This window comes from Marmota marmota, unplaced genomic scaffold (genome assembly GCF_001458135.2).
Source record: "Marmota marmota marmota unplaced genomic scaffold, marMar, whole genome shotgun sequence".
Lineage (NCBI taxonomy): Eukaryota > Metazoa > Chordata > Mammalia > Rodentia > Sciuridae > Marmota > Marmota marmota.
Window position 1 is genome coordinate 14750757 of NW_025999900.1, and position 71369 is coordinate 14822125.

General features: G+C 34.5%; 1 long non-coding RNA gene across 1 annotated transcript; it reads left to right on the forward strand.

Moving 5' to 3' along the window:
* The first annotated feature begins 22608 nt into the window (after positions 1-22608).
* On the forward strand, positions 22609-35419 carry LOC125615237. The gene is made up of 4 exons (XR_007345783.1): positions 22609-22744; positions 28492-28563; positions 33171-33228; positions 33882-35419. It is a non-coding gene; the product is annotated as an uncharacterized LOC125615237 (long non-coding RNA).
* The last annotated feature ends 35950 nt before the right edge of the window (positions 35420-71369 follow it).

Consider the following 71369-nt stretch of genomic DNA (forward strand, 5'->3'; position numbering starts at 1 on the left):
CAAGCCTGGTACAAAAAAAAAAAAAAAAAAAAAGGAAAAAGATATTCAACATCATTACTCATCAGGGATTTAAAATATTAAAAGTTCCTATAACACATCTATTAGATACATGAAAATAAAAAATACTAATAGTACTAAATTCCAAAAAGGATTCACAGAAACTGGGTCTCTCATAATTATAGTATAGTTAAATAGAATAACCACTCTGGAAATCATTCTATCAGGTTTTTAAAAGTTAAATATACATTTTCTATATGTGTGAAGGTTCTCCTGGCAAATTATATAATTACAGTTACAGAGTTATAGAGAGATTGATTGAGAAACTGGCCTACATGATGAAGCAGGCTGACAACTACAATGATCTAGACAAGTGAGCAAGCAGAAGACCCAGGAAAACTGATACTGTAGTTCCCATCTAAAGACTGGCAGATTCCAAACCCAGGAAGAGCTGACATTTCAGTTTGAGTTTGAAAGTAGGTAAAAACCAATATCCAGTTCAAAATAAGTCAGGCAGAAGAAAATCTCTGTTACTCAAGGGAAGGTCAGCATTTTTGTTCTATTCAGGACTTCAACTAATTGGATAAGGCTCACTGAATTAAAGAGGGCAATCTGCTTAACTCAGTCTACTAATTTAAATTTTAAACTCCTCCAAAAACACACTCACAGAAACATCTAGATATTTGAGCACTCAGTGGTCCATTCAAATTTAAATATAAAATTAACCCACCACATGACCCAGCACTCACATTCCTGAGCATTTATGATAAAAATTTCACACAAATACCTATACATAAATTGTAGCTGTACTTATAAGAGCCTCAAACTGGAATAAAACTAAATATCCTTCAAAGGCAATGAATATAGAAACATACCATGAAATACAAACATAGAAAGAAACTATCAACACACAGAAAAATGTAGATGAATTGCACAGTCGTATGATAAAAAGGCAACTTCAATGCTTACATACTGTATGACTCCATTTGTTTAATTTTCATTCAATGGTAAAATTATAAAGATGGAGAATGTCATAGTTTTCAGACTGGATGAATTCAGTACAGGTCCATATACAAGCACATTCTTGAGTCATAAATATTTTGTGAATGAACCTATTAGACAAGAAAAAACATGGATCTCAATAGCCCAACTCTGTCCACAGATTGGGCTTGGCTATATATCTAATAAGACTGGTAATTCTGTACTTGATTGAGATTTATCTTTGATGAACACTCCCATGGGACCTAGAATATTAATCACATTACTTGCCTAGTGAGAGTAGACAACCCACATATTTTTCCCGTTATCTCCTTCTCACCAGTGTTCTAATTGGTCCCTGGACATCAAACATAAACTAGTTTGAATTGTTTCTTGAAGTGTTTCTCCCTCCAGTCAGAATAAACAAAAATATTTATTATCTGTCCTTCAGGGAGACTTCAGAAAGGGATTGAGGACTGTAGCTGAAGGATGTCTTAATCAGACTCAAGTAGAAATAGGGAGAGGAGACAAGGTAGCCTGTTGTAAGATCACGGGCATCGAGGCCACTTGCTTATGCAATTTCCCGACAACTTCAAGACTTACTCAAGCCACATTTTGTATACATACCACTTCTATTTGATGGTGGATAGAAGCTGTGCATACCCAATTTATGGATAGTTCATAGTGGGATAACTTAATTTTTGTTCTATTCAGGTAAATAACCAAGCATTCACTCATTTCTTAGGCTTGCAGGTGTCTCTCAAGAAAAGATTAGGTATATGCAGAGGATACAATACTGTGTCCAAAATTCTATTGGTCTTTGCTGATTCACTTTTAAAGACATGCTAAAGGTTCTACATAGCATTTCTAACTGCCATAGACACTTCACACACCACTGCACACATCATAAACTGCAGTTAGGCTTACGGTGGTTGTGAACTGTTTCTATACTGAACATGCACAACTGTTTTTATTTGTCATTATTCCCTAAATAATATCATTTAACAACTATTTACAAAGCATTTACATTATATTAAATATCATAGGTAATTTAGATAGTGATTGAAAGTATATGAAAGAATTGTTTCAATTTTATGGAAAAACACACTATTTTATCAAAGGGACTTGAGCATCTGCAGATTTGGGTATCTGAGGGGTCCTGGAATCAGCTCTCTGTGAGTAACAAAGGATGACTGAGAAACAAACACATATACACATAGAGAGACAAGTTCTAATATAAAATGGTTCAACTTATGATTTTTTCAACTTTATGATAGTGCAAAAGTGATATGTATTTGGTACATAATCATACAACAAACTTTGAATTTTGATCTTTTCCTGATGCTAGGCAGTGACAGAAAGCCACAGCTCCAAATCAGCTACATGATCAAAAGGGCAAACAAGGAATACTCTATAGAGTACGCTGTGTTGCTGAGCTATGATGTTCAGTAGGCTAGATGTATTGAATGAATTTTTGAATTACAATATTTTCAATTTATAATGTTTCTTTTAGGATGTAATATCATCATAAATTGAGGAATGGATATATATTTCTCAACAGAAAGAGAAAGAGATTTTAAGGAATTGGTTCATATTATTATGGAAGCTTAGCAAATCCAAAATCTTCAGGGAAACTCAAGCTTTACTGAGAGTTCACTGATTTAAATGTTAATCTCATGCCAAAACAACATCCAGAATAATGTGTGTAAATATCTGATCACTGTGGCCCACCCACACAGATTAACATCTGAAATTAACCATCACCGGTGGTAGTTCTACTGGCTTCCACTTGGTCTTGCCTACCATAATAGTTCCTACTCCAACTGTCAGAATTCCTCATGTGGGAATTCTGCCACTTTCTGAGTATATCAATTTCAATTATTCCTACTGGAACCTTGGGAATAACCACAGTATAAGTTCAGGGACGCAATGAGTCCAACGTGAGACAAACCTAAGACAAAATTCCATTGAAAACATATTCTTCCTAAATCCCTAAGCTCCCTTGGAGACCCAGAGAGAGTTCTGTGTCTCTAGAATTTATGTGAGCAAAATCCATGGTCCACTCGTCACCAAGCAGTCTGATTGTTACCCTCTTAGTAATGTATAATCATCTAACAAATGGTCACAGGTCTATTTAGGAAGGATGGCAGGAAGATTAACAGTATAAATTAAGGAATTCTTACTTATAGTAAAGAGAACTCAGCATTTATCTATTAAACAGGCTCTAGGTCTGTGAATTGACTCCAGTCTGGAAATTGGTTGAGAAGCTTTCACTCCCTATAAAGTGATTCAAGTCAATCTTCTGTTTATCATGCTGAGGACTTTTTCACTCACACAGAAAACGTAAGCTTTAGAACACCACCCATCTCGTTCAATTCTTGGAACATCATGATCAACTACCCCGTGCTAAAGGTGATTGCAGTTCACAATATTTTGAGTACTGCTGTCAGTTGGCTCATACCCATCTTGTGTTTGGTGATAATGCTCCACCATTAACAGAGAGACCATCATCCACGGAGAATTCAGCAAATTCAGTTTGATTTCTATAATTCTTACTATAGTTTTCAGGGTACACAGAAAAGCCAAAAGACATCCCGCCCCCACCCCCGTACACACACTGTGAATAAATAAAGAATATATCTTCTTAAAGACACAGTAGATAATAGATTCAAAATCCACTAAAACTGAGCATTGGTCCTTAAAAGGTCACTGATAAAGCTGAAATAAGACAAACGCTCAACTCAGAATTCGATAAAATTATAAATTAATAACAAAAGCCCCAAATCAAAGGTTTGTACATCTGGAAATATCAAAACTTTTTACATTAAACAACCATTTGGTGAAAGTAGGAAATCAATCTTAAATTAAGACATTTCTAAAAAGTGATTATAATAAATATGCTTTATATCAGATACCATACAAAAGTTCTTAGCCCTATAAAGATCTTATCCCTAGATCCTTATATTAATAAAATTGGAAATAAAACAAAGATGAATTAAATTCTCAATTAGAAAAATAATGTTATGAGTACCTTCTGACAGACCTTCTTAATGTCTTTATTATTAAAGCCACTTATTGAGTACTTATTATGAAAGCCACTTATTAAGGTAGATATATGAGGCGGTTTACATACAAACTTCATTTCCTCCTTATAATTACAAAAGGTATCATTATCCCCATTTTACAGATGAAGGAAAACCTGGAATAATTCATTTAAGATATATGGCAAATGAGTATGAGAGTCATGGTTTAAGAGGAAATCTGTCGGACTTGGTACTCTCTTTAACTCAGCCTTATGCTGAGCATTTAGGTCTTTGCTGAGAGCATTCTGGTAGTAATGTTTTCATTTTTATATTTTAACAATGTCACGGATGCCTTGAGAAATCTGCTTTTCTGTTGCCTATACCCATGGTTTGGCCTACAGCATGTATCTCTTTTGAGCCTATGTACATGAAACTCCAGGACTGGGAAAGGAGAGAAGAGGAAAGAGAGGGGAGGGGAGGGGAAGGGAGAGGAGATCTCAAAAAGCAACTAAACAAATTCATGAAACTAAAAATTTTTATGGCCAATAAAGAATTAAAGAACACAGTTAATAAAGGATACAGTTGCAGTCAAAATTTACTCTCATGATAGTCATCTGAATTTCTGTGACTTTCTATTTAAAAAGAAAATCCACAGCTGTCAAAAAAATATATACTCACATCTGGTTTTGTGAAGTATGAGAGTGAAGTCCTTCCTGTTCCTAAAGTTGGCATGTTCCAGTCCAGACACAATGAATTGCAAGATATGTGTCAAAGCTATAGGAGCATGGTTGTGCTACCCCAAATCTCTATTTTAAGTAGTAGCATTTAAACAATTTGATTTAAAGCATTTCAAAATCACTTGCAAAATTTACACTGAAAGGTAAAAGAGTTCACCTGGAGACAGGAATAGGAATCACTGATCAAAATAATTTAGTCATTTCTTTTACACACTTACAGGCACATCACCTTAATGTTCTTCTCTAAGAAGAGTCATTCTTATTTATGGCTGAGTAATATTCCATTGTGCCAGAACTTTCTCCCAATCATGCTGATTCTAGTAATCCAAGTCAATTCTTTGAAAATTGATGGCCTTCACAGTGGAAGTTTCTAGAAACCTGGCTTTCAATACAATAGTAGAAATAGACATTTAGGCAAAAAAGATCAAGAAGAGCTTGCCTATTAATATTCATATTTGGGCTGGGGATGTGGCTCAAGCGGTAGCGCGCTTGCCTGGCATGCGTGTGGCCCGGGTTTGATCCTCAGCACCACATACAAAAACAAAGATGTTGTGTCTGCCGAAAACTAAAAAATAAATATTAAAAAAAATTCCCCCCCTCTCTCTTTAAAAAAAAAATTCATATGAATGTACAGTAGCTAAAGCCCAGAAAATTTAAGGCAATGTGTCAATGGTTAGTGGAACAACTCCAGCACAGGAATCCAGAGAGATAGACCATATATTTTGCTCTACCTCAGACTGATTGTTGAACCATGACCAATCTTTGATTACTCAAAGCCTAGTTTCTTAACTATTCTATGGAGAAATATTCTCTTTTTTTGAGGTTTTTAAAAACATATATTTTTAATTTATATTTTATTTTAGCAGAATAATATAGGCTGGGTTGAAACAAGGTTGCCTGGGCTTCCCTTCATCCCTTCATCCCTTAGTAACTGACTTTGGACAAATTACTTAACCTCTTTCTATATATCAGTTTGTCTTTTTCTTTCTCTCTCTCTCTCTCTCTCTCTCTCTCTCTCTATTTTATTGTTTCTTCTATAAATGACAGTAGACTCTGTTTTTATAAAATTATATGTGCATATTTATATCTTATTCTAACTAGGACTCTATTCTTGTGGATGTACATGATGGTGGGATTTGTTTAGGTTTTTTTCATATGTACATAGAAAAAATGTGTCAGATTCATCTCACTGCCTTTCCTATTCATGTTCTCTTCCTTCCCTTTATTCCCCTTTGTCTAATGAACTGAACTACTCTTCCTCCCCCAACCTCTTAATATGGTTTAGATTCCACTATCAATGAAAATATTCCACCTTTGGTTTTTGGGGATTGGCTTATTTCATTTAGCATGATGGTCTTTAGATCCATTCATTTACTTGTAAATGTCATAAAGTCATTCTTCTTTATGGCTGAGTGATATCCCATTGAGTATATATCACATTTTTTATAGCACATATTCTTTATCCATTCATCTGTTGAAGGGTACCTAGGTTAGTCCCATAGTTTGGTTATTGTGAACTGAGATGCTATATACATCGATGTAGCTGCATCACTGTAGTATGCTGGTTTTAAGTCCTTTGAGCATAAACCGAGGAGTGGGATAACTGGTCAAATGGTGGTTCCATTCCAAGTTTTCTCAGGAATTTCCATACTGCTTTCAATACTGGTTTCCCCACTTTGCAGTCCCATCAGCAATGTATGAGTGTATCTTTTTCTCCACATCCTCACCAATATTTATTGTTACTTGTATTCTTAGTAATTGCCATTCTGACTGGAGTGAGAAACTACAAATCTCAGTGGAGTTTTGATTTGCATTTCTCTAATTGCTAGAGATATTGAACATTTTTTCATATATTTGTTGAACAATCTTATGTCTTCTTTGAAGAAGGGTCTGTTCAGTTCCTTTTCCCATTTATTGAGTTATTTGCATTTCTGGTGTAAAGTTGCTTGAGTTCTTTGTATATACTAGAAATTAATGCCCTATCTCAGGCACGCATGTCAAAGATTTTCTCCCATTCTGTAGGCTCTCTCTTCTCACTCTTGATGGTTTCCTTTCCTGTGAAGAAGCTTTTTAGTCTTATGCCATCTCATTTATTGATTATTGATTTTACTTCCTACAGTCTAGGAATTTCATTGAGGAATTTGATTCCTAAAACAACATAATGAAGAGTGCCTACATTTTCTTCTACTAGGCACAAAGTCTCTGGTCTAATGTCTAGGTTCTTGATTCACTTTGAGTTGAGTTTTGTGCAGGGTGAGAGACAGGGGTTCAATTTCATCCTGCTACATATAGATTTCCAGTTTTCTCAGCACCATTTGTTGAAGAGGCTATGTTTTCTCCAATGTATGTTAAGGCACCTTTGTCTAGTATGAGATAACTGTATTTATGTGGGTTTGTCTCTGTGTCGTCTATTCTGTTCCACTGGTCTTGGTGTCTGTTTTGGTGCCAATAATATGCAGTTTTTGTTCCTATGGCTCTGTAGTATAATTTAAGGTCTGGTATTGTGATGCCTCCTACTTAACTTTTCTCACTAAGGATTGCTTTGGCTACTCTGGGCCCCTTATTTTTCCAAATGAATTTTATGACTGCTTTTTAAATTTCTATGAAGAATATCATTGGAATTTTAATAGGAATTGCTTTAAATCTGTATAATCATTTTGGAAGTATGGCAATTTTGACAATATTAATTCTGCCTATATAAGAACATGGGAGATCTTTTCAACTTCTAACATCTTCTTCAATTTCTTTCTTTATGTTCTGTAGTTTTTATTGTAGAGGTCTTTCACCTCTTTTGTTGATTCCCAAGTATTTTATTTTCTTTGAGGCTATTGTGAATGGAATAGTTTTCCTAATTTATCTTTTAGTTGGTTCATTATTGTGGTACAGGAACACAATTAATTTATAGGTGTTAATTTTATACCCTGCTACTTTGCTGAATTTGTTTATGAGTTTTAGAAGTTTTATTTTTATTTTTATTTTTTATTTTTGGTCTTCTAAATATAGAATCATGTCATCAGCAAATAGGAAAATTTGAGCTCTTCTTTTCCTATTTGTATTCCTTTAATTTCTTTCTTTTACTAATTGCTCTGGCTAAGGTTTCAAGAACTATATTGAATAGAAGTGGTGAAAGAGGGCATCCTTGTCTTGCTCCAGTTTGTAGAGTGAATGTTTTCAATTTTTCTCCATTTAGGTTGATGTTGGCCTTGGGTTTAGCATATATAGCTTTAACAGTGTTGAGGTGTGTTCCGTCTATCCCTAGTTTTTCTAGTTTTAACATGAATGGATGTTGTGTTTTGTCAAATGCTTTCTCTGCATTTATTGAGATAATCATGTGATTCTTTAAGCCTATTTATGTGATATATTACATTTATTGATTTCAGTAAATTGAACCAATCTTAATAAATTTCAATTCTGATATGAAACCCACTTGATCATGATGCACTATCTTTTTAATTTTTTTTTATTTGCTAGTGTTTTACTGAGAATTTTTGCATCTGTGTTTATCAAGAATATTGGTCTGAAATTTTCTTTCCTTTGTGTGTCCTTGACTTTGGTATCAAGGTAATACTAGCTTCATAAAATGTGCTTGGAAAAGCTCCCTACTTTTCTATTTCATGGACTAATTTGAGGAAGATTGGTATTAGTTCTTCTTTAAAGACCTAGTAGAACTTGGATGTTAATCCATCCAGTCCTGGACTTATCTTTGTTGGTACACTTTTGATGGCTTCTTCAACTTCATTACTTGAAACCGATCTATTAAAATTTTTTATAACCTCCTGGTTTAATTTTGTAGGTCACATGTCTCTAGAAATTTGTCAATGTCTTCAAGATTTACTAGCTTGTTGGAGTATAAATTTTCAAAATAGTTTAATTATCTTCTGTATTTTAGTAGTACCTAAGATGATACTCCCATTTTTTTCATAAATTTTGACAAAATATTTCTCTCTTGCTTTTAGTTAGTTAGCTAAGGGTTTACCAATTTTGTGTATTCTTTCAAAGAACCAATTTTTGGTTTGATTTTTTTGAATTGTCTTTTGTTTCAATTTCATTGATTTAGGCTCTGATTTTATTATTTCCTGTCTTCCATTGATTTTGGTGTTGATTTGTTCTTCTTTTTCTAGGGCCTTTAGATGTCATGTTAAATTATTTATTTGATGACCTTATATTCTTTTAATGAATTATCTCAACGCTATGAACTTTCCTCTTAGAACCTCCTTCATAGTGTCCCAGAGATTTGAGTATGTTGTGTCACTATTGTCATTTACTAGATATTTTTAAATTTCTCTTCTTATTTCTTCTGCTATCCATTCATCATTCAATAGTGTATTAGTCTCCAGGTGTTAGAGTAGTTTCTGCTTTTTGTCTTATCATTGATTTCTAATTTTATTCCATTGTAATTTGATAGCAAATACAAAAATAGAGATAATAGCCTATATTCTAAGAGTTGCTTTGTGGCCTAAAAATGTGGTGTATTTTAGAAAATGTTCCATGGAGTACATGCCATGGGTGTTGAGTCCTTCCTTTATGTTGTGTTGCTCACCAAGATTCAAGTTGGGGTTTAAGACTTCTCAACTTCCATTCTTGGCAGTGTGGTGTGGGTGAGATATGAGGAGCTGTGAGCTCTGCTCCTAGGATGTGTTCACTACTGGGTTCAGTGAGAGGAGTTCCCATGGGTGGAGTTCCCAGGTTTGGGACTTAGGTTTAGTTAAGTTCCAGGTGTTTTATTGCTTGGTAAGTTGTCTGGTGGTATTCAATCAACACACCTCTAGAGCCCAGTAGATGCCAATCTACTTGGGAGAATGAACTTAGGGAGTCTTCCAGGGTTCCACTCCTGGGGCTAAGAAACTTATCCTTCACTGCTTATGTTGCACACATATACTGCCCTTTATGGCCTCTGGTGGTCAGTCGCCATTTGCCAAGTGATAAGCAGTAAGCCAAGGGACAAATTACAGACCACCCACGGAGGGCCAAGCAGTGCCAAGTGCCATGTGATTGTCAGACTAGGAGCACGTGATGGGCTGAGAGCAAATCGGCTGGTTAAGTAGTTGGCAAGTACTGGGTACCAGCACATCCACCCATTCAAAATTGCTGACCCATTGTAGCTGGCCTTGTGTGCCCCTGGGAGCTGCCAAAGAATTGAAGGGTGCCAGGTTCTGCCTGGTCTCCTTAGCTTGTATTCCCCCAGGGAAAATGCTCTCAATGTGATTTTCCCCAATTTGCTAGGCTCAGTTAAGTCTTTGCTAGGCTCTATAATATCACACAGAGAAGCTGTGAACTCAGTTTCTGAGTTCCCAGTTCCCTTGGCACTGCTGCATGGTTGTCCCAAGACAACATCTGGCTCGATTCCCTGTGGATGATTGTTAAACTCAGGGTATCTTTTATAGACCCATCCAATGAGTCAAACAGACTTTGATTGGCTGTGACAGGCTGCCCCTCCAGTCTCAGGATTTTCTAGGTTAAGCCTGTTCATAGTATTTCTCAGCTTTTTCTGTCCTTGTATACTAATTGCATCTGCTCTAGCAAGCCACTTATCTCTAATTTTGTACCTTTTTCTTGTTTAATGTACCTAAACTTTCTATTTTTCTAAGGCTCTCTGTCCAATATTGAATATTAGTGCAATTCTTTTCTTTACCTACCTCAGGGAGAAGCAGTGTTCCCACTGCTCGAAACCCAAGTAGCCAAGTGATGAGAAACACTGTTATGCTCTAATGCGCCATCTTGCCTCCTTTCAGAATATTCTTTCTCTAATGTGTGACTGAATTCTAAAGTGTTATAATATGTGATTCTTGGCAAGATGGCAAACTAGTGTGGCTACTGGCTCTCTCCCCAAAATCAGCCTTTGAGAAACTATAACTTTTAGAAGGACATATAAATTCAACGAACTAGAAAAAGACAGAGACATAAACCTATGGGGAAAAGCTTCTTAAACAGCTTTGTTGGGAGAAAGGAGAAGAGGATGTTTAGTAGTTGCAACTTGGATGGTAAGATAACCAGAGAAGTTGAAAAATATATCGGAGGACAATACTAAAGTCCTGCTCTTGTCTCTCCCTTATGTTACCTGGGAACAATTACTACCTAAATCATCACCCCGGGCATTACTAGCAAGAAATATCCCAGAATGCTGATGGAGGTTTGCAGAGGTCTAATCAAGGCTAAACAAAAGTTCAAATAAGATGACGAAAGATTCTACCATCTACCCTCAAAACCAGCTACCCTCAGATATTTACTTCAGAGCCGTGGAATAACAAACCAAGAAGATATACTTCCTCATGTACTGTGTCTATCTATGAGTCTAAACGCAAAACCCTAAACAAGGAAATTATCTAGCAGAGTAGGAGCAAATAGGAACTACTAACAGTAGTTGTATAGGTTTGGAATCATATATTCCAGGGTAAATAACCTCAATCTCCTTAAATTCCTTAGGACTGATATGCGTACCTGGTCTTTGACCCTCTTGTAAATAGTTGCAAATATCCTTAAATAAAAATAGCTGAACGCAGGAAGGGGTTATGGTCAGCTATAGAGCACTCACCTTGCATGTGGGAGGCCCAGAGTTCAATCCTCAGAACCACATAAAAATCAATCAATCAATCAATAAATACAATAAAGGCATTGTGTCCAACTACAACTAAAAAATATTTTTTTAAATAGCTAAATAATTAAGGAGCACAACAGCTTAAAAGAAAAGCAACTATGGACTTTTGAAATTTGAGAAATTCAGCATGGATTAAAATTATTTAAAAAGATGGACTAAGACTTAAAATAAGAATGATGAATATATTATTTATAGTATATTATAATAAGGAGATACGAAAATGTATTTATACAAAAAGAATAAGATATCATTAAAGTCATTATTAGGTATAAAATAACAGTTGAACAAAGAGAACACTAAAGATGGGGAAAATAGTATGATGGACACCACTAATGAAATAAATAAATCAGCTAGAGGATCATATTGAGAAACTTTCTGGGAAGAAGCAGAATACCAAAGCAATGGAAAGATGCGGCAGATTCTATTTGAACAGAAGTAAGTCCTTTTAAAATTCAGATAGTTTATTAACTCATGTGCTTGGTGAAATCAAGAATGGCCCATGTACTGGCTCCCGGCATCATTTATCCCATCAGATGGCATTTAAACAAAGGCTTTATAAGGAACCACACTAATTGCAAGAAGGAAATGTTATTCTACTGAAAGTCCATTTTATAGACTCATATACTTTAAGATAAGTGAAGAAGATATCCCCCTCCATCCATCAAAACCAGGGAGGTGACAAGAAAGTATCTCATGTAGCCTTCTTGGTAGACAGGGAGATGATGAACAGAAAATGGCCTGTTTGCAGCTCTTCACAAAGCCACAATACTCTCATGTTCCAGAAGCACTACAGGGAATTTATCCAAGACTCATATCAGCTGTAGTTTAAGACATCTACAGAAACTTTTCCACACAGAGAAATAACACAAACAAAAATAAACAAAGCCAAGAAACTTGGATGGTGAAAATGGAAATTCTAATTTTGGATAACAGGAGATTTATATATATATATAAAAAAAAATATATATATATATATGTGTGTGTATATATATATATATATATATATATATATATATATGAAGATACAAATGCAGAGCAGTTAAAATATTGAAGTAATGAAGATGAATTTTACAGAATTAAAGAAAGAAAAGACCTTAGATTGAAGTGTCTAAAAATGTGTCAACATTGAAAGAGAATGAAAAATCTACCCATGAACATGAGAATGGCCATATTGAGAATATCAAAGTCAAAGAGAAGATTTTGAAAATCTCCAAAGAAGATAACCGATAATTAAAAGTTAGTTTTACATTTGTATTTTGGATAAAAATAAATATATTAAGGCAATAAAGTAATACTTTATATATTTGAAGGAAAATAATATTGAAGTTAGAATTTTATATCAATGTGATGGTTATTTTGTATAGTACTTTGGCCATGGATGCTGATTTAAATATTATTTCTGAGTGTGTCCCTGAGGATTATTTCCAGATGAGATAAGCATCTGAATGGGTGATCTCAGATTACTGCCCTCCTCAGTGGGTGTGTACCATCCAAACCCTTAAAGACCAGATTATAGTGAAAGGTGGAAGAACTATGAATTTGTCCTGTTGTTTAGCTGAGGTACCTCATTTCATTTTCTCAACCAAAATTCACACTACTATTATCTTTGCCTAAAAATTCTACAAAAAAAAACTCATTTTTTGTGTGTATGAATTCATAAGTATTTAAATTTGCATAGTTGATTAAAGTATTAAAAGGTTTTAAATTGGGGTTGGAAGAATCTGAGTAAATTCGCTCTCGAAGTCTAAGAAATTAAGTGCTGCCTATAGACACGGCTTCTTCCATGTCTCAATGAGCCTTTCACTTAATTGACTTGTCTGGGCTGGTGTTTAAAAAATAGGGGGGGTTTTTGGTTCTAAATTAATTCCTAAAGATCTATCCTAAATTATGCCCATAGTATTCCTTTAAATGTGAATTTTTATAAGGAAACTGATTTTTATTGAATTGTTTTTAATTGGTATCTTATACATCGAATTGGAATTCATTGTGAGATGTTCATGCACGCACATGACATAGTTTGCTTCATTTCATTCTTCTGTTCCTTTCTTCCCAGCACTTTCCCCTCCTCTTCATTCCTCTTCCGCTTCTCCATTGTTCTCTCTTCTATTTTCATGAAATCCCCCACCTTTCTTTTAAATTCCTTATTTCTAACTTGTGTATGAAAGAAAAAACATTAAAGTTTCTGACTTTGGCTTATATAATTTATCATGATGTTCTCCAATTCCCCAACCATTTACCAGCAAATTCTATAATTTCATAGTCTGTCTTTCTTTCTTTCTTTCTTTCTTTCTTTCTTTCTTTCTTTCTTTCTTTCTTTCTTTCTTTCTTTCCTTCTCTTTCTTTCTTTTTTATGTTATTATGAACTCAGGGTCACTTTACCACTGAGCCACATCCCCAGTTTTCATTTTTTCATTTTTATTTTTTGTGACAAGGCCTCACCAAGTTGTTGAGGCTGATCTTTAATTTGCGATAATCTTGCCTTAACCTACTGAGTCACTGGGATGATAGGGATGCATCACCACACCCAGCTATAATTTTATTCTTTATGGCCAAATAAAACTCCATTGTGTATATATGCCACATTATCTGTATCCAATCATTTTATCTAGAAAAAAATAACCCTAAAAAATCATATGTAAGAATAAAAGACTCAGAATAGCCAAAGCAAAACTGAACAATAAGAGTGTGGCATCACAATATCTGGTCTCAATTATTCTACAGAGTTATAGTACAAAAACAGTGTGGTGGGAAAAAAAATGGAAAAAAAAAACCCAAGTGTTGTATTGGTATAAAAATAGATATAAAGACCAATGGAATAGAATAGATGACACCCAGACATATTCACATACAGTCATCTGATTCTTGACAAAGGTACAAAAAAGATACATTGGAGAAAATATAGCCTTTTAACAAATGGTTATCCATATGTAAAAAACTGGATATCCATATGTGGAAAATGAAACTAGATTCTGATTTCTTACCCTGAACAAAAAATCAACTCAAAGCAGATCAAAGACCTAGGAATTAGACCAGAAACACTAAAATGGCTAGAATAAAGAATAGGCACAACACATAGGCACAGGCACCAACTTCCTTAAGAAGCTATAAGAAACAAAACCAAGGGCTGGGGTTGTAGCTCAGTGGTAGAGCACTGGCCTCCCACATGGGAGGCCCTGGGTTTGATCCTCAGCACCACACAAATAAAATAAAGATATTATGTTCAACTACAACTAAAAAATAAGTTTAAAAAAAGTAAGAAAACCAAGAATCAATACATGGAATGGCTTTAAATTAGAAAGTTTCTTCACACAAAGGAAACAAGAGCATGAAGAAAGAGCCTACAGAATGGGAGAAAATTTTTGCCAGCTACCCTTCCAATGGGAAGATTAATATCCAGAATGTATGTGGAACTCAGAAAATTAACACCACAAAAGCAACCCAATTAAAAAATGGAAAAAAAAATAACTAAACAAACATTTTTCAAAAGAAGAAATACAAATGGCCAGCAAATATTAAAAAAAAAATGTTCAAAATCTTTAGGAGTAAGGAAAATGCAAATCAAAACTACAGATTTTTTTCTCACTCTAGTTAGAATGGAAATAATCAAAAACAAAAATAATAATTAGTGATGGCAAGAATGTGGGGGGAAGGTACACTTACGCATTGTTGATAGGACTGCAAAGTAGTACAACCACTCTACAATCAGCATGGAGATTCCTCAAATGACTGGGAATGGAAGCACCATATGATCAAGCTATCTCACTCCTTGGTATTTATCCAAAAGGAAATTAATTTTTAATTCAGTGTTTTTGTGCTGGAAGTATTAAAAAAAATACTGAAGCTGAATTTTTTTGTCTGACACACACAAATAAATCTTAAGAATGTGTCCATATATGTATCTTATATTATCGGGAGCACATCAATGCAGAAACAAGCCTTGAATGTGACTCCCAATGATCCCAGACTTCATACCGTCCCCACCAGGGTTGGACTGTGTGGCCAATAGAATATGGTAGAAAGAATGAATATTACTTCTGAGATTAGGTTACAAGAGGAAGCTTTTGTTTTAGGTCTCTTCTCTTTCTCTCAGACCATTTCATCTGTGAAAGGACAATTGACATGTTGGGAGCAGCCCTTCATACAGAGAAACTAAAGTCACCTACAAATAGCCACTTGAGAAAGGACTGGATCCTCTAGTCCAGTAAAGCCCTCAGGTGACTGCAGTCCCAGATGGTATCTTGACTGCAATCTTGTGAGAGATCTTAAACAAGAACTATCTTTCCTTCAGATTCCTGGCCCTCAGGAATTGTGTGCGGTAATAAATATTGTTTAAGCTGTTATGTTTGGGGTTAATTTGTTATGTAGAAATAGATAACTAAAACAGGATATGATTGATAGATGTCTACTGATTAAACAAGCTGATGAATGAATAACTATAAAATTATAATTTTTGAGAATTAATTTTTTTAAAGTACAAATAATGCTAGGGACACTAAAAAGTCAAATCTATATTTAGACATTTTTTTCAGATAAGGTAGACAACCTGAACTAGGGCTGTAATTCTATTTTAATTCAAATAAATGATTTTAAAATGTTTTATCATTTTATTGTCATACTTATAAAAGTAATTTTTACAAAGCATTAGTATCTTAATCACCATTTGATGCCCATCAGATTTTTATTGTAATAAAGAAAACAGTATTTTAAATACAAACAATTCTTTGCGAATATCGTTGCCAAATTTTTCAAAAATAAATAAGTGTTCACAAAGTATGTAAGCAAAAGACCAAATTTAGGACATTTACCCAATCATCAGTTTATTCTAACATAAAAACAAAATAAGCCATATCCTCACATTTAACCAATTATTTTCTTGAAAAACTGGAATCTATTTATCAAAATGCATGCTTCCTTTTCCCAAAAGTAACACTGAATGCTATTTATCAGATGTATAAACCCTTGTTTAAAAAGAAAGATAAACTTAGACCTAAAAACTTCTACATTAAGATGATATAGGAGCTTTCAAGCAAGTCAAATAAATGTATTTTAGAATGGTTATTCATTATACCAACGCCAAACTGTGATTTATATCCAATTTGAAACATTTTCTATTATATTCATACTTGGTAGCACTCTTTCCTTTTTAGCTTTAAGAATAAAAATTACAGAGAAAAAAAGAGAAAGCAAGCAAAGATTAATAGGATGGAACTTCAATGGTTTGATACCTTCTCAGTTGCTAAAATAAATCAACAAATAGGTCAAGAAAGTTACCATCTCATCTTAAAAGCATCAACCATGGAGCATAATGGGATTTATGCATATTAAAGTAGCAGGCTGCAAATGCCAGCAGATAGCACATTGTCATTTAAGAGGAACAAAAAGTAGCAACATTATCTACTATATAATACAAATTAAATGGGAGATCACAGCTATTTTAAAGGCTTGCCTAAAAGTGTAATAAATTTAACTTTAGTAGAATTGCAATCTTTGATTTTTTCAGTAGAGTTAATATATTCATTCAAAACCATGATTTTAGCAACCTATAAATGTAGAATTCACTTACCAACAATGACGAATGTGTTTATCTATAGCTTATTTTTTTCTCATAGGAAAATCTATCCATTAGAGTACCTCAAAGCATGTACAAATAAAACTAAATGTCTATGTTTTCTCAAAAGACAAAAATTAAAAGAGGATTATATTAGACACAAAATTCATTTTGAAGCCAGATCAATTTAATTGTAATAAAGAATTTGATCTCTTCTCTTTAGCATATCTAAAATGGCCACAACCCACCCCACCCACCAGAGAGCCTTAGAGGAGGGGAATCTAGCCAGTGAAACACAGCCCAAAGCAGTTCAAACACTGAGGAAAAAGGAATTAAGCTTTTAATTCAATCCTTTAGATGGAAATTTGAAATTGAGAAACTTGGAGGAAACTTTTGTCATCAAGATTGTTATTCCCATGTTTGAGCACTGTTCTCACCAGAAACCACAGCGACACACAAGGAATCTTCCAACATTTCTACATCTCACTCCAGATTCTTCACGTACTTCTAATTCCCCATAACTTCTCTAAACAATCCTTTCTTTCTCCCCATAGGTTAACCCCCCAAGTTTCCTATCTCTTCAGTTTTACGAGATTTTAAGAAACACACATACATGATTAATTCACATTATGCAAAGGACTGTTCTGATCACAACCTTTCATAGGATTTACCATTCTGAATCTCTTCAGAAAAATGTGCTATACATTAGTATAGCAATTAGTAGCTCTTTATTGCTCATTAAACAGAGAAAATCTATTTCTCAATACTCTATTTCAATCTAGCCCAAATATACATGCCTTTTTGAATATATTATTTTCTCAACATAACCCCTATAAAAATATTGTAATCATTTCTATTGAACCTAAATAAGAATAGAAATAAATCATTTTCATATTTAACTTAGTAATAAAGAGCTAGTTATTTCCACTTGTTGTTCCTACATCATAGGAATTTCAACTTTTGTTGCTCATTGGATAATCTGCACAAGTCCAGATTTGACTCAATCAGTATTTCCAACTGATTTCTGGATTCCTGCCCACTGAAGGGTGATGAAAGGGACAGTTTGGCTAATCTAGAACTGTGAATGCTGGTACATTTAATCAATTATAATCATAACTTTGGGTTTCAGTTTGATTTTGTGCTTAAATAGATTCAATTTTTATCAATTGTTGTAACTAATGAAGAGACCAGAAGGATTTTGGCTTCTCAAAAGCATGAATGATAAAGTAAAATTATTTACAGGTTGTTACTTTTATCTGGCATTGTCACATTTATTGACTCAAATGAGGATGTTAGATGCACCATCAGGTCATGATGCTTCTCTGGCCTAGATCAGAAAAGATAAGAAAACTCCAATCTGGGAAGATCAAGCATGGGTTACCTTGCATAAATGTTCAGATATGTTGTCCTGAGTTCTACAATTATTCTTAATAGATAATATATTCTGAATAGATAATATTTTCTTCTTTTTCAAATCAAATACATAGGTTCCATTTTATCTTTTCTGCAAAGGCCAATGTTTTAAAAATGGTGGTTAGAAACTAGTTATTCAGGATGCAAGGGAACAAGGGGAGGCACTGGGGGAAAAAATGATGACATTATGCTCTGTCCTAAATACACCACCACCATGAATACCACTCTTTGCAAAATTATAATGCAGCAATTATTTTCAGAAAAATAGAAGGAAGCCTCATAGAATAAAGAAAGGGCATCAGGACAAGGGAGAAGGGGAGGGATAGGGGAAGTTCTGGGGAATTAGATTGACCACTTATGATATGTGCATATGCAAATATGTCACAGTGAATTCCGCTATTATGTATAATTGTAATTTACCAATAAAAAACATAAAAAATTTCAGGGGTGATTTCTCAACAACAGCAGACATAGTAGCTCTAGACCTCACTAACAACAACTATCAAATCCAAACTTAGTAACAGAGATTCAAGTTTTCTATAAGGAATTTATGATCAAATTCTCTTTTCCTTCTATTTTTTCTCTTAAGAAAGACTACCTGGGCTGTGTTTACTATTATTTAAAGACAAAAAATGTGAAATAATATACATCTACTCTGCCCTCATTTTTAAAAAGAGTTATTTTCGATGATGTGAGAGGGAAAAAAAAAGAGAAATGTGTCACATTAGATTGGGTAGAGAGAGGTGATGGGAGGTGAGGGGAGGGGAAGGGGGGATAGGAAGGGCAGCAGAATAAAATAGACACTAGTATTGCTGTATGTATATACGTGGCCATATAACCAATGTGATTCTGCAACCTGTACACTTGGAAAAATGAGAAATTATACCCCATTTGATTCAAATGTTAAAAAAAAAACAGTTATTTTCATCAGTGTTTAGCACAGATAAAACACCAGGAACACAACCCTTAATTTTCTATGGCTCAATCAAAATCAAAGAGCTCCACTTTGAGTCCTTCTTTAAGGCCCTGTTTGAGTTGGGCTGGGCTGCATAGCATACACATGACAATTACCAGTCAAACTGCTCACCATCTAGTTTTATGAGGTCATTATGCTATATCTAGATATAATTCCTGATGAAATGTATTTAACTCCTAAAGGAGTCCCTAACCAATTCTATGCTATTTGATAAATTATGGCCACAGAAATGGTGCTGGGAATGTACACTAATTGCTTCTAAAATTAAGCCTATACTGAGACTAATCACTCTACCTTTAACTCATCTACCATTTCTTTTTAGTCCCTTCTCTAAGATAGACAACATTTACCAGGTGCAATGGAGAAAAAAGTGAAAACAGCCTCTTCTCAATTATTTTATTCGAGGGTACTAAATTACATCATGCCCAAACCAATGCATAGATAACGGAAATCTTCTACAAAATACATTTTCCTACTTAAGTTAGCAATCATTACCATCAAATGAATATTTTGAGAGTTACATCTTTGGCGGGTAATCATGATTTGTCTCAGTGCGAAGAAAATCTGGATGACTTTGTTCCCTAGATTCTCATCCTGTACAGTTGCCTAATTTCTGGTGTATGTGCACTGTGGATTTCACCATCCTCTAATGAAAAGGCATTACATAAATTCCCTCTGGAAATTAAACAGAAAAGACATGCTTTTACAAACTTGGCATATTTCTTGGAATTGATGCCTACTGACACAGTGCATTTTGAACCAATTACTCTAATGGTTCTCAAAGAATGTGTTTGAATATCATCCCTCTGCATTATTATCGAGAGCCTGTCTTTATGTACAGTGACTATGTACAAGCTTAAACAACAGATGCCTTAGATGGAAGATGAGCCTGTCATAAAGTATCTGCCACCTGCTTTTGCCCATCATTATTCCCTTAATAGCTTTCTACCTGTGGGCCTATTGAGCCACCAAAGAGAAGTGCCATTCCCCAAAGTACCACCATGAAAGCAATACTTATGAGGTTGGCATCAGAAAGCCAGCTGAACAGCATTTCCCAGTACACTGCTGCAATATGTCATTTTTGAAAATGCCATGTTAGTGGAGATATGACTTTGGGAATTGACTTAATAACAATAATAAAAATAAAAATGGCTGGCACTTAGCAAGGAAAGTGTCTTTCATCCCGAAGGGCCCACAAGTGCTTCAGATTCAGAAAAGCAGTCAAACCTAAGAAGGGTGACAGCACTCAGCCCAGCCATGAAAGCTGGGAAAGTGATTGTCAAAGAGGAAAGGACAAGCTTGCCTCTCAAAGATGTATCATACGCTTTTTATTTTCCATGTGGAGTGGAGTGATATCACCTTAGATTTTCATCTCTTCAGAATAGATGACAAAAATAGACTTTTGTGTCCCACTCTAGGTAGAAACTATAGAGTAGTAAAGAAAATTGACCTTGCAGCAATGGAGCTCAGATTTAGAAAGTATCAAAATGGATCCAAATCACCATAGCACACTTTCTGACTCTCAGGATCTCACTGCAGCCACTGTTAAAATATGAGCTAAGTGGGTTTCTACTTTTAAGAAAGAGAGGTAATGAAGAATGAATTGCTGGTAATTCTGGCCCTCACAGACCTTGTTCACAGAAAAGGTTTCATCACGCTGGCTAATGGCTTTTTGATCGTGCTGAATGAAACTACCATGGTGGGACTAGCTGAGTTCTTAGATTTCATGTATCACATTCATGTATAATGTTGGCCATGGGGACATATTCTCCAATTCATACCAAGAAACATCAGTGCACAAATGGTTGTTAAGAATATTATTATACTGGGTCGTGGATAGTCAGTTATGTTCTTTTTAACGTAAGCATGCCATAAGCTCTAATCTTGGCAAATTCAATCTGAAATCTACCTTCATTGAGTACACACTACCATAGTATTGAGATGACTTAATCAGTTTGTCCTCTGGCTCTGTTGATAACCACAAACTAACTACATTAAATAAATTCTTTGGTTAAAGTTTTACTTCTTCCAATCGATTTTATGATTTCAGGATTATCCCATTATTTTCAAGAAATGATAACTTGCTTTTCTTCCCTGCCGAAACTCTATCTCATAAAACCTTTAAAAACCTACCCATTCATGCCCTTTTCCTTCCAAGGATAAATTTTCTTCATGGAAATGTGACACTGACACACTGGTAATGGAATGGGCATTTTAAGTGATATTCCTCCTTGAGTGAAGTATGCATGAGGCCTACACACTAGTTCATTTGTTGTCTGTCTGTCTCTCTGCGCCTCTCTCTCTCTCTCTCTCTCTCTCTCTCTTCACAGGAATTTTCCTTCTGGAATTGAAAAAAAAAATGCTAACTCATAACCTTTGAATGAAATTCTCACAGCACAGAAACCTAGCATTACCCTGTAATAGCTCCAAACCTGTCTATCCCTGGCCTTACCCAAGACCTACTGAGTAAAAATCTTTGGAGCTAAGAACCCATATTTTCAAAACTCCCCTGTAGTGTAATATGTTGCTTAAAAATTTAATACAGCTACTCATAATACACATTGAAATGACTGAGCTTTACACACAGTGAAAGTTTTTCTTTTGTTTGTTTTTTCCATTTTTCTCTAGAAGTTAGGAGGTAGGCAATGTCTGGCCAGATAGAGTTCTGCCAAGTCAGTTTTCTCCTTTCTGCTCTGCTATTTTAAATGAAGGCTTCCAACTTTAAGGTTTCAAAATTACACTTCAATATCCTTGTTTCTTTTCAGGTAATAAACAGAATAAAAAAAGAGATGTAAGAAAAACAGAGCACTTTCTAGTTGAGGGATTTCCCTTTAAGCAATCTTCCCAGTATCCTAAATTATTTAAACATCTATCTCATAGCCCAGAGTTTACATAAAAGGCTTTACCTAGAATGTATGGTCTCATACCTGAACATCTTGCCAACCTAGATAGAATTGGTTGCAGGGACACAGGACTAAATCAATCAGTCACTCCAAGTGAATTTGGGCTGACTAAATAAAGACACAGACACAGAAATTACCTTTTTCTTTGGGTTCAGTGACCATTCCTCAGCCGCAGCTCCCACAAGGGGGGCAAGGCAGGCAAGAAAGAGAAGGAGCACATAACCTGGGTTTTATTAATGAAGGGAGCTAATTCATGGAACATTCTATCCAAAAAAAAAGGGGGGGCAAGGGGTAGATTTACAACAAACAAATGGGTATATAATTCAACCCCATCAGGTGACACTCACTCCTGGAGCTGCACCTTTGTTATCTGTGAAGGTAAAGTCCAAATTTCATTGCAATTGGTGCAACACCAGTTCAGTACCTCTTTACTCAGGACTTAAAGGTGGGTACATAGCTCCTGTCCAGAGCAGCTCCCGACAACTGGTTTCTGTTTCCAGGGAAGACGCAGTAAACAGATACTATGCATCTCTGGATGAGCAACTAATAACTGCTGCTTCAAACAGATTCAAAGGTTGGTACTCAATCTGATGTAACTAATAGTAATTAGTGAGTTTTATACCATAAATTATAATAGATGAATCAATAATACTATAACTAATTAATAGTATCCAGCACTAATTGAACATTTACTATTTGCAAGTGAATTTTCTACCATAAATTGATATGCAGATTAATCAACAATACCATAACTAATTAATACTAACCAGCACTAATTGAACACTTACTGTTTTGCCTAAAAGCTTTATATGACCAGTGTCATCATGTAATCCTCACCCAAACATGTATGCTTTATTATTAGTCTCATTTAAATTAAAATGAAACAGACACACAAGGTTTGATAACTTGACTCAGATCACACAGCTAGTAATTTTTAGCAGTCAGAGCCTTGAGTAGCCATCAATCCACACAGCCTCATTTATTTCCTGATTACACACATTTTTTCTCAAGATAGGTACTGCAAAATTTTGAGTATGTTTTATATAGTTACAAATAACACTGAGCAAATTTATCACATTTCTAGTCACCAGCTATTTGCTGCCTTTGCAACCTTCATTTTGAAACCTGAAAAAAAGGCAAAACTGTAATTTATCTTGATACTGAAATTCCCCTAAGAAAAACTGACAACCTTACAGAGGTATTAAGATATTTCCATGTCAAAATACTTTTTATCCCACAGAAAATTCCTTTTCTAAGAAAGTCCCTAAGGTGAATCTGCCAAAGTTACTTAGGTTTGTAGTGCATGGTTTCTCACCACTCCCACATTTCTGAAATCTTTTTTCATAGAACTTGAAGATGGATCGGAATATAGTAGAATTGGATGTAACTGAAAAACCCAATAGATTCAGTCCACTGTGGCTAGTAAATGAATTTTTATAAGAAAATATAGAGAAGTACAAGTCCAGGATCACTCACACAGAAGCCTTCACATTTGCAGTAGGTGAAATCCAACAAATATTTTGATTACATCAAGTCTCTATGACCTATGAGAACATTCTACAATGCTGGATATTTCACCATCAGTAAAAACTTTGTGAGATCTTAAGCAAATTGTCTAACTTTTTGAAACACAGGGTAATCAATTCTGAAAAGGAGGTGGAAATAAAGGAGCCTATTATGCTTTGGATATGACGTGTCCTCCAAAAGCTCCTGCTAATACAAGAATATTCAGAGGTACAATAATTAGATTATGAGAGCTATAACCTATTCAGCTCATCCTTGTTTAAATAGACTGGGTGATAACTATAGACAGGTGGGGCATGACTTGAGTAGGTGGATCACTAGGGGCATGCCCCATAAGGGTATATATTCCCTGTGATGCTTTCTCTATGCTTCCTGATCCTCCGCCCCATGAGCTGAGAAGCTTTCCTCCCTGAGCCCTCCCGGCATGATGTGCTGCCTCACCCTGGGCCTAGAGCAATGGAGTCATCCCTCTTTGGAAAAACTTCTGAAACCATGAGCCCCAAATAAAATTTTCCTCCCTTTAATTGTTCTTGTCAAGTATTTTGGTCACAATGATACAAAAGCAGACTAAAATAGTTTTCTTAAAGTTCCACAATTCTGTGTTTCTATGACTTTACCTTACATACTATTATATTCTACAGTGATCTAAATACCATCTTAGAATAGTAGGGGCTCAATCCATTTGAATTGCTGGATAGAGGTTTAGATGGGAGAAGGATGAATACAGATGGATGGAAATATATTTATACACACGTATACACAAAGCAGTTTTCCTGCCTCAGAAGAAATGCATACTTGTAATTGTTATTATTTAATCCTTTAACATATGATTTATTTTCAAAACAGCTCTGTAATTTGAGAATTTTCAAACACAGAAAAATCACATAGCCATCATTGAACTTGGAAGCATTACCCTGCTATAGAAACTGGAATGTTCTACCCCTATTGAATTGCTAATAGTACACCTATCTTTTGTATTAATTTTACCTGTTCTGAGAATCCTAATGGAAAAATAAATTCCTGAAAACCTAAATTTTTATGTATCATTTGTCCTCTCAAGGATTATTAGAAGAGCATGCATGTGTAGTCCTATAGATAGACCATGTAAAATGGTGAAGAGACTAATAATGATCCAGGAGAGGAATGCAGAATAAATTCCTGCATCAGATCTTTATAACTTTAGTATTTTACTTGACTTAAATTTCAGCCACTAAGCACAGCCATATAAAATCAACTTCCACATTCAATCTATGCGCGCGCGCACACACACACACACAGTATAAACTTTTTAACTTATCTACCATTTGCAATTGACCATATTTCTCTTCCTATTTATCACCAAGCAGAAAACAAAAACTAAGTTTTCTATGTGCACACTTTTTCCTTTTCTAACTTTTCTACATCCTTTTCTATCTACCCTTTCTTGAGATGCTTTTATTCACTTACCTACATTTTGGTTAATATTAGTTAACAATTAAAGCAAGCCTTTGTCTCCAATGAATTTAATCAGACACATTCTTTTACTATTTCTAAGTTATTTTTAATTTACTCATCTTTTCTCCATAAACACATACAGATTAACACAATATCAAACACAATGGACTTGGATTTATATTTTATTATAGATCTTGCTTCCCAGTTCACCCTATTTATATTTCCACTCAGTAGATATCTTTAACATTTCCTCAAGAATCATTTCTTAGAAATACCAGTTTAATTTAGCAACCTATTAGGTAGAGTAAGAATAGCTGAAGGAAAGCTTATATTTAAAAATGCATCAGTTTCAGGTAGATCAAAGATAAAATCAAATGACAAGGTCAAATCGTAAGGCACTCAGCAGGTAATACAGGTGAGTAACTCCCATGACATCTGTGTAGAAATGATTTCTAGCCAGTCATATAAGTTATGAATAATAAACCAAAAAATTAATGAATTTGACTAAATGAAAATTAAGAATTGCTCATTAAAGATAGGTAAAACAAAGGCAACATAAGGGCAGAAGATTGTTGCAAGACCAGGATTAAGAAAGAAAGTATTTACAAAAATATAAAAAATACTTTATCAGTTAAAAAATTTTTTCAAATACCTCATGTGTCAGTTAGCTTTGTATCGCTGTGACCAAAATATCTGACAAGAACAATTTAAAGGAGGAAATGTTTATTTTGGCTCACAGTTTCAGAAGTTTAGTCCATGGTCAGCCAACTCCATTTCCATGGGCCCAAGGTAAGGCAGAACATTTTGGTAGAAGAATGTAACAGAGGAAAGCTGTTCACCTTATGACAGCCAGAAACGACACAACTTGAGAGAAAGGAGGCAGAGATAACATAATCCTACAAGAGTGAGTACATCTTCCAGCCACACCCTATCTGCCCAAAATAATGACCCATTAATCTATTCAAATTATTAATACAGCAAATGGATTAATCTATGAATTAGGTTACTACTCTCATTATCTATTCACTTCACCTCTGAACATTCCTGCATTGTTTCACACATGAGCTTTCAGGGGACACCTTATGTCCAGACCATAATACCCCAAAACAAAAAGGGGCAAAAGACACGCACAGGAACATTTAAAAAGTAGAAATTCAAATAACTCAAACATTTAAAACTTGATTTAATCTCATTACTAATCAGAAAAACATCACCTTTGTTTGCAAAGAGCTACTACTAGACACTCATCTGAATGGTGAAATTCTAAGGTGAAAACAAATGTTGATAATGTAGAGCAAATGTCACTTTGATAAACTGCTGGCAGGAATGTAAATTGGTCCCATCAGTTTGAAAGATAGCTGAATACAATAGTAAAATTAAACATTCTCAATGACCCATTTCACTCCTAAGTGCCTCATAGAAACTACTATATGTGTGAATTAAGATATCCACAAATATGTGTGCTTATACATTGTATAAATGTAAAGAGCAACATTTCTTATAGCCAAACTGGAAACAACCCAAGTATCTATAAACAGGTGCATGGACAAACATTATATGGAAACAAAAATGAAATGACCTTACCTAAAAACAACATAACGAATAATTTCATAAACACAAATATGAGCTAGAGCACCAACATACAAAATAATACATACAGTAAAATTTCTTTTACATGAAGCTCAATAAAATGAGCAAGCAGTCCACTTCGACTTTTTCTGGAATAATGTTCTGTTCTTGACTTGAAGGGTCATTATGTATAGGTATTTACTTAACAACTACTTGTTAAACTGTATACTTATTTTGTTTTCTTCATGATGCATTTCCTAATTTATAACAAAAATTTTAAGGAAACCGGAGATGCCAAAGTAAAGACATTCACATGTGGTCATGAGGCTTAACCGTTTTAATATAAAATTTAAAAGCATTTTGACTTTTTCTTATTATGTTAGCACATAGAAAAGAATAAAGGTTATAAGATTAAATGGTTAGATTCTTTGAATCCCTTTCTAGGCTTCTTGTCCTAGATCAGAAGCCCCAGATTTCTGTGTAACACAGGTGCTGAAAAAACACAGGGGAACACTAAGCACCCTGAAAGCCAGGAAATGGAACCCTTGACATTCAGGGATGTGGCCATTGATTTCTCTGAAGAGGAATGGAAATGCCTTGATCCTGCTCAGCAGACTTTATATAGAGATGTGATGTTAGAGATCTAGAGAAACCTGGTCTTTCTGGCTCTTTATGAGACGGGGTCTCCCTAAGTTGCTGAGGTTGGCCTTGAAGTGGCAATGCTCCTGTCTCACAGGCGTTCATCACCGCACCCGGCTGAGGATACTCATGTTATATTAATACTATTCCTATTTACCAAAGTTTACTGAAATTGCATAACCCGTAGAAACATTTGTGTCAATTTTTTAATTCATGGCTACCCTAAGTTGATATGATGCAGACAACATACAAACACATCTATAAATATAAGTGATATCAAAACATACCACACACATAGCTATATGCATACAGGTGAAAATTTAAAAAAAGATTAAATGATTAATTTTTCATTATTTCAAATTGATGTGATTTTAAAGGAAACAAAAATTTTTTATAATTGTAAATGAAAATAAAGCTGCTCTCTTATTCACTTCTCTTTGCTTCCTCCGCTGAGGAGTGAAACAGTATACTTTCCATGTATTTCAATAGATTCATGTGCATATAGACTATATATAATATAATAATATCAATGTGAAATTTGTTTTAAATGTTATATAAACTATCACATAACTATATTTTTACAAATAATTTTTGATCATTTAAGTATTATATTTTTTATGATGATGTTGATGAATATTCTAGATTTTTTCAATTTGAACTGCTATAGAGTATTCCATAGCATTATTAAGATACAGTATATTAAGTCCATTCCCTTATTAAGGGATAGTTTTATTCTACTTATTTGCTATGACAAAGAATGCAGCCTCGAAACATTCTTATATATGGCTCCTTGCACACGTGAGTGAGAATATAAAGAGTAGAATGTATTTGAAAAAATATAGACAACAATAAAATTTAAATAACTCGTAATCTCATCATTGGAAATAATTTCTTTGAGTATTTTCATATAATCCATTCTTTTCATACAGACACAATGAAATTGGGAAATTGGAACACATACAGCTAAGGTGGAGTTTTATATCCTATTTTTTACTCACAGTGAATAATTTTCCTTGCCACAGAATAGCTTTCAGAAACATTCACCAATGGCTCCATGATGTTCTTTTGTGTAGATGAACTATCATTTATAAACCTTTTCACATTGTCACATGTAACTATTTCCAATTATTCTTTTTCTGTTTTTTTTTTTTTTAGTTGCTCATATAGAACTACTTCTTTCATGTAACAGCCTGCAGTCAACTGAATGTTTGTGTCTCCCCAAAATTCGTAAGTTGGAAACTAATCCCCAATGTAATAGTATTAGGAAGTGGGCCTTTGGGAGATGATTAGGATATAAGGGTAGAGCCTTCATTAATGGGACTAGCGTCAGCTTTCTGTTACTATCACAAAATATCTGAAATACTCAACTTATAAGGAAAGGTTCATTTTGGCTGGTGGTTTCAGAGGTTTGAGTTCATGGTCCTTTGGCCCTGTTACTTTGGGCCTGTAGTGACATAGTACCTCATGGTGGGAGCATGTGATCAAGGAGGCTGCTCATCCCATGGCAACCAGGAAGTAAAAGAGGAAAAAAATAAAAAATAAACAGTGTCCCAATATCCCTTTCAAGTGCCCACTAGTTCCTGCCTTGCAAAGGTAGAACAAAACCTTTAACACATGACCTTTTGGGGATATTCAAGACCAAAACTATAGCAAGAAATAAATGTTCATTGCTTATAAGTTCATGGTATTTTTGTTATGGCAGCATAAACACACTAAGACAGAGGCTGTCCTTTTCCATATTTTTAACATGCTTAGTTTCTTCCCTTCTCTGAGATCTCAATGTCAATATCCCCTGGCCAAAGAGGTATTTTCTAATAGCTCTTTCTAAATTATTAATTCATTTTTTAGTATATTTCCCAAATAATATTTGTCAGGCAATGCCACTCTCTATTTATATATCTTTATTATGTTTCTCTCTCTCCATGAGGGCTAGGGCACAGTTGGTCTTCATCATCCTCATTGTTGGACAGACTGTGCACTGCAGATTCATAGGAGGCAAATTCACATTGTAGACTTTATAGATTTGTATGTTTACTAAAAATGTATTCTACCATATTGCCACAACTTATCTTAAGGGAAAGATCTCCTTTTAAATTTCACTCAGTGTTAGCTTTGGGGTTATTAAATAATTACAGAATTAATGAATGAACACATATTATCACTTAGTGGTTATCTCTGCTATCAACTTTATCCATGCCTTTTATTTTTTAGAATTGCCCGTGTTGCCCCAATATTTACTACACCACACAAAACCAGGAAGCATGATCAGAAAGAAGCTTTTTATGGCACTTGGTTCAAGGCCAGTAATTTTGGACATATAAAAAGAATAGATGAAATACCACATACTTTTTACACTCAAAAATATAAGGCCTGCATTTAACTCATATTTAAATTCATGCATTTAACTAACTTGGCAAAAATAACTTAATAGGGGAGTAACATGTCAAGTGGGCTTGAGGAATCTGCCTTGCTCTCACAGCTCTCACAAGGCTAAGAATACAGTGTGCTTATATTAATTATCTAAAAATTAAGTTTACCTTCTAAAAATTAATTTATCTTCTAAAAAGAAAACTACCCAAAGACTAGTTAATATTGAAATTTAGAATGCTCCTAATTTCAAGAATACCATGCCCTGATACCATTGTGGACCATGAGAATCTACTAAACTTTCTTTAAAACACTACCATACTATACTTGTAAAGTCAAGAATAATGAAAATATATTTGACACACTAAGAATAAGCCTCCTCTACATCTGACAGATTGAAAAATAAACCTTGGCAGGTACATTTCAGCTATGATAGGAACTTTCTGACAGCTTTCCTCTCTATTGCTCAAAAGAAGATGACTTAAATGAATTAATGTCAGGCGGATTAGTAAGATTCTGTTCAAACTGACAGAAGATTATGTCTGTACAGCTACTTTAAACTCTCAACATTAGTCTGAAGAACAGGAAACTGTCTCACGGTTAAGATTTAGTGAGTTTTCTAATACCAAGTGCATTTGTTTGAGGGGAAAAAAAATCAATATTATCTCTACTTTGGGAAGAAAAAGGTAGCACCAGGGCTACCTGATTGAACACGGTTATAGCAGTGTGCCTATACCCTTGATTTTTACTTTATGGACTCATAACTGATTTGGAACAGAGGAAATAGAATATTAACAGTCAACATCTAATAGAAAATCTTTTAACTATTAAAACCCAGTTATTGTTGTTGTTGTTGTTGTTGTTTAAGAATAGCAAAGACCCTTTGAGATCAAATAAAGCAAATGCTTTATTTTACTGACAAGGGATTGAGTAAGCAGTTAAAAAGTGAACAGTTCCTAAAGCCAAATAGGTAATTTTAGACTCAGAAGAATAAAAAAAATGTATCTGTATATCAATGCAGAACTAATTTATTTTAGAGCAGCAACTATGTCCAATAAGCACCAAAAGAAAGAAAATATCACAACTACAATTATACAATTTGGGTTATTATTTGTTTACTAATTACAGAAAATTTATATGAGAGTGTTAACATACAATTGTTAAAATTTTTAACATATAACTGAGGTTGGATTAGGGAATCAGGAGACGTGAGTAAAGCTGGATATTTATTGAACAATATGTAGGAATGTTGGGAAAGACAACAATTGGGAAAGGACAAACCTCTTGGGAGAGTTTTTTAGTAATCCAGGGAAAAGGCCATAAGGGAGAGTTTTGAGTGAACTAGGATAGGAATTGATAATTCACTGGATCTAACAATTAAGAAATAATGCTCAAAAGAAAGAATGCCTCAGAGTATTAGTATCAGGTACCATATGGTACCAGGTTAAGCGCAGGCTAGGAAGTGAGAAAATGAAATCAGTGACCCTGGCATATTGTTCAAGTTTTTTTAATTAAAAATGATAAACAGGAAAATATATGTAAGGTAGTAAAATACTTATGCATGAAAAGTATGATCGTGTTCTTCAGCTAGTGAAGCTAGGACTTGACAACAAAAGAAAAATGGATAGAAGATAGGGCATGCCAGTGGGAAGGAAAATGATATGCCCTTCCACATAAATACAGAAAACCGAAGAAAAGCAAAGATAAAGACTGATGAATCTAGCATAGAGGAAAATTCAGACAGATCAAGGCTGATGACTTCTGAGAAGGAAAGGTATGGTAGTTGAGGAGTCAAGAAAATCAGGACTAGGAGAGGGGACTTGAAAAGAGTAAATAGTTTAAAACATCAAAGCATCTCAGGCTCTTCCTTCTCAGCATGATGAAATGACATCATGCCAATTGCAATATTTTCCATAGAGAAAGCTCCTCAAATATGCACTGCCCTACTTGTTAAAGAACTGAGGATGGCCTTCTCTCTTACCTTATCTTTATACCTCTTTAAAAATTATCTTTGTAATTTCCCTAACATTTTTTAACATAAGCCTATTTTCAAATAACACTATTCTGTACCATGTATACTGTAAGTGCCTAATACAGAATATCCCATTTCCTCCCTCCCATCCCTTATGATATTTCTGTCATCCATTTCACTTATCCATATGCAATAATCGTTTAATGCGCTATTATTACTATTAGTTTTCTGAAAACAATGATCTTCTAGACTAAGAAGAAGATAACATTTTACTTTATCTGCACTTATTTCTGTCCTGGTGTGCTTTCTTTTTGTGGATCCTTGTTTCTGATACATCATTTTACTATGCCCTAAAGAACATCTTTCAATACCTCTTATAGGGCAGGTCTGATAGAAATGAGTTCCCTCAGTTTCTGCTTGTCTGAAAGTCTTATTATTTCTTCAATTTTGAAGGATAACTTCAAGGGCTATAAAAATCTCGATTGGTGACATTTTTTTCTTTCAACCCTTAAATATTTGACTTCACTCTTCCTTCACTTGTACGATTTTGGAAAAACAGGCCAGTGTAATTCTTATTTGTGTTTCTCTATTGTAATTTTTTTTCTCTCACTGTTTTTAATGGCTTCTCCTTGTCTTTGGTTTGTTGCAGTTTTTTATTATATACCTAGGTATAATTTTTAGTTTTTTTCTTTTGTTAATTACTTTTTGGTATGCATTCTTTTGGGTGTTCACTGAACTTCCTGGATCAGTGGTTTGGGGTGTCTCATTAGTTTTGGAAACTTGTCAGACATTATTACTTCAAATATTTCCTTTGCCTATTTTTTCCTTTGCTGTATGATGCATATATGTGTGTGTGTGTGTGTGTATATATATATATATACACACACACATATATACATATACATATGTGTATATGTGTATGTGTGTGTGTGTATGTGTATACATCTTCCAAAGTTTTCTTACATTTCTCCATATCTGCTTCGTTTTCTTTCTTCTTTTTCATTTATTTATGGGTTTGTATGTGTGCTTCAGGGAATCAAACCCAGAGGTACTCTACCACTGAGCTACATCTGCAGACTCTTTTTAAATTTTATTTTGAGACAGGGTCTCCCTAAGTTGCTGAAGCTGACCTCAAACTTTCAATTTTCCTTTTCAGCCTCCTGAGTTGCTGGGAATTATAGGCATGTGCTACCACACCTAGCTCTTTTTTTCTATTCTTTTTTCTTCTAATAAACTCTTCAAAGGCATTCTTCATTTCTGTTTTATGTATATCTGTGTGTATGTGTGTGTGTGACTTCTAATATTTCCTTTTGATCCTTTCATAGAATTCGCATCTCTGATTATATTATCAACCTTGCATTTTGCTGCTTTATTATCCCTTAACTTAGTAATCACAGATTTTTATATTTCCCGTTAATTCTCATATCTGTCATATCCAAGTCTGATTCTGATACTTGCTTTGTGTCTTCTGACTCTGATTTTTTTTTCCTTTCAGATGCCTTGAGATCTCTTGTTGAAAGCCAGGTATATTGCACAGGTCACTAGGAATTGAGGTAATGGGCCTTTGTGGAGAGGATTTATTTTAGGCCAGCTAGCAGTTGGGCTTTGCTCAATGTTTACTATAGGCTTTAGGTTCAGAGCTAGTGGTTTTGTGTCTTGTCTCCCCTGTGGACTTGGGGTTTCCCTAAGTACTCCTCCTCAGTTACTGTCTCTGTCTCTCAATTCATATATAATCCCCATTGGAGCCTTGTGGCCTTGGCAAGGTGTGAAGAGGGAGACATTCTACAATCTTCCAACCAAATCTGTGTTTTTCTGGGTCTGGGTCCTTGCCAGAGATCTTCACAAATGTTTCTTACTGTAGCTGCCCCTCCCTTATGTGGTACAGAGCTGTGGAGAGAGGAACGCCCTTCCTCCTCCATTCAGGACACAGCTCTGGCAAAGGTTCCATGCTGGAAACAAGGCTTCGGTAGAGGATAAAACTCTGACCGCATTCTACTGAATATTTCCTTAACTTTCTAAACTTAACAGTTCATAACAATTTATGGCCACAGTGTCTTCTCTTTCAGGTAACCTTCTGGATATACTTGTCACTCCAAATTTTCAAGTGGCAATTTGCCATATGAATTCAGTTTTCTGACAGAGAAAAAAAAGTGGGGGGGAGAAAAAGTTGATTTTTATCTCGTCCAATTTTTTTCTTGTTTTACAGATTGGAGTGACAATTTTCAGTCTTTCTACCCACTGGAGCTGAAACAGAAAGTTATAAAGTGTGTTGGTTTAAGTCAATAAGTTTGTGATAATTTGTTATGTAGCAGCAGATAACGAATGCCAAACAACAAAAAGAGATCACAAACATTATTCCAGTCACCCAAACACTGCAAAAGCCTAAATAAGCCTTTAGACAGAACAAAGGATCACATGATGCCATTGTAATTTATTTCAGCGACAAGTCAAAAAGTCTTTACAAATCATATTCTAGCCCTAGCCTTTCATTTGAAAGATCATCCAGTTTTGACTGGGCTTATAATGGTAGCTCTATATATTTTGGTAATTTAAGCAAAATGAAAGGATTAGAGAGATTTATCATATATTTTCTAATAGCCATATCCAAAGGTCTTTTTTCACTTTTCATCCTTGTTATAGTATAAACTATCTCCAACTTACTATGGTTCAACTTATGATATTTTTAACTTTATGATAGCATGAAAGTAATACATATTTAGTAGAAACCATACCTCAAATTTTAGATTTTGATCTTTCTCGGGGCTAGCAGATATGTGATATGATACACATTTATGCAGCTGAACAGAGGCAGTGAGCTGCTACTCCCCTGTCAGTCACACAGTCATGAGGGTACATAATCAATACTCTATAGTATAAATGATTTTTCAATCTCTGATAGTTGTAACTTACAATGGGTTTAATCAGGATATAACTCCATCATAAACTGAGCATGTGTACTTGATACTTAGCTCTCTTCTTGAAATAATTTCCTTGAGATGATCCAATTTCTCACTTTGGTTGCATATTTTCAAGATTCCATTGCTGTAAATAGTTTACCGCTACTATTTTGTGACCTTGGAAAGTCAATATAAAATATTATGCACTTTGAAGCCAAAAAAACAGACTCAAAACTGGTTAACTCCAGAAGGTTTCCTCATTTTTAAGTTTGCTTTTCAGAAGGTTAATAAATTTTTAGTTTACTTCTCAAAAGATAGATATTTCTATATGATGCATTATCTATTATCAACAGAGTTGTATATTCTTCCAAGTGGCTCAATGAAGCACTAAATTGCAATATAAATTCAGTTATCCAAATATCTCTCAGAGGTGGATAAAAGCTAAATTAGAATAAGATTCCCATCAAGTTTTAGCTCCACTGAAAGGGTAAGACAGACATGTGAAGTCTCCTCCAAAAATCTCATGTGAGAGGATGCAAGAAAGTTTAGAGGTGAAATAATTGGGTTATGAGAGCCTTAATGTAAACAATGCATTAATGGGATGATAGAGATTTGCTGGGTGGTATTTTTTGTAGGCAAATAGGTATGGCTTAAGGAAGTGAGTCACTGAGATGTGCCCTTGGGCTTATATTTTGTCCCTGGTGAGTGAAGCGCTCTCTCTCTCTCTCTCTCTGTCTCTCTCTCTCTCTCTCTCTCTCTCTCTCAGCTCTCCCACAGTCATGTACTGAGCTACTTTCCTCCACCACGCCCTTCTGCAATACTGTTCTGTTTCGCCTTGGGCAGAAAGCAATGGAGTTGGCGGTATATGAACTAAGACCTCTAAAACCATGAGCACCAAATAAACTTTTCCTCCCCTAATGTTATTCTTGTCACATCTTTGGTCACAGCAATAAAAAATTGATTAAACATATTATTACAAAGTTAAATCACTATATGAATCCAGGAATTCTGGTAGCATTTTTAAATAATAACTAACTCAACTTTTTTGGTAATAACTAATACATCTCTCATTTCAACAAGGAATCATTTTTTTTCACTATGAATCCATCAAAAATCATCCAATCACAAGATTTTATGAATCCTGCGCTTATGTTTACCACTGATTTTTAAATTAATGCTTCTTTCTTACTTTGCTAGCTTCTTTTGCATTGCTCAAAGTCTGGCTACATTGGGCAGAAATGCATTAAATAGGCATGTTGGAATAAACTCATTCTAATTTATTCCCCTGTGCTTCAAAAAATAGTATCCTCAGTGAAGCTTCGGGGTACAGGTTAGTGAAGAGAGTGGCAAGTTCTTTTCTCAAAAAGCAGTATAAACCTGAAAAAATTGACAAGAAAAAAATACCAGAAAATCAGTCCTCTGAAAACTACTCAAAGGGATTCAATGATTTCAGAAGCATTTATGTTTGAAAACTGCTGAAATTTAATTCAAAACAGTGAAAATATGTAGTATGAAGCATTCTAGCATGGAGAGAGACACATCTATTCCTTCCCAAGCTTGTTCACTGTGATATCTGACTATGCTCTACTGGCCTGAGGCTTCCGTATTAATGCATAAACATGAGTCTTATTCAGGCACAACTATGTCAGAGTGACCTCAACCTATCCACACATTCCTGACCTATCATGAAGCTGTAAATATGCACATAGAGACTTGAAATGACCACACAGAAAGTAAAACCCAGGGAAGATCTGAAAACAGTTTGAACAGCTAATGTGTTCTACCAAAAAAGAGCCATCATTGGATAATACAAGACTCATTAGTTGAAAAGAAACAACGCCTATAGGTAGAAATGGTAGAAATCCACAGAAATAAGTAAAGACAGCTACCAACAGCAAACACATAGGCTTATTTAAAAGACTATATTTAAAAAAATCTTTTTTAAAAAAAAGTTCAAGAAAAAATATAAGATTGTACAAAGCAAATATAAGATTGTACAAACTACTCTTATAATGACACATTTATAACAGATATAGATGCAATGTGACAATAAGGGCCTGAGGAAAGGTGAAAGAAAGCTATTAGAACTAGTATTATCCCAAAGTAAACTGTGGAAGATTAATATGCATTTTGTATTCCGCACAGCAATTACTAAAACATATATAGAAAAAAAGAATTAAAATTTCCACTAACATATATATTTATTTCATGCAAAAGAGAGCATCCAAGGACCACAGTGATTCAAAAGAAAGGAAGTATTTTAAAAACAAATAGCAAATGTAAATATAGAAATATCAAAGCCAGTCACTGTGGCATACACCTGTATCCCAGCAACTTGAGAGGTTGAACCAGGCAGATCATAAGTTTAAGGACCACCTCAGCAACTATTAAGGCCCTAATATATTAACATATTAATTTAACCAATATTAAATTTGAGTAATGTAAACATCTCAATAGAAAAGCAGATTGTCAAATTTAATTACAATAAATATATTCAATGACATACTTTCTACGAGAGACAAGAAAAATACTTTAGATTCAAGATAAAACTTAAAATCAAAAGCAAGAGGAAAGTATACTAAGAAAATAGTAACAAATAGAGGAATGGAGTGGCTTGATTAATGTAGGACAATATGGAACTGACATTAAAAATACTTCATTTTACTTCTTGCACTTTAGGAATCTTGTTAAGGAAGTCTTAGTTCCTAAGCTGACATGGTAGAGATTTGGGCCTACTTTTTCTTCGATTAGGAACTAAAATAGAGACCCTGTGCCTAAGTCCTTGATCCACTTTGAATTGAGTTTTGTGCAGGGTGAGAGATGGGGGTTTAATCAACGAATGGGATGGAATCAATCTAAAAAGCTTATTCATGGCAAAGGAAACAATCAAGAAGAGAGAGCATACAGAATGGGAGAAAATCTTTACCACCTGCACCTCAGATAGAGCATTTATCTCCAAGATATATAAAGAACTCAAAACTTAACGCCCCCTCAAACAAATAACCTAATCAATAAATGGGCTAAGGAACTGAACAGACACTTCACAGAAGAAGAAATACAATCGATTAACAAATATATGAAAAAATGTTCAACATCTCCAACAATTAGAGAAATGCAAATTAAAACTACTGAGAGTTGTAGTTCCTCACTCCAGTCAGACTGGCAGTTATCAAGAATACAAGCAACAATAAATGTTGGTGAGGCTATGGGGAAAAAAAGTACACTCATACATTGCTGGTGGGACTGCAATTTGCTGCAACTACTGTAGAAAGCAGTATGAAGATGCCTAAGAAAACTTGGAATGCAACCACTAATTGACCCAGTTATCCCACTCCTAGGGAAGGATAGAGGTACGATGGATTAGACAAAGGGGAGTGAAGGGGGAGCCAGAGGTAGTAAGGATGGTAGGCAGGATGGAAGAATGAATTGGACATCATTAACCTGTGTGCATATATTATTACACAACCGGCATGATTCTACATCATGTACAACCAGAAGAATGAGAAGTCATACTTCATTTATGTAAGATGTGTAAAAATGCACTCTACTGTCATGTTTAACTAATTAGAACATAGAACATTTTTTTTTAAAAAATTATTTAAAAAATACTATTGGAGACAAAGAAGAGCCTTTCATTATGACATGAGTCAACATATCAGGAAAATATAATAATCATAAATACATACTCATCTAATAACAGAGGTCTAACATAGCAAAAAAATTGGTAAAACAATTCTCAAATTTTAGTTTGATATTTTAATACCTCATTCTCAATAATTAATAAAATGTCAACAGAGAACATGTGTAAGCATACAGAACACTAGAACAACATTATCAACTAACTCCTCCTAGCTGCAGAATGTACCCATTTCAAAAGTACACTTGGAATCTTCTTTTGGATAAAACATGTTATGACACAAAGCAATCTCCATTACTTTAGACAAAGTATGTTCCCCAAAAAACAACTGGAAAGTTAGAAATTAACCACAGGAAGAAATCTGGGAAATCAACAAATATTTGCAAATTAAGACCTTTCTAAATAACTCATGGTCAAAGAAATCACAAAATGATTATATTTTACACTAAATAAAAAACAAATCAATTTATTGACTAAATAAGTTTATTTACTAAATATCATAAATATAAAAATTTATTGACTAAATAACTAAACAACTAAAGCAGTGCTTGGAAGAAAATTTATAGCTTTTAATAACAACATCAGAAAAAGATTAAATCCAAAATAAGTAAAGAAAGGAAACACACTTCAAAAGATACCATTAAGAAAAGACAAGCCAATTAGTGGGAGAAATGTTCAAAAACTATATATTTGATCAAAAACTTCTATAAAAAATGATAAAAATTATTACCACTCAAGAATAAGAAAGCAGCCTAATTTTTCAAATGGGCAAATGATTTGAATTGATATTTCACCAAAGGAGATATGTGGATGACTGATAAGCAAATGAAAAGATACTTGTCAACACTAATCATTAGAGAAGTACAAATAAAATCCATATCACCAGACATTTATAATCATGATTATCATAAAAAAGAAAGCACCTATGTATTGGAAAATATATAGAAAAACTGAAACCCCTGTTAACTGCTGGTAGGACTAGTAAATGTTAGTAACAGAAAAATGCTACAATCACTATGGAAATCACTATGGAAGTATCATAAAAAGTTAAAAAACATACTTATCATATGACCAAGCAAATCTAGTCTTAATAATCTACCTAAGAGAATTCTATATGTCATAGAAGAATGTATATAAATATAAACGTTATTCATAATATTGAGACATTCTAAAGGTTTATCACCTGGCAAATACACAAACAAAAATTAATTGCTATTCTATAACAAAAAGAAATAATGTTACAACATGGGTCAATCTATGCTCATCATAAGGCTCCAAATATTAAAAAAAAACAGCACATTATGATTTTCTTTATGTGAAATAACTAGAAAAGGCAAATATATAGACAGAAAACAACACAACATCCACTGTACATTTTAAAATAATAACATTGATGAAAATTGTTTAAAGTTTGATTTCATGTTACATAGCAGGAACAGCCACTTGTCACACATAAAGTCACTTTTAATCATTTTACTTGCCACTTTCACTTGAACTGTGAATAGGTCTAAAATTACAAAAATAAGTCAATACATATACTCAGCCCAAAGAATATGACATTTAGATAAATACTAATTTTAGGCTTAAAATAGCATTATCATTTTTACTAATTTTATCTATTATAAAGCACTTTTTTAAAAAAAATAGAATTCTTAAAAAATCTTGTAATACTCTTACCACCAAAAATTAATGTTTCCTTCCATTTTTTGTTTAGAATAAAACTTGATAATATATAACTAGAATTTAACACTGCTGTTTTTATCCTTACTGTCATATTTCAAATGTTTCCCATGCCTATAAATTTGCTCCGAACCTTATTTTTATCGCTTGTATAATAATATAGAATTCTCTGATTTCATTAAGACATATGACTAAAAACGAGATTTCTATCTCAAAGACTATATATTCATATTCTTCATATATATGGTTAGCTTACTATATGATATAAGTAAATAAAAACACTATAACAATATATAATCCCACCAGGAATGAATGATTAATTTCCCCAGAAAATAATTTTTGACTTATAAAGAAAAGTTATTCTTTCAGTTAGCATTTCTTCAGTTATTATATGGTGGAATTTGGAAGACTTAGCTTATGTTGTGGTGTGAGCTGATAAATACAATCAATAAGAGTGTAAGTTATAGATTATAGATTAGTAAAAAAAATAGATTATAGAGATAAGAATTTGATAAGTGAGATAAGACAATTAATTATAAAGTAAGACCTGTCATAGACAGACCTAAGACACCATTTTACTGCCTTCTATAAAACACTGTTATAAGAGCTGTTTTTGAGAAATTGAAATGAAAGCTGTCTTCTTATAAAATTGTTTTCCCGTACTTTATACCCCACAGAATGTAATCAACTCAGGATATAGTGGTGATGGTGGTGAGCTAGCTACATCATGGGGTTGAGTACATTTATGGGTCTGCATGACTTTAAAATAGATTATCGCCGCTGCTCAGCTAAAATACTCAGGATAAGGTTGTCTAACACTGTTCAGACCCAAAATGCAATTGGGCTAATTGCTTTTTTTAGCCTCTGTAACTTGCTTGCTTGCATGATGCTAAGAAAAGCCCCTGAGTTGGGATTGCTGTCCTTAAATTCCCAAGACACAGGCCAGGAAATTGCTATTCTTCCACAAAGCATCAGTCTCTATGGGTGGGAAACAGTCCCTGGCCAGGTAAGTAAAAGCTCTCTTTTGTTTGAATTGGGACTTAGTGTTTTCTGAGGCAGCACCCCATAACACTAACCAAGTAATTGTCTGATGGAAATTCTGAAAACTTTTAATTATTTAAAGTTTGAAATTCTGGGTCGTTATTTTGTGACCAAGACCTTTGGTTGCATCTTCTGTTTAAAATCCTGAATACATAGAACAACAATGAAATGCATGAATGGTAGAGACTGGATGAAAACCACAAAATTATTATCCCATAAAATCCTTCAGTCTCTATCCTAACTATATCCATCCTTCAAGTTATAGTAAAATTGTTAATTTCTTCTTGAAGATTCTGGAAGCAAACTCTTCCACTTCATATATCCTAGAAAAAAATTTGTTTGCTCCTTGTTGCAGCAGCTTTAATTTTAAAATAAATAAACAAATGCAATCAGGGAAAAATCCATGAATTATTAAAAAACAGATACCTGATTCATAATCTTTAAAGCTATGTTCCTATTAAATTGCCCCCCCAACACACACACATACACACACACACACAAAGATGTGCTGAATTTCTTTAGCAACATCTAATGCTTTTTATGTAGTGTTGCTATGGCATGAATCTTCAGATCCTTGATCTTGGCTGTTTTATGTCAAATTTCTTTAAAATTTCAACCTAATATTCCATTAAGGTCATATAGTGATCACATTCACTAATTATGCTAATTGTGTAATAATTTGAAAAAACTTAAAAGTGATTTAGGGAAACATTGAAACAATGTGTACAACCATCTAAGAAGATGTTTCATTTTAGTTCCCTATTATACAGAAAATTTTTTTTTTTTTTTTTGGTACCAGAGATTGAACTCAGGCTGAGACACTCGGCCACTTAGCCACATACCCAGCCCTATATTATATTTTATTTAGAGACAGTGTCTTACTGAGTTGCTTAGTGCTTTACTTTTTCTGAGGCTGGCTTTGAGCTTGCAGTCCTCCTGTCTCAGTCTCCCCATACAGAAATAATTTTAATATAACTAATTCTATTTACTTTGTTACTCTTATCCTTTTCTTAGCAAAATTCAAAATAAATATTTTCCAATATATTTTCCCTTGGTAAATATTTATTTTTAGTATGATCACTAAAAACACATTACATGCTTAGAACTATTGAGCAAAATTAAGATGCAAAGTCTTAAGAACAATTAGAGAGTTTTCATGGAATTTGGTTAGTTTACTTTTTACTTTGACAAATTGTAAATTTTATTTGTATTTTACAAACATGTGTTGGTTTTTCAATTTCTATCCTAACATTAGGAAAATCATCTCAATAATTAAATCCCATTTGCTAAAAGTTTACTTATGCAACTAAATTTGACATCTAAAAATCTAAACCAATAGATACATTGATTTGGTAATTGTCCTTTTTTTTTTTTTTTTTTTGGTAGTATTGAACTCAGGGGCACTCAACCATGGAACCACATCCTCAGCCCTATTTTGTATTTTATTTAGACAGGGTCTCACTAGGTTGCTTAGTGCCTCACGGTTGATGAGGCTGGCTTTGAACTTGCGATCTTCCTGCCTCAACCTCCAAAGCCGCTGGGATCACATACGTGTGCCACCTTGCCTGGCTAATTGTTCTCCTTTAACTTCAGACTTTCACCAGCTTCAGGCCATCAATCAAAAATATTTGTGTGTGTGTGATTTAAAAAAAAGATCCTAGAAAAGGAAAATTCAATTATTGAATTCTTTAATAGTTCTATTTACACATTTACTATCAATTCTAAACATAGATTTGCCTCAATAGTCTCCTTTTATTATTAAACATTATGCAATTGAAAATTTTGCATCCTAAATTTCACAACATAGAACAGGCTTGTCATATTTTGACAAGTTGTAATCAAGGTGCCAAGACTTATTCAACCTAAAAGATAATTATTTATAATAGATTAAAGGATCATCTATCATTAGTTTCTGCTGAATATGGAAATAACACGGCACTCCTTAAATACACACCAAGTCTTCAGAACGTGCTGCTCTTGGGTAGCAATACTAAGAGCATTAAGGAAGGAGTGATACAAGCAAACCAGGAGAATCATCCTCCAGAGGAGCATTGATTTTGGTAGCTACTCACAGATGAGAGTTCTTTCATGGGAATCCAGGAGTCCTGTGGAGATGTTCCAGCAATTGTTGGAGAAAAATGATTCGAGAATAGGTGCACTTGCAAAGGTAAGAAAAACAACTTCATTTGACCTACATAACCCCTTCCCTAAAGTAGCACAGCTCAGTGGCAAGAGAACTGTCTATAGTATAAAGTTTCCAATGGAAGAAAGCAAGAGCCTAGTAAGTGAGCACATGGAGAGCCTTGTCTTGTTCCTGAATTTAGTGGACGTGCTTTTGGTTTTGCTTTGGACTTGTCATAAATGGCCTTTATGATGTTGAGGTAAGTTCCTTCCATCCCTACCTTTTCCAGTGTTATATTTTATCAAAGGCCTTTTCTGCATCTAATGAGATGATTATGTGATCTGTGTTCTTAATCTGTTTGTAATGAATCACATTTATGGATTTGCATATGTTGAACCAACCATGTATCCCTAGAATGAAACCCACTTGATTATGGTTTACGATCTTCTTAATGTGTTTTTGAATGTGGTTTGCTAATATTTTATTTATGATATTTATATCTATTTTCATCAGGGATATTGGTCTATAGTTTTTTCTCTTGATGTGTCTGTCTGGTTTTGGTATCAGGGTTGTACTAGCTTCATAAAAACTATTTGGGAGAGTCCTCGCTCTTTCGATTTTGTGGAATAATTTGAGAAAGACTGGTGTTAGTTCTTCTGTAAATGTCTGGTAGAATTCAGCTGAGAATCCATTTGGTCTAGGACTTTTTTTGTTGTTTTTAGAATGATTTTAATTGCTGTTTCAATTTCATTACTTGATATTGGTCTGTTTAGGGTTTCTATATCTTCCTGGTTAAATTTGGGCTGATCATGTGTGTCTGGAAATTTGTTCATATCTTCTGATTTTCCAGTTTATTAGAGTATAAATTTTCAAAACAAAATCTGATAATCCTCTGGATTTCAGAGGGGGTCTGTGGTGATATCTCCTTTTTTCATTCCTGATCTTGTTGATTTGTTTCTTCTCAATATTTTTTTTGTTTACTTTGGCTAAGGGTTTTCAATTTTATTTATCTTTTCATAGAACCAACTCTTCATTATGTTGATCCTGTGTGTTTTCTTATTTTCCATTTTATTGATTTTTGGTTCTGATCTAAATTATTTCCTATCCTCTACTGGTTTGGGGGTTAGTTTGTACATCTTTTTCTAAGGCCCTGAGGTGGAGCATAAGCTTAATTATTTGGGATATAATTTTTTAATGTAGATACTAAGTGCTATGTATTTGACTCTTAGAACTGCTTTCATACTTTCCCAGAGAGTTTGATATGTCTTTGTTCTCATTAATTTCTCATTCATTTCATAGTCTCTCCAAAGAAGGCATCTTCCAGACTAGACTTGAGGCCCCAATAGATCTCAGCACTACCAGCCAGATCTTCCCTCAGAGAACACGCCAAAGGAACAGTACACTGGAAGTACATGAATCTTGTACAAAGGGTCAAAATGAAAACTATACATCTTAACCCATCCCACCTGGTGAGAAAGGAAACTAAGTCTTATATCAAACAAATAGCTTCACTCTTAGGTCACTCCCACTGGTAACTCAGCAACCCAGTAACATCCCCCACCTCTTGCTCTATCAGTACTTTACTCAAGAATAATTGGTAGGAAAGACTATTGAACATACACATTGACCACCCATTCTGGTCAAATATATTGTGAACTTCAGTGGACAAGTTCCCTTCAGTCTACAACAAGTTATTGAATTTAGTTTTTTTCATTTTTCATTTTTCTTTTGTTTTATTTTTTAAAAATGCAAATGCATTTAATTTTTTTCCACATTCCTCATGTGTGTGTGTGTGTGAGTGTGTGTGTGTGTGTGTGTGTGTGTGTGAAAGAGAGAGGGAGAGAAAGGTAGTGTGAACGTGTATGAGCATGTGAATTCTAGCTTTCCCTCACTAAGCACCTGCAGGGGTACTGTGTGTGGGTTTTGTTTTTTGTTTTTTTCTGATCTCCCAAGTCCTGGTGATGTCATAGCGGGCATACTCACACCAGGATGGCTCCTACCTCAGCTTTCTGTGGCCAGTTGAGATACAGCATATGCTTACTTAACACCCAAGTGTGCTTGCAAAGCACCCATATGGTTTGCCACCTCTTCCTTCAGGTAAGTTCAGGCAGTGTTATCTAATTTTGTTTTGTTTGGTACTGGAAATGAAACCCAGGGGCCCTTAACCACTGAGCCACATCCTCAGCCCTTTTTATATTTTATTTTGAGACAGTGATGTGCTGAGTTGCTTAGGGCCTCACTAAGTTGCTGATGCTGGCTTTGAACTGGTGATCCTCCTTAGGTAGTGTTTTTTATCTCAGGTTTCTCCCACCAAGACACACCATGGTGCTCCCTGAAATGCAGCTTCCTCTTCTCTCCCCCCCGCCCATTGCCTGTGGTGGGTCTGCTCTGGTAGCCACTATTAGTGGTGGGCTTCCTTTTTTATTTTATTGAATCCACCTTTCGAGTCCCCAAGCTGCTGTGAATCTCCAGTATTAAATCCCAGTGAAATCCCTTTTTCACCCACCTCCCTGAGAAGCTATATATTCTCTACCTTGGTCTCAGGACATGGAACAGCTCAGAAAGCAGCCTCCTCTACTCTGCCATTTTCCCAGAATCTTCCAAAGGGAAATTTAAAAAATATATCTTGAGACAAATGAAAATGGAAACATACAAAAATCCATGGGATACAGCCAGGCACAGTGGTGCATGTCTATAATCCCAGAGGCTCAGAAGGCTGAGACAGGAGGATCGTGAGTTCAAAGCCAACCTCAGCAATTTAGTGAGGTACTAAGCAACTCAGTGAGACCCTCTCTTTCAATAAAATACAAAATAGGGCTGGGGATGTGGCTCAGTGGTCGAGTGCCCCTAAGTTCAATGCCTAGTACCAAAAAATAATAATAATAATAATAAATAAATAAATAAAATAAAAATAAATAAATAAATCATGGGATACAACAAAACCAGATCTCAAAGGGAAATTTATATGTATAAATCTATATGTGAAAAAATATCTGAAATAAAGAACTTAACTTTAAATCTCAAGGATACAGGGGGAAAAAATAAACTGACTAATCCCAGTATTTGTAGAAAGAAATAAAGATTATATGAGCTGGGCAGGAGAATAGCTCAGTGGTAGAGGTCATGTGTGGTATGTGGGAGCCCTGACTTTAACCCCCCCCTGTATCTCCCAAAAATTCAGAGTAGAAATAAATAGAGACTAGAAAACCTGTAGAAAATATAAGTAAGAGCTGAGGCATAATTCAGTGGCAAAGCATTTGCCTAGTATGTGCAGTCCTGGATTCAATCCCCAGTCCTACCAAAAAAGATTAAAACAAAGTTAAAGAAAATGTCTACAAAAACATTGTTTTTTTAAAAAAAAAATGAGACAAACCTTTAGTTAAAGCAAGAATAAAGGGCTAATTTAGATAAATAAAGTCAAAAATGAAAGAAGAGACAATAAAACTGATACAATAGAAATATAAAGAAGCATTAAAAAACCTACCTTAAAAAAATTGTATTGTTTCCACCAAGAAAATGGAAAAAAACAGAAAAATTCATAAGGTCCCAGAAACATATAATATGCCAAAACTGAACCATAAAAACATAGGAAATCTGAACAGACCAATAATGAGTAAAGGGATTAAATCAGTAATCAAAAATGTTCCATCAAAGAAAAGCCCAGGACCTGATATCTTCATTAGTGAATACTACAAAATAGTTAAACAACAATTATTATTAGCCTGCCTCAAAATCTTCCCCCTCAGAAAAATGAAGAGGAAGAAACACTTCTAAACCCATTTTGTGAGCACAGCATTGTCCTGACATCAAAACAAAGATACCACCAGAAAGAAAATATTAATTTTGCACAAGGTATTCAGTATGTTATATGAACATATATCAAATAATTACACTGCATAGCTTGAATATATTTAGTCTCCATTTGAAAAATAAATAATTTAAAATAATAGTAATACAAATTATCTTTAAAAGAAAATTACTGATCGCTATCCCTAATGGACATAAGTATAAAAAATCCCAACAAAATACTAGCAAATAAATTCAATAGAACATTAAAAGTCTCATATATAATTATCAGGTGGGATTTAACCTTGTGATGCAATGAAGGATTAATCTATGCAATCAATAAACTTGATATACCACATTAACAGAATAAAGTACCAAAATCATAGGATCATCTCAATATATGCAGGAAAAGTATTTAACAAAATTAACATACTTTCATACTAAAAACTCTCAACAAATTAAATGTTCCTCAACAAAACAAATCTCATAAAAGAGAAAAATTGAAAGTGTTTCCTCCAAAATCAGGGAAAAGATAGGATGCCCATTTTATCCATTTCCATTTATCATAGTGATAGAAGTCCCAGTCAGGTAAAATTAGACAAAATAATAAAAGTTATTCAAATTGGAAAGAAATAATTAAAATTGCCTCTGTTTATAAAATATTGTCTTATTTATAGAAAAATTTACAAACCACTAAGAATGATTTCAGTAAAGTTTCAGGATTTGTATCAACAATCAAAAATCAGTTGCATTTCTATAAACTAACCATTTTATATGCTATCCAAAAAAAATTAAGAAAACAATCTCACTCAATAGCATTAAAAAGAATAAAATTTAAGAATAAATTTTACCAACAAGGTGAAACATAATTACTCTGAAACTATAAAACTTTGATGAAGGTAACTGAAGAAGATACAAATAAATAATATTTGATGTTTGTTGATCAGAAAAATCAATGTTGTCAAAATGTCTATATAACCTACACTGATATATAAATTCAGCACAACCCCTAGCAAAATTCCAGTGGTGTTCTAAATAGATAGAGAAAAAAATATCTTAAAATTTGTTTGGAACAATAAAGCATCCAGAATAGCTGAAGGAATCTTGAGTAATAACAAAGTTGGATACCTCAAACTTCCTGATTTTGAATTATATCACAAAGCTATAGTAACTAAAACAGAATGGTAGCAGCATAAACTAACACATAGACCAGGGGAACAGAATAGAAAGCCTGGAAAATATTCCCATGCATACACAGTCAATCTATACCAAGATGTCAAGATAACAAAATAAATGGATAATTTCTTCAATAAACTGTGCTAGGAAAATTGATTATATAAAAAAAATGAAATCAGAAACTTACTTCATAACATATATAAAAAAAAAAAATCAGCTCAAGATGGATGAAAGATTTAAACACAGGACCAGAAACTACAAAACTTGACTTTGGCAGTCATTTTTTAAATATGACACCAAAATTACAAGCAACAAAAACAGAAACAAATCAATGGGACTATGGTAAATTAAAAAGTTTCTGCATAGCAAATAAAAAAAATCACAACATACAGAATGGTAGAAAATATGTGTAAACCATTCATACTATAAAGGATTAATACCCAAATTATATAAGGAATTCAAACAGCTCGATTTAAAAATAAAAATAAAAATAAATTAAAAAAAAAAAAAAAAAACAAGTAACAAAATGTCCGTAGCAGAAAATAAATTACTGCTTTGGACTCCATAGCCTTGGACAGCTTGACTACCGCATCTGGGAATCTTTCCATGCACAGGTGTAGAAAGACACGCCGATTTGCACACGGCTTCTGTTAATGGGGCCAATTCCTTGCCTGGCTTGAAATTTATGAGTTCCATAGCTTTGAGTTCAGATGCCCCCTAGCCTTGGGTGCAAGAGACACCAGTGCACCTAAATGGCCTTGAGACGCCAGCTGCCTGGAAGAGGAAGAATTACTGAGCATGTGATAAGGCTCCCAACCAGGCCAATTTCCTATAGCTTCTTGCTTCCTGTTGTCTTAAAGAACCCTTTGTAATAATAAATTTCTTTGATGTGTTTCCCCTATAAAGTAAATGTTGGTGGGCTTTCTCTCTTTAAGATCAGACCCATTAGGTCTTTTCCACCTGTAAAGCCCCTGCTTAAATTATATTTATTGTATCCTTTGTCTTTATTTCTTAATATTTCTTCTTTAGCCTTTTATTTCCAGCCATCCCATACCTCCGTAGGGTTTACTGATTCCCTTGCTGCTCAGATCATGGAAAGAATGAAATTTTAATGGATGAAGGACTTGATTAGACATTTCTCAAAAGAAGGTATATAAATGGCTAATGGGTATATGAAAAGGTGCTCAACACTATTCACCATCAGGGAACTGCAACTCAAAATCACAGTGAGATCTCTTCTTAGGATAGCTAATCAAAATGTCAAAATATGGAAAGTATTGGTAAGGATATGGAGAAAGAGAACTTATTTATTGTTGGTGGTAATGTATATTGGTATTCCCATTATGGAAAACTAAATGGGGTTTCTTAAAGAACTTAAAACTGCTATATGAATAAGCATTCTTACTTCTGGGTATGAAGAAGATAATCTGCATTCCAATGTTTATTAAATCACTATTCACAATAGCCAGACATGAAAACAACCAAGTGTCCATTGATAGGTATATAGTTAAAGAAAACATGAGATACACACATTCACAAACACAAACAATAAAATATTATTCAATCTTTTAAAAGAAGGAAGTTCTGCCATTTTTAACAACATGAATGTCCATGGAAAGTGCTAAGACAAAAATACCACTTGATCTAATTTCCATTTGGAACCTAAGAAAATCAAACCCATAGAAACCAAGAACAGAAGCATGGTTACCAGGATCAAGGGGAGAGAAAAATGGGAAGATGTTGGTTAAAATTTATTTTCAGTAATAAAATGATTAAGTTCTGAAGATGTAATATATGTTAATAATGAGTATAATAATGCATCATATGCTTAACATTTTCTAAGAGACTAGATCTAAAATGTGCCCACCACAAAAATGAAAACTGCAAAATGCCATTTAGCTTCTTCATGGTAATCACTTCACAATGTATATGTGTATCAAATAATTATGCTTTATACCTTAAGTAAATACAATTTCATTTGTCAATTATAGTTAGCATGAAAATATAAAAGAGTACTGAGCATCTTCATAGAAATAGAAAAAGCAGTCATGAAATTTATTTGGAAAAATAGGAGGCCCAGAATAGCCAAAGCAATCCTTATGGAGAAAAGTGAAGCAGGAGGCATCACAATACCAGACCTTATGCTATAGAGATACATTAACAAAAACAGCATGGTATTGGCACCCAAACAGACAGGGATACCAGTGATACAGAAAGAGACAAACCCACATAAACACAGTTATCTCATAATAGACAAAGGCACCATAAATACATTGGATAAAAGACAGCCTCTCCAACAAATAGAGCTGGGGAAACCTGGAGATCCATATGTAGCAAAATGAAATTAAACCCTTCTCTCCCTGATCAACTCAAAGTGGATCAAGGACCTAGGCATTAGACCAGAGACCCTGCACCTCCTAGAAGAAAAAATAGGCCCAAATCTCCATCATGTTGGCTTAGGAACTGAATTCATCAACAAGACTCTGAAAGCACAAGAAGTAAAATCAAGAATCAATAAATGGGATTGTATCAAACTAAAAAGCTTCTTTACGGCAAAGGAAACAATCACTAATATGAAGAAAGAGCCCACAAATGGGGAAAATCTTTGCCACCTATACCTCAGGTAGAGCATTAATCTCCAGGATATACAAAGAACTCAGAAACCTTAACACCAAAAAAACACAAATAACCCAATCAGTAAATGGGCAAAGGAACTGAACAGACACTTCACAGAAGAAATACAAACAGTCAACAAATGCATGAAAAAATGTTCAACATATCTAGCTATTAGAAAAATGCAAATTAAAACTACACTGAGATTTCATCTCACTTCAGTCAGAATGGCAATCATCAAGAATACAAGTAACAGGGCAAGAGCTGTGGCTCAGCAATGGAATGCTCACCTAGCTGGTGTGAGGCACTGGGTTTGATCCTCAGCACTACATAAAAATAAATTAATTAAATAAAGGTATTGTGTCCAACTACAACTAAAAATATGTGTATATATAAAATAAAAATGATTTTTTTAAAAAAAGAATACAAGTAATAAAAAATGTTGGCAAGGATGTAGGGAAAAAGGCAGACTCATACATTGCTGATGAGACTGCAAATTGGTGCAACCACCCTGGAAAACAGTATGGAGATGCCTCAGAAAACTTGAAATGAAACCACTATTTGACCTAGCTATCTCATTCCTTGGCTTACACCCAAAGAACTTAAAATTAGCATACTACGGTGATATGTATGAATGTTTATAACAGCTCAATTCACAATAGCTAAGCTATGGAACCAACTTAGGTGGCCTTCAACAGAGGAATGGATAAAGAAAATGTGGCACATATACACAATGGAATATTACTCAGCCTTAAAGAAGAATAAAATTATGGCATTTGCCAGTAAATGCATGGAACCGGAGAATATCATGCTAATTGAAATAAGCCAATTCCAAATAACCAAAGGCCAAATATTCTCTTTGATATGCAGATGTTAACTCACAATAAGCAGGGGGAAGGGCTGAATGAAAGTTCATTGGTTTATACAAGGGGTATGAAGGGAAAGGAAGGGGAATGGGAATAGGAAAGACAATAGAATGAACTGAACATAACTTTTCCATGTTTATATATGAATACACAACATCATCATGTACAACCACAAAAATGGGAAGTCACATTCCATGTACATTTGAAATGTCAAAAATAGATTCTACTCTTATATATGACTAAAAAGAACAAATAATTTTTTTAAAAAAAAGAGTACTGAGCAGGGAAAAAGGAATGTATTGGAATTCACATTTAGATAGGCAGTAAAATGTATCATTTTTTTAAATGAATGTATGACCTGAATACAAAAATGATTATTTCAGTTTAGATAAAATTAGTTAAAATTCAAAAATAATTAGTATAGAAAACTGGATTTTTAAAACATAAATAATTTAGGTCATTACATTTTCCCTTTAATACATTACCATTGGATTTTGCTCTTCTTATTCAATTTGAAAGTTGATATTAGTGGTAAAGATCATTAGCTATGGAATAGTCTATCTGAATCAATCCAGCAATGGTGAACTAGAGAGTCATTTAAACTCTCTTTCATCTGCATGGGCTGCTATATAACAAAGTATGGTACATACCTTTTAAATAGCAGAAATGTGGTCTCAGGTTCTAGAGTCTGGAAAGTCCAAGACCAAGATAGATTTGAATGGACTATTTTCTGGCCCCTAGATAGTGCTTTCTCACTGTGTCCCCACACGGTAAAGGAGATAGACAGCTCTCTGGGTTGCCTTTTATAAGAGCATTAATTTCATTCCTGATAGGTCTGTACTCCTGACCTAACCACTTCCCAATGGACCCACTTCCTAATACCAATACATTGGTGATTAGGTTTCGATATGAATTTTGGGTGGACAAAAACATTCAGACCATAGTGTTCTCTATGCCTCAGCTTCCTTCTCCTTAATATTGAACAAGAGTACCTATTTCATTAATTTGTACTGAAAATGAATATGTTAGCTCATGTAAAATATTTATATTAGTACCTGACATGCAATAAGTTCTCAGTGAAAGTTAGTTAATACATAGACACCTAACCACCTACACTAACACACAATAAATAATAAGAATGGATGGAAATTCCCTTGGATTATTGAGTACTATTTCATTAAATGTATGTACAATTGGCACAGTGCCTGGCATAACTGTAAGTAGTCAATAAACATTGACTTATTATTTGTGTATATTTCCCAGAATCTGATAAAGTTCTGCTTTTAAATTTTAATTAATAGATTTTATTAAGTTAGTAGAATTTTTTTCTCCATTGAGGTTTGTAAAAGATGATGTATACATGGTTGACCAAATACTTGACTTTTCACTAGACATTATCTAAATTCCATAGGAAGATAATACACACTTATATTGGACTAATTGTACTTGCACAAGATAAATATCATGTCATATTCTACACAGGCAATTTCATAAATAATATGGTTGTAATTTCAAAATCTTCAAAGCACAAAAAGCAATAAATATTTCATGACAGATTCAGGCTATTAAATCACACTTACAGAGAATTCAGCAGTCCACAGACCAGACAGAGATAATGACACCTGGCATCAAAGTGTCAAAAGATTCACCTGGTAAGGAAAAAATAACCCCATTTTATTTAAGCAGGGGGTCAATGTTCAGCAGGCTTTTCTCCTTGGAAGGGTAATGATTTCAATGCAATTACTCTTCAGCTGTCAGAATTCAAAGGTCAGATTTGACCATTTGCTATTTTTACATGTACTTACTATGTCTATCAGCTAGCCCAAAATTTTCAGTAAGTACACAACTAATTTTGAGTGCTAGTGTGAAAGAAGTGAATCATATGAAACAGAGACCATATGTTGACATGTGAAATATATAGTCAATAATAATTGTATATACTAGGTGGATTTGAAATATTTAAGCTTAGAAACTGTTAATGGGGTGGTAATCAGCTTTTTCCCATGATATCAATCAGAAAACCAGAAAGATGCATTTCTCCATATTATTCTTAATTGTAACATAATTCAAAGAATTTTTTGTTGTTTTATTGTATCTTTCTGTAACATTATGCAGATTGCTTAATCACTACTCATTTCTCAATGTGCTCTATAATGAGACTCAATTTTTTACAAAGTTCTTGTGGCATTATCTATTTAATCCTATAAGATGCTTTGGCTATTAGCCTATATCCAATTTTGCCAACTAATGTTTTCAGAGGCTCTTTGCTTTCAAGTTAAAATGCCCAGATGTTCTTTAACCTATGATAAGGTTAAGTCCAAAAACTCCATTATATGCTGAAAATATGTTAAGTGAAAAATGCATTTAATACACATAACCTAACAAATACCAGAGCTTAGGCTACATACAGCATGCTGTAGCCTATCAATTGTTACTCTAGGGATCACATGGCTGACTGGGAGCTGGATCTCATTGCCACTGTCCAGCCTGGCAAAAAGAATATTACACCACAGGTCACTGCCCCAGGAAAAAAAAAATCAAAATTAAAAATTCCAAGCATGGTTTGTATTGAATGTGTGTGTTGCTTTCACACCTTTGTCAAATCAAAAAATCCTGTTAAACTATGATAAGCTAGGGATCATTTGTGAGTAGCCTTTCTGCAGAGATACAGATACCTAATCCAAATGGATCCAAGCTTTTTTTCCTATACCTGAAGTTTGGGCAGGATTTTTCTTACTACTTCTTCTTCCCCTATTTCTGGCTTTGTTTAAAGCTTTATCAAAGTATGATTTATACTGGATAAAAATTTATCCAGTTTAAGTACACAGGTTGATGTTATTGGAGTTGTAAAAATGTCATGGTTTAGATATGAGGTTCATATGTCATGGTTCCCCCAAATGCTCATGAGAGCTTTCAAAGATTTTGAGGGTTATAACCTGATCAGTGGATTAATCCATTGATATGGAATAACTGTTTTGTACCTGTAGGCAGTTAAGGTGTGGCTAGAAGAGGTAGGTCACTGGGGGCAAGGTTTGAGGTTTATTTTTTGTCCCTGGTTAGTGGAGCTGGCTTTCTCTGCTTTCTTGTTGCCATGTCCTGAGCTTCTTTCTTCTCCCACAACCTTCTGCCATGATGTTCTACCTCACGTTAGGCCCAGAGTCATGGAGTCAGCCCTGTATGGAATAAGGCCTCTGAAACCATGAGCCCTAAATAAATTTTTCCTCCTGTAATTGTTCTTGTCAGGTGTTTTGGTCACAGTCAAGACAATATAGACTAAACCAGAAAATAGAACCTGGAATAATTGGAGATGTTATATATTCAATGGTAAATAGTTAGCAATCAAACCTAACAGTGGTTAGAGGTCCTGGGGTATGATCTGTACTAACTGATTGCCTTGACTTCAATTCTCAATTACTCGATGTGTAGGCTCATGTCTAGCAGTCTCTAAGAGAATAATTATCAGAGATAACAGTCTGGATAAGTATGGGGTGGGGACACTGAGTTATATGGTTGTAGAACTGTGCCACGTGGCTCAATACTACATCCACTTTTTCATAGTACTGGCCAATGAAATCACTGTAGTCTTTAGGACTCTTTTCATTCACTTTTACTTGATTTGAACTTCCCAAACTGAGCTCAATGACTTTGGAGCTAATAATGAGAGTAAATGTAAAATAATTTTAACATTGAAATGGATAAAGTACATTTGCTTATTCTAACAATTAAGTTTCATGTCTTTGAAGATTATTTTCACACTTTTCCTGCCACTTTATTAAGAACTTCATTTATATTAGTTATTTAGATTTTCATACAACTGTCATAAAAGCATGACAAGATATTTTCATTAACTTTTTGCTACAGTTAGAGAACTAAGAAAAAAGAGGTTAAATATCTCCCCAAGGTCATCAGGCTAGGACAAAACAGGGCCAAGTAGTCTGACTATAGAGTGCATACTGATACTCCTTCTATTTATATACAAACTCATTACTAATGTTACATATCTAACCACTAACTTAGGCAAAGAAACAATTATCATTACTGTGTAAAACTCAGAAGCAGTCTTAATTAATCACAAAGCATACTTCAGGCATATCCCTGATCATCATAATTAGGCATACAAATGTGTCACATGCATTCTCTGGTTCATTGTCCTGATCAAATCTAGAGAGCTTCCTGACCTGAAGGCAATTGTATTTGTGACAACTCTTAGTTGTCTGCCCTTGATGGGAGCTATTTTATTATTAAACTGAAATTTGAAACAGGCTTATTAGAATATGCCATCAAAATTGAACCTCAAGGTAAATTTAAAAAAAGAAAGAAAGAAAACTTTACATTTGAAATGACACACTTGCCATATCTAATGGATTATTTTGCACATTCAAATTTACAATATAAAAATTAAAATGAGTTTGAATGGCAAGAAATGGTCATACCAAGAAATTTAAACCATAGCGTGCTTCAAAGTTTTTTAAAATTATTTTCACAAATCCCAAGATGAATTCAGTAATTTTTAATAAAGTTTCTTGTTCTCATAGTGAATTCTCAAGACAAATACAGAATAAAATATTTAAATGCATTTTGTTCAATTTTACCAAGCATGCATAGCAAATTATAAATAATAAGTCTAGATCTAGGACTACTGAATTCAAAAAATTACAATACAATTTACTCTGACTTATGAAGACAGCATTTTAAAGGAAGTAAGTAACAAAAAGTACCCTGATATTTATAGAGCAATGCAGATTCACAGAGGAAGGAAATCAGACCCCTGCATTCTTTCAATTGGTTTAATTCTCTCACTTTGCACATTCACCTAACCTTAGAAAACCATAAAACTATTTGTCTTAGAAATAGAATTTATATTACTAAACAGAGTATTTCCCTCCAGTATAAATCAGCTGGATACTTTATGAATTCCATTTTAATAAGTAAATTTGTTCAATATGCAGATCAAACTCCCATGTTAATTAACCTCTTTCTAGAAAACCCTGAATAATAAAATTCAAACAGAGTTTAAATTATAATTTATATGAAATTTGATTTCTATTTTGATAAATAATTTTCTCAGAGTGATTTGCATGTTAATTTGAAGGGTAGTGATCCTATGTAACCAAAATTTTTAGCTGTGGAATATTTCACTACAACATAGGAATAACTAAAACTTAAAAAAAAAAAAAAAACATAAATTAGAAATTCAAGGCTTAAGTTGAATTGCAAAGGAGAAGATGAATGGATGGGGGTAGAAGGACAGGGTGGGGTAAGAAATAAATAGAAACAGAGATGAAGGCAGGCTGCCCAGTTGTGGGACTAGGAAAAGAAAAAGAATCAAATTCTTCCTGACCAAGAGATACTCTCTGGGAAGAGCCAGGAGGTTTATCAAATGCTCTAAGGCTGTGGGCCCTCCTTGGTCTATCCTAGAACCTGGGCACAAGCAGCTAGCAATGAAGCACAAGGAAGGAAAACAGTAAGAGAAAGAAAGTTGGTCAACTCACTTCAAAACAGTATTGAAGAGTTGGAGATGACAGGTTTTCAGGTAGGGGCATCAGTGTTGGGATGAATAATACTTTGCTAAATGCATTTTTTTTCCTCAGAAAAAAACTAGGGGGATGGCTAGAAGCTAAGAGGAAGGAACGTGGCACTTTGGGAGAAAGAGATTTATTAACAGTTGATACTCAGCAACATTTCCTGAATTAATGCAATTTAGGGGGTTCCAGACATAGTCACTTTATTAGTTTACAGACCTTTTTTTTTTTTTTTTTTAAATTTTTTAATATTTATTTTTTAGTTCTCGGCGGACACAACATCTTTGTATGTGGTGCTGAGGATCGAACCCGGGCCGCACGCATGCCAAGCGAGCACGCTACCGCTTGAGCCACATCCCCAGCCCCAGTTTACAGACCTTTTTAATCCACTGACTCTTGACTGCCCAATAATCCCCAGCATGAGCAGCTATGTAGCCTGAAAGATGCACAGGTTGATAATGGAGGCTGAGGAAGCAGGATTTAGAGAAGCAGTTCCTAAACTTCAATATGCATATGAATCAACTGGAGATCTTATTAAAATGCAAGGTTTTATTCACTAGGTCTGGGAATAGGCGAACGTTCTGCATTTCTAATGAACTTCCAAGTGAGCTCACTGTTATCAGTCCATGAAACACAGTTTGAGTAACAAGGAATTAGAAAATAGAAACAATTTCTGAGAATAAAGAAAAATCAAACTTTCTTAGAATTAAATATGGAATAATACAAAAGAGAGGATAATTTATAATCTATATTGTATTAAAAGATAGCAAGACCACAGCCAAACAACAATTTGGTATATTACACTAAACCTGATTACCAAAACACTCTTAGCAAATTCTAGCAGTATGAGCAGCCCAGCACCCAATAAATACAACATTGAAACATTGGTCAAGTAAAAAAAAAAAAAAATGTGTACAATTCTCCACATGGTAAACTAGTATTGAATAACACACTGCCACAAAGAATTATTTTAATTAATACTAAACCTTTCTGAGATTTCATTAAATTTTACAATTTCCATAAATACTGTCTTTCAATTCTAATTGAAAAAAATTGTAGGCCAAAGGTATATCTGTAAATTGGCAGGAATGTAAATTAAAAACTAACAAAACAAGGCATTTCAAAATGAAGAGTGTTTTTTTTTTTCTATTAACCTTCAAAGTGACGTAGGTATGATATGAGATCAATATACAATAACTAAAGGAGAGTTTAGAAGAAAGAAGAGAGAATGAGGTAGAATTCCACAACACCCAGGCTTAACCAGCAAGGGCACTGTTTAAAAAACAAGAAACATGATAAACCAAAAGTAGAATAGTCAAGAGCATGTGGCCTCCATGTATAAATCAAATGACAGTCACACCTATACAGACAATAGGTTGCTTCAGAGAATATTGCATGAAATGTAACAGCACAAAGAACTAGGAAATAAAGGCCCATCTATAAGTGCTATTATTGCCACAGGACAATAAAGAGATTGCATAGACTTTTAAAAGCCTGCTCACAAGTTGACCTTTGGCAGGCATCAGGGAACTTGGATTTTAGGAAGAAATTTCTTGCTATTCCTAAAACTGGTAAGAGTCATTCACTGTGTTAAAACTCAATTAAAAACAATGTAGTCTATGCTGAACACTGTGAGTTAGAAAATACAGTACCAGCTGGACAGAGCACACTTACATGACCAGACCCCAGAAAAAAACACTGGGCACTAATTCTCTTAGACTGGCTCTGGTAGATGATATTTCACATGTGCCATCACAACTCCCTACTGGGTAATTAAATGCAACTCCCTACTGGGTAATTAAATGCATTCCATGGGACAAGGACTCCTTGGAAGCTCAAGCCTGGTTTCCTTGGGACTTCTCCCCATGTACCTTTCCCATTGCTAATTTTGCTTTGAATCCTTTTATTGTTAAAAAAAAAAAAAAAAAAATCACAGCCACAATAAGACTACCTGCTGAATTGTGTGAATCCTTCTAGAAAATCACCAACCCAGGGGTGTTAAATTTCTATTACTATGAGAAATACCTAAGATAATCAACTTATAAAGAAAAAAGTGTTATTTTGGCTCTCAGTCTTAGAGACTTCACTCCATGATTGGTTGGCCCCATTGCTTCGGGCTTCCGGTGACATAACTCAGTGGGAACATGTGGCAAAAGGGCTCACCTCATTGATTGAAAGGAAAAAGGGAAAAAAGAAAAAGGGAAGAGAAAGGGGCTGAGGTCACACTATTCCCTTTAAGGGGCCACCCCCAACAACCTGAAGACCTCTCACTAGGCCGCATCTATTAAGGTTGCACCACCTTCAGATAGTGCCACAGGTTAGGGACCAACACTTTAATACACGGGCTTTTGGGGGACTTCCAGATCCAAACTATAGCACCAAGAAATAGCCTTAGGGACCTTCACATTCCATCCACAATTACAAGGCATAAAATAACGATGGAGAAAAGCCAGACACTGTGTGTAGTTTATGTGAATAGCCTTTAACTTCCCAGCTTAATAGCAGTAGCAGCACCCATCTACATTTAACACGTTTTGAACTTCTTGACAATCCTCGCTTTTTTCATTACAAATCTTGGCCTATTTCTAGAGCAGAAAAACCATTCCTTCCCTGTGTTTTAGCTTCTGTCCTCCACCAGTAAGATGATTCATCTACCACCACTTTAACATAGCAAACCCTCCGCAACAACCACTTTCCTTCCCTCCTACCATTTCACATTGTAAATCTCATTTCTAATTCACTGAAATCTCATTTCCCAAATCTTACTTGATCTTTTTTACTGTCTGCTACTTCTATCCTCATTGATTACTAAAACACTTAGATTTTTTTTCATCCTTTAGGTAAACCCTTATTAGACATAAATTGCATGCTAATGGGATAAAGGGTAAATTTTTAATATACCTTATAAAGGTCCTTAATTGCTTGATCCTTACCTGCTGTTCCAGCTTCAGCTTCCACCTCCTCCTCTGAGCTCCAACCATGTTCTCTGGAGGAACTAAAAGCAGATAATATCTGTTTTTCTTGGCATTTATCATCACAGCACCTTCAAGAGCACCTGCATCATACATAACACTAAATATTTTTGAATGAACAAATGAATGAATGTAGTTAACCCTCTTAGATAATGTGTGAGATTAAAAAGTAAATAAAATTCAGTCTTTCCATAAGGGAATTCTACTAAGAGGTAAAATAAGTAAGTAAATGTAACTGAAACATAAACCAGACAGTTATGTAAGAAAGAAAATATCACCTTTTGTAAAGGGTGGAGAGTGGGGAGGAAGAAGGCAGAATGTAAATAGTTCCCTGCCCCAGCTCTTCCCACAACCATGGTAACCATTGCTACCAGCATCTCTAGTCTAGATTCAAGCATCTTTACTAAACTTCTGACCCATTCTTGCCTCTTACACCTTTGAGATTTTCTCCCTAAAGTTCAGTAAGGGAGATCTTAATAAAACATGACTCTAATATGTTATCTCACTGATCAAAACAATTAAGAGTTTTGAGTAACTGGAAATAAGTAAAGAAGGTGACACAGTGCCACACTTCTGCATTGTTACATGCTCATCTCCACAAATGCTGAAATTCTGTCAACAGGGAGGAGAGCAATAACAGTATAATTCATGACTTCCTTCAAGCTTTGTTACACTATTAAGAGCTCCTGTTCTCCAACAAACTTTACCTCTTAAACTATATAAAATGTTTCAGAGGTAAAGGTCAACTCTATCTCCATGGAAATGACAATTAGAACACAAACTGCATTTTTATAAGAATATAATGTAATGTGGTCTAAAGAAAAATGCAGAAAGTGAAGCTGAGCTACCAAGTATCAAGAAATGATTTGGATGAACAGTGGGTTAATGTCTTGGTGGATTTTGACCATAGTATGGGGCCACAGGATCCCAAAACGACATAACATTTTTGTGCTTGATAAATCAAGCTCCCTACCTCTCAGTGGTATCTCTGTCTTTTCTGCAATCTGCCATTTACAGGAATAATTGTTTAAAGAGTGGAGAGAAGAGTTTTTTAAGTACAGTTGGGTGAATTTGGGGGTGACCTTCAGGCTTCTCTTTGCTTTTAAGATAAAACATAAAGGATGGCTATAGCCCACAGGGCCTGCATCATCGGCCCTTATAGTGATTTACCAGTTCCATCACTCACTGCTCCCTCATCACTAAACTAGGCTCACTGGTTGCTCTCAGTGCATCCAAAACTAATATCAAATAAAGTTAAGGAAGCACACATAGAGGTATTCTAGCAACTATGGGATACACAGGGCACAGAAGGAGAAAAAGCCATGAGGCCATGTAGCAATATGTTGTGGAAACAAGTTGAAGATGTGCTATCTGATTTCATAATACAGATTCAATAACCAGTAAAGAACTTATGCAAGCAAATGATAAGACTACAATTACGTATCAGCACTGACAGGCTGGTTAGAAAGATATTGCAGTCACAGAGGCTAGAGGTGTAAAGGTCTTAGGATGAAGCAATGATCACAGAAATTATTAAACACACATAAGCAGCACTGGGAAAGAAAAACGAAAAGATTTATTAGGGGATAGGAGGTTTGAAGATGAAGAAATAGTCAAAGAGTGGAATGTTTCCAGACCAAAGGAAGTGAGAAATTTTCGCTTTTCACTATGATGAAATAACTGGTACCAGAATAGCCTTCCTTCCTATAAACTACTATAAAATTAGAAGAAGAATAAAAAATATACATACATATATATATATATATATATATATATATATATATATATACACACACACATATACATACATATATATATATACATATACATACATGTATATATATATACATATACATACATGTATATATATATATATATATATATATATATTTAGAAAACAACTCTTTTCAGGCATTAGACAAGAATCAACACAATTCTATGATACTTGAGGAATGGAAAGCGCGTGAAATGAGCCCTACAATTGCCCTCTCTCTCTGAGTACAGCTTCCCAAACTGTACAAAACGAGGAACTGGAGTCCAAGCCAAGCACAACAATCCTATTGAGCTAAGGATCCAAAGTTCAGAATGTATGACAATTAAAGTGTCTGGATTTTGAGAAGCAGGATACCAAACAGCAGGAGGTGTATATAGAATTGGGCACAAAATCTCGAAGGCCCATGGCTGAGGGATCAGCTGCACATGCAAAGGGCAAGACTGCCTGAATTATCACACTGCAGCTGTTAAAGAGAGATGGGAGGATCATGCAGTAAAAGGGAACTTTGGAGTTCTCGCCATTGGACACCAGAAAGCTTGTTCCCTCAGAGTAAAAATCATGCCAGAGAGTAAAATCAACATTCAGCATGCCCTAACAAATCTTAAGACCAAGTCCTGAAAGGTCTGTATAGATTTTTAGAGACTGGTTCTGCTACCATACAGATATTTGAGAAATACCTTCAGCATTTCATAAATCTGAACAATGTATGAAAGATAGACTATACAAGTTTAAAGTGCTCAGTCATAATTCACCTGCTTAATTAGAAAAAAAAACACTTTAATGTATTGTTCACAGTGTCAAGTATACAATAACATCCTTATACATGTAGAAAAATAGGAAAATATGAGAGTAAAGGAGGAAAAATACAGTGAATAGAAATGAAACCTGTCAGGGGGTGAGGGTGTAGCTCAGTGGTAGAATGCTCACCTCGCACATATAAGGTCTTGGATTCAATCCCAGCACCACAAAAAAAAAAAAAAAAGGAAGATAGAAAAGATTTTTTAAAAATAATAAGTTAAGCCTGTGATTGCCCCGGTATTAAATTTAGCACTCAAAGATTTTAAACATGTATTCAAATTATGCTTAAAGAAGTGAAAGGAAACATGATCTTAATGAATAGATAAGAAACCTCTCAGCAGAGAAATGAAAATTATTTTAAAATAGTGAATCGTAACGAAATAACTGAAAATTAAATGATTTGAATTTTTAAAAGCTTAAAAAACAGAGAAAAGAAGAGTCATTAAACTTTGAAGCTAACTCAACAGGATATTTCCAATCTGAAGAAAAGAGCAAAAACAGAATGAAAGGTAAAAATAGCCGAATGAAAATTGAAATGTAAAAATTGTAAACACTGGAAGAAAAAAATATATATGAAAAGGAGAAAAATTTTAAGAGACTGTTGGGGGAGGATAGAAAACAGAGGTAAGAAAGGAATATTTAAATGCCCCTTATGCTAAGGTGATTCTTTAAGCCACAGGACTAGGTGAGCTCAGAGAGAGAAGAGAAAGTGTGAGAATGGGATCTTCTGGGAATTTGTTTCTTAAAACATCTAAAGAGACAGATGAATGAATCAAAGTAATAGGAGAAAAATCAGATAAAATTATAACATCAAGTTAGCTGAAGAAGAAGAGAATGTCAAGAAAAAGGAAGTTTGTCAAGAAATGCCAGAAAAGAAAGAGTATGATTCATAATAAAAATTAATATTGGATTTAAAAATAAGAAATTCACTGATGAAATCTAGTAGGTAAAGAGGAAAAAGAAGGTCACAGAAAAGATGGGAAATTTGGATTTGTTGTTTACAAGAGCACTGAACCTACTTCTTGGCTGAGAAAAAAAGAGTTTATGATAGTAACCAAAAATTCAAGAGAAATGATTACTAATAATATTTAGTATCAGATTAGAAGTGACTGGATGATTGAAACACAGAGGCAGGCTTTTTGGTATAGAAATAAAGGATTAATGAAGAAAGAAAATTCCAAATGTAAAGGAAGTAAATTGAAAACTTTTGCATCAAGTGGCCTGAATATTATTTTTTAAAGAAATCTAGGGTAAAGATGTCCATCTCATTCCACCATCTTTCCTGCCCCCATCCCCGGTCCACTCCTCTCCCTCCCCTTTGCCCAATCAAAGTTCCTTCGTTTTTCCCATCCCCCTTCCCAATTATGGATCAGCATCCATTTATCAGAAAGAACATTCGGCCTTTGATTTTTTGGGATTGGCTTACTTCATTTAGCATGATATTTTCCAACTTCATCCATTTATCTGCAAATGCCATGATTTTATTTTTTTAATGTTGAGTAATATTCCATTATGTATATGAAATATACACAGTCATCTATTGAAGGGCATCTAGGTTGGTTTCACAGATTAGCTATTGTGAATTGAGCTCCCATAGACATTGATGTGGCTGTGTTAGTATAATATACTGATTTTAAGTCCTTTGGGTATAGACCAAGGAGTGGGATAGCTGGGTTAAATGGTGGTTTAATTCCAAGTGTTCTAAGTAATCACCATACTACTTTTTAGATTGGTTGCACCAATTTGCAGTCCCACCAGCTATATATGAGTGCCTTTTCCCCCACATCCTCGCCAACATTTATTATTGTTTGTATTCTTGATAACTGCCATTCTGACTGGAGTGAGATGAAATCTTAGAGTAGTTTTGTTTGCATTTCTCTAATTACTAGAGATGTTGAGCATTTTTTCATATATTTGTTGATTAATTGTATATCTTCTTCTGAGAAGTGTCTGTTCAGCTTCTTAGCCCATTTATTGATTGGGTTGTTTGGTTTTTTGGTGTTAAGTTTTTTGAGTTCTTTATATATCCTGGAGATTAGTGCTGTATCTGACGTGCGTGTGGCAAAAATTTGCTCCCAAAATGTAGGCTTTCTCTTCACCTCATTGATTGTTTCTTTTGTTAAAAAGAAGCTTTTTGTTTGAATCCATCCCATTTATCGATTCTTGATTTTATTTCTTGTACTTAGGAGTATTATATAAAAACAAATATTTTAAATCAGCCTAAGTGTCCTAGGATGTATAGTTTCTGGTTAACAATAATGCTTCAATGAATCTTTAAGGAATGAAATATTACAGAACATTATGTACTGGAAATGGCAGCTAAAGTCACAATGTTATGCGGAGGAAAGGGACTATGTAAGTCTAAGGAAAGAACCCCACAGCTAGAATGAAAAGACCGTTACTATCAATTCAATATAATAAGTTTTCTTTGCAGTGGCCACCAGCTTGTTCATTTTCTGGATTCCAGGACGCTATACTTTAATTTTTCCCTCCCTCATTCTCAAGACTGTTTTCCCAAATTATTTTATCTTATTGTTTCCATCTCCTTCATCTTAAAAATAGGTATCCCCAAGGTTTAATCCTTGAGCCTATTCTCAACTCATCCTATAAATTCTCTCTGGCTATATTCTTTCAAGTACCATATGTCCTCAGTAATTTCTGTGTGATTGACAGTCAAATCTGCTTTCCTATCTGACTCTGAATTCCAGACTAATACCTTCAAATGTCTCTGGAGAGACAGCTAAATAACCACTCAAGTTTCAATTAAAACTGAAATTAAAGTTATCTTGTCAATAAAATATGTTGTTCCCCTTGTATTCCTTATACTGATTAACATATCAGTTGATCCATTGTCACCATGACCTGTACACAAATGAAAAGATGTGATCATTTTGACTACATTAATTTACCCATTGCAACTTTTCCAAGGATAAATAAGACCATCATTTTCCGAGTTATGTAATCATATATTAATTTAATCAACTCTTCTGCTTTTAACCATATGGATGTCTTATAAAAATGTAATCATATCATCTGATCTATTTCTATTGCAGTACTTCTCAAGCTTTAGTGTACTCAAGCATTTCCATACTAGCAATGACTAATGTGTATGGGGACCCTATTAGATGCTAGACACTATTATAAGTACTTTATATGTATTATTTCATTTTGAATCACCAAAACATTATTATTCACATATAATTGTGTGGAAAATGGAGATTTTTAAAAAATAGTAAGTCTGGTTTGAAGCCTAATAGTTTGTATTTCTAACAAATATTCAAGTGTTCCTGATGTACTTAGGCATTAGATTCACTGTTATCATTAGATAACTTTTTCACATGCTACTAACTTTCGATTCCTGGCATCATTATCTTAATTCATGACCCAGAAATACTGTTCACATATTCCTTCATTTTTAATAACTCTAGACTTTTATCTTAAAATACAGCTTGCCAGTGACATTGATTATGATACATTGTCAATTCTGAGAACACTTCTAATCATTCTGAAGAAAGTGGAACCCAATTTCAATCAAACATGAATTTACTAAGTTAAATAAAACTAAAATAAACAACCCCAAAATATCAATCACTTAACGTATTAACAGTTTATTTCTCCTTGTGCCACAACCAATAGACATAATATAATCGTGTCACATGTCATAGTCAATAGCAGGCATGCTGCAGGAGATGTGTGAGAATGATATGGTTCAAAAAATCCATGTAAGGATGAAGAAAGCTTCCATCTAGTGATCGAACCACTTTCTAGGAGTCTCTTTTTATAAATGCAGTGTATGTATTATAGTTTTTTCATGAGGTCAATTGCTATGAGAGATTGGGAGCTAGAGCTCGATAAGTTCCCAGTGATGAAAATCTTCTAAACAAAATAAAACCATAGACATAAAGAAAAAAAGCACATGGTACAAAAACACCTGGAATACAAACCAGACCCTGGAGTCAGCTCATAACATCACCAGGTATCTCCCAAGTAAGACATTTCTCAGTCTTATACCATTTTCTCTCTTCTCTCCATCATTTTTTGAAGCTAGCCAATGAGAGAAGGAATTAAATAAGAAGATAGCTATTCTTGGTCTGTTTGGGCTGCCGTAACAAAACACCATGAACATGAACTTATAAGAAACAGAAACTTATTTCTCACAGTTCTGCAGGCTGGGAAGTCCAAGATCAAAGCACCAACAGATTCAATATTTGGCTAGAGCCTACTTCTTGGTTCAGAGAATAATACTTTCCTGCTGTGTCCTCACAAGGTAGGAATAAATGTCTCTCTGGAGGCTCTTTATTAAGGACCCTAATCCCATCTATAAGATATTCACCTTCATGGCCTAATCACCCACCAAAGACCCCCAACTTTCTAACATCATCACTTTGGGGGTTCATTTAAACATATGGACTTGGTGGGGGTAGGGTGGACACAGTCACATAATAGGGCTATGGGGAGGATAACAAAGGAAAGTTAAGCATGCTACTTTTTTTCTTTATGAAAGTTCCCTCTGCTATAAGTTGTTGGTAAGGAAGAGATAAACTGCCAGCAACTGACCTCCTGTGGAGGAATAAAGTGTCATAATCTTCAATAAAGATTTAAATACTGGATATCATATGGACTAAGACTTTAACTTAATGCATTAAATTACCTGTGACTTAAAAAGGACCAGAGAAACAAGAAATGTCTTGGACCTGCTAGAATTTCATCAAGGGTCAAGGAAACAACACTGCCCATCTGAACAAGTTCTCAGTGCTATGGAGAACAAACCATTGTTCTTTGATTAAATGAGTCATTTTTGTTAAAAAAAAAAAAATTCCAGAGAATATTGCCCTTACCCTCCACTTGACTAGTGAGCCAAGCTACTTATAAATCACAGATCTTATTCATTTATAATAGGCAAGACAAAGCAATTAACTAAGTCTTTAAAGCCACAGTATTCTTTGATTATAGATATTCTATCTTGCTAGTGGAGATAACATAAAAAAGCAAAAGAAGACAGCTCCTGCCCAAAACATAGAACATTTGACTTAAGTTTTTCAAACTCAACCATTCCCAGAGCAGGTAGAAAATATCCACAATGCCTACATTCCCAGGAAACATCCATTAGACAATCTTACTGAAACAAACACCTGGAAAAGAATGTGTCAAAGGAGTAAGTCATAGAACCACAAAAGAGCCATCAAATGAATGAGATTTTTAATCTCCTCAACCAGCATTGTTCAAAAAGCTTCACTCTTAATAATACTAATCAATATTCTTGACCCTGAGTCATAACAGTTCTTCTTTCAATAGGGCAGGATGAATGGTCATAAAATAAATTTAAAACATAGATGTCTTCTAAACCATAGTTTAGAAGAAGAGATAAATGCTCAAATACTGATATGGTAGCATTCTTCATTTTGCTAAATTAAATAAATAGCAATAAATTAGGTTTCATTTATTAAAGCCACATTCAATGAACAAGTTCAAAAGAGATCAAAAACTGAAACTAAAAGTGGAATACTGATTTCTATCACATAAAACATTCCTCCAAGTTCTTCTAGCCTCACTATATACATAAATGTGAAGTATTACTTTAAGAATACAAAGACCTGCAGGTGCAGCGGTGCATGTCTATAATCCCAGCAGATTGGGAGGCTGAGGCAGGAGAATCTTGAGTTCAAAGCCAGCCTCAGCAAAAGCAAGGTGCTAAACAACACAGCCTCTGTCTCTAAATAAAAGGCTAGGGATGTGGCTCAGTGGTTGAGTGCCCTTGAGTTCAATCCTTAGTAACCCCCGCCACCAAAAAAAAAAAAAAGAATATAAGACCCACTAATTTTAGTTACTTATTTTTTTTAATACTTGGTTCCATATCCAAAGAGCAATAAGCTTAGAAAACAATAATTTCGAACCCAATGTCACCATGGCAATGGTCAACATCCCAAGCATTCTTACAGTTATGAGAAGATCCCTCCTAAGCACTCTGAACAGAGAGGCAGCCAAGTCCAAGCAAGCAGTGATTCACAAAGTAAGACATGTAAGACAGATATGTAAGAAGAATAGGTACCTCTCCTGAAATTATGGTGAGTGAACATGTTCACTGTGACATAATGTCAAATAAGTTTGGAATCCTTCCCACCCTCCCTAAAATCAGGAAATTAGTCTCACATCATTGGACATTATGCTAGTGAATATAGGAAAAATAATACTTTCAACGTGTCATATGTGATCACAGACAATCCAATGCCTGAGAGTAAAGAAAATAAGGTTCATAACCACTGAGAAATTTCATAGCAATAGAAAATAGCATTGTTAGGTTTGTTACTGTCACCCTTCAGGCTGATGAGACAATGCCACTTCATTGATTCTAGACTCATAAATAACCTATAAAGATTTCTGGCCAACAATTATCTTTACCCAATTCTTAATTCTTTAGAATCGTGCCCTTAAGAAACCATGATTTTGTCTCAAGATAGTGGTATTTAGGGGGCTGGGATTGTAGTTCAGTGGTAGAGTGCTTACCACTGGGTTCAATTCTCAGCACCACACTAAATAAATAAAATAAAGGTATTGTGTTCATCTACAATTAAAAACAAAAGTAAATAAATAAAATGATAGTGGTACTTAGCCTAGAAAAGATAATAGTACTTAGCCCTGGCAGTAAATTAAAATCATCTGAGGAACATTTAAACTTAAATATTCTGCAAGCACCATCCTCAATTTAATTGATTTAATGGGTTTGGGGTAGAGTCAAACAAGTTTTTTTTTTTTAATTATTGTTTTTAATTTAAAGGTTACTGAAGATGTGGCTCAGGGGTAGTGCACTTGCTTACCATATGTGAGACTCTACCTTCAATTCCCAACACAACAAAAATAAATAAAAAAGAAAGACTTGAGATGGGGCTGATAGTGCCCCATATGTTAGACTAGATATAAAATGATATTTACAGGCATATTTTGGGTGTAAAGAGAAGCACAGCAAGACAAGGCCAAAATTGAAACTGCTCATAGCAATGTTTTGCCTAAAACCAATTCTGATTAATCAACATGGTTTAATGAAGCGTAGGTGGGCTTGGAAAAGTTAGGCACAAGGTGAATTTTAGAAAATTTGTCCTGAAAGTGTATTTATCATGGTTGACTTCTTTCTGAAAAATAGCACAAAGTGTTTGACAAGCATTGTCTTTACTATAGCTCTTAGCTCAGCAGGCATTTTCTCTACTTCAGTTGGAGGAAATTTTCACAGAGACAATAAGTAACCCCAGAAAGGTCACCCAGCATTCTCTGTCACTCCAACTGGGAAAATAATAACAAGTTAAATTTAAGTAGGGCTTTCTTTTCAAAGAGAACTAACACACATTTCCATGTGCAGAAAGGTGACAAGAATCACTACTGTCTCCATGTCTATATTGTCATTTAGATCCACAGATTCAACAACATGCAAAAGAGTTTATTGCAGATGCCATTTCTACATCTAATTTTCCCAAAGCTGTGGCACTAGTAAAAAAGATTTAAAAATCTTTTCAGAGTGCTATAAGTGTATGTGGAATAACAATTTATTTTTTAAATGTAGCAAAACTAACTGCTCCCACAACAAAGGGGAAATAATGCTGGCTTTCTAAAATATTGCCACCGGTTTTGTTCAAAACACAGGACCATTTGAAGAGATAAGTTTCAAAATAAAAGTTTCTTTTAAAATCTAAGGCAAAACTTTACTCCTCTGGAACTTATTTTATGGAGAAAGTCAGTCAAATATACATTCTTCATAATTTGCAAAGCATGAATTCTTCACTTACCAGAGCATATTAGTATTGTCAAACATTTAAAACAAAGCAATCAAGTATGTCTTATGGCATTATACTAATGCCAGGAGATTATGATGGTAGCATTTTATAAATTAAACGGTTCTGACATAAATAATTCATTTAATTAATATTTGTTAAGAGAAATTAGATTTTGGAGTTAAATTATTTAGTAACCAAATGGAAAATAAGCAAAAATATAAGATCACATTACCTTTAGATAATGTTGTTAGCAGCCAAGACTAATGGCTGGGACATACAAATTACTGCCCCAAGGTGAGTTGTGAGTCCATCTGCTCCTCCCTATTTGATTTCTTGAAGCGATTCTAACTGCTAATTAACCGTGAAAAGTTGTGCTGTGAACCTTTCACCTAACATCCTTCTGAAAGAGTAAAAGTTCTTAAGGCACACTCAGAGCAATGTATATATAATCAATTGCCATTTCAAGGTTGACCTGCTGTCCTGCAGAACAGAGCATAAAACTGTGTGGTGAGCCGTTCTAATTAGACCGTGGCCGCCATTAGAAGATGGCGCCGGCTTCCACTGTGGCCTGTGACAAACAACTCCTAATATGGAGAATTGGCACGCAATCCCTTCCCATCCTATGAGAAAGGTCCACGTGGCAGCTTAAGATTGGTATGCGGGAGGCTTTATTAGGCTGTGCTTGGGCGCTCGGCGGGGGGTCGCTAGAAGATGATACTTGAATCAAGGCCTGAATAAACTGCTGAAAGAAGAATCCTGTGTCCTGTTTTCCCTTGCTGGCGAGGGGTCGCGACAATTGGTGGCCCGGACGGGGAATTATATTCCTCGAACCCAGGATCCAGAACTTTCAGCAGTCAGGGTGGTGCACCGGTAAGTTCCCAGGTAAAGTGGGAATCCGCAAACTAATAGTGGGACGCTCCTCGGAAAAGAAAGAGAGAGCGAGAAAAGGGACGCTCCCCTGTAAAAGGAAGAGAGCGGGAAATTCATAGAACGGAACGCTCCCCTGTAAAAGGAAGAGAGCGGGGATTTTTGTACTTTCACTTTCTT